The sequence below is a fragment of the Anopheles cruzii genome, chromosome 3, assembly GCF_943734635.1.
Source record: "Anopheles cruzii chromosome 3, idAnoCruzAS_RS32_06, whole genome shotgun sequence".
Classification (NCBI taxonomy): domain Eukaryota; kingdom Metazoa; phylum Arthropoda; class Insecta; order Diptera; family Culicidae; genus Anopheles; species Anopheles cruzii.
In genome coordinates this window covers 42,441,903-42,508,420 of record NC_069145.1, presented here as the reverse complement: position 1 = coordinate 42,508,420, position 66,518 = coordinate 42,441,903, and the positions used below count along the sequence as shown (strand labels likewise).

The 66,518-nt window shown below is 49.0% G+C and overlaps 7 protein-coding genes across 11 annotated transcripts in view; 5 read left to right on the top strand and 2 right to left on the bottom strand.

Annotated features, from left to right (window-relative positions):
* The window catches only part of LOC128271736 (CLIP domain-containing serine protease B4-like), a 4,486-nt gene extending 1,802 nt beyond the window's left edge, over nucleotides 1–2,684 (top strand). Inside the window, exons 3-5 of the mRNA XM_053009362.1 lie at nucleotides 443–542; nucleotides 611–924; nucleotides 1,003–2,684. Coding sequence (XP_052865322.1) covers nucleotides 443–542; nucleotides 611–924; nucleotides 1,003–1,301 — 713 coding nt within the window. The 3' untranslated portion in view covers nucleotides 1,302–2,684. The remainder of the gene's footprint in view (nucleotides 1–442; nucleotides 543–610; nucleotides 925–1,002) is intronic.
* A 6,382-nt stretch (nucleotides 2,685–9,066) lies between these two features.
* LOC128272914 (acidic fibroblast growth factor intracellular-binding protein) lies at nucleotides 9,067–10,557 on the bottom strand. The gene is made up of 4 exons (XM_053010800.1): nucleotides 10,460–10,557; nucleotides 9,864–10,387; nucleotides 9,670–9,803; nucleotides 9,067–9,607 (listed from the first exon to the last, which is right to left on the bottom strand). The coding sequence occupies exons 1-4, from the start codon at nucleotides 10,548–10,550 to the stop codon at nucleotides 9,271–9,273; spliced, it is 1,086 nt and encodes a 361-aa protein (XP_052866760.1). The 5' UTR covers nucleotides 10,551–10,557; the 3' UTR covers nucleotides 9,067–9,270.
* A 786-nt stretch (nucleotides 10,558–11,343) lies between these two features.
* Nucleotides 11,344–22,140, top strand: LOC128270435 (hemicentin-1-like). The gene is made up of 9 exons (XM_053007833.1): nucleotides 11,344–13,511; nucleotides 14,507–14,622; nucleotides 14,681–15,235; nucleotides 15,305–16,275; nucleotides 16,341–16,515; nucleotides 17,012–17,987; nucleotides 18,067–18,197; nucleotides 18,273–19,493; nucleotides 19,579–22,140. Exons 1-9 carry the CDS (start codon nucleotides 11,356–11,358, stop codon nucleotides 21,606–21,608), a joined length of 8,331 nt encoding a protein of 2,776 aa, XP_052863793.1. The 5' UTR covers nucleotides 11,344–11,355; the 3' UTR covers nucleotides 21,609–22,140.
* On the bottom strand, nucleotides 22,101–26,547 carry LOC128274633 (probable protein phosphatase 2C T23F11.1). Of its 2 annotated transcripts, none has more exons than XM_053012888.1 (2): nucleotides 26,345–26,547; nucleotides 22,101–24,681 (listed from the first exon to the last, which is right to left on the bottom strand). In XM_053012888.1, exon 2 carries the CDS (start codon nucleotides 24,629–24,631, stop codon nucleotides 23,207–23,209), a length of 1,425 nt encoding a protein of 474 aa, XP_052868848.1. In that variant the 5' UTR covers nucleotides 24,632–24,681; nucleotides 26,345–26,547; the 3' UTR covers nucleotides 22,101–23,206. The 2 variants fall into 2 exon arrangements, with proteins under 2 accessions (XP_052868848.1, XP_052868849.1); XM_053012889.1 differs by lacking the exon at nucleotides 26,345–26,547 and adding an exon at nucleotides 25,259–25,521.
* Nucleotides 25,309–29,085, top strand: LOC128274632 (probable splicing factor, arginine/serine-rich 7). 3 transcript variants are annotated; one of them, XM_053012886.1, is made up of 4 exons: nucleotides 25,309–25,432; nucleotides 25,510–25,566; nucleotides 26,784–27,011; nucleotides 27,091–29,085. In XM_053012886.1, the coding sequence occupies exon 4, from the start codon at nucleotides 27,135–27,137 to the stop codon at nucleotides 28,797–28,799; it is 1,665 nt and encodes a 554-aa protein (XP_052868846.1). In that variant the 5' UTR covers nucleotides 25,309–25,432; nucleotides 25,510–25,566; nucleotides 26,784–27,011; nucleotides 27,091–27,134; the 3' UTR covers nucleotides 28,800–29,085. The 3 variants fall into 3 exon arrangements, with proteins under 3 accessions (XP_052868846.1, XP_052868845.1, XP_052868844.1); XM_053012885.1 differs by having other exon boundaries at nucleotides 25,310–25,432; nucleotides 26,784–26,997; XM_053012884.1 differs by lacking the exons at nucleotides 25,309–25,432; nucleotides 25,510–25,566 and having other exon boundaries at nucleotides 26,969–27,001.
* A 2,688-nt stretch (nucleotides 29,086–31,773) lies between these two features.
* Nucleotides 31,774–43,994, top strand: LOC128275220 (zinc finger TRAF-type-containing protein 1 homolog). 2 transcript variants are annotated; one of them, XM_053013643.1, is made up of 7 exons: nucleotides 31,774–31,904; nucleotides 32,621–33,762; nucleotides 41,191–41,249; nucleotides 41,385–41,776; nucleotides 41,968–42,128; nucleotides 42,196–42,398; nucleotides 42,467–43,994. In XM_053013643.1, the coding sequence occupies exons 2-7, from the start codon at nucleotides 32,947–32,949 to the stop codon at nucleotides 42,492–42,494; spliced, it is 1,659 nt and encodes a 552-aa protein (XP_052869603.1). In that variant the 5' UTR covers nucleotides 31,774–31,904; nucleotides 32,621–32,946; the 3' UTR covers nucleotides 42,495–43,994. The 2 variants fall into 2 exon arrangements, with proteins under 2 accessions (XP_052869603.1, XP_052869601.1); XM_053013641.1 differs by having other exon boundaries at nucleotides 31,776–31,852.
* Nucleotides 43,995–48,771: 4,777 nt separating this feature from the next.
* LOC128270434 (choline-phosphate cytidylyltransferase A-like) lies at nucleotides 48,772–60,314 on the top strand (the record flags this gene model as incomplete). The annotated part of the gene is made up of 4 exons (XM_053007832.1): nucleotides 48,772–49,410; nucleotides 56,509–56,694; nucleotides 56,769–56,906; nucleotides 57,449–60,314. Coding segments are annotated over 4 exons (1,770 nt in total), but the record flags the coding sequence as incomplete, so codon positions are not given.
* Nucleotides 60,315–66,518: the final 6,204 nt, after the last annotated feature.

The following is a 66,518-nucleotide window of genomic DNA, read 5'->3' as shown; positions in this document are numbered from 1 at the left end:
GCATGGAGTGACAGAAACATAAAAGAGAGAAATAGAGAGCCATGGCGCAAGAGAGTCATGGCGAAATGGCGACATAGCGAAATGGTGAAATGACAGTACGTCAAATTCAAATTGTAACGGCGATAGAATACAATATACCGAACAATCTGTTTGTTTAAAGCTATGCAAGTGAGACTTACATAATAGGGGGAAGAAGATGGGAAATAGAAGAGGGAAAGAAAAGCAAAACGGACAACAAAGTCGAGCGAAATCCCATTGTGAGGCAGTGTTAAGCAGAACACAGAAGTTTTAGGCATTAAGAACATCAAAATCATATATCATATAAATCACTGAATATAGCCGTATAGCAAAACTAACGGCATTAACACTGTGGACATGCCTAATTAAATACAAAATTGCTTCTAACACATTTTTGTTTAAAACACGACGGCACGCGTTCTAGACGGCGAAGCTCGATTCCACTGCGGAGGAGCCCTGATAAGCAATCGATACGTGATAACGGCGGCCCACTGCATCATGGGCATGAAGAAAAGCTGGACCATGTAAGTGTAGCGCTTGGTGTAATCAGTTGAAACGCTCGATTTACTAACACTCGATCGCCCTCCGATAGCACCCAGGTACGGATCGGTGAGTGGAACCTCAGGACAGATCCCGACTGCTCGAACGAGCGCCCCGATGGCTACCTGGAGTGCGCCGATCGTGTACAGGACATAGCCATCCAGAAGGTCACGATCCCATCGAACTACAGCGGTCCCGGTTCCGCGGAAGTGCAGCAAGACATTGCATTGCTCCGGCTGGCCCGAAGGGTAGAGTTCAATTCTGCCGTGGCGCCGATCTGCCTGCCGCTCGATTTGGAGCTACGCAACGAGCTACACGTCGAATCGGGACGCTTCTTCGAGAGTGGCTGGGGCAAGACGATCGACGGTAGGTGACAGTGGGGCCTTGCGATGGAGTCCAGAGTCCTAAAACCAGCTCACGAGCTATAACACCTCCCCATTGCAGCCGGCGGTACCGATTTGAAAATGAACTACTTCTCCGCGGGCGTCCCACGGGGCGTGTGTCGAGAAAAGTATCCCCATGTGAACGTGGGCGAAGGGCACATCTGTGCCACACCGCAGCAGGAAGCGGACACGTGCCGGGGTGACTCCGGAGGCCCGCTGATGTTCCGCCACTCGAAGGGAGCGCTGTACCTCGTCGGTGTCGCCAGCGTTCGCAAAGGCTGCGCCATCACCGGAGAGCCGGCGGTCTACACCAACGTGGGCTACTTTGTTGATTGGATCGTCGATAATCTCGAACCGTAGGGTGCTCATCAAAGTATTAACCGGAGTGTCTTCGAGGGACACTCTTGTAAACGGGTGAAAAATTACAAAACAGCTGTTCGAATAAACGTCAAAATTCGGTCCAATGCGGCCAGTTCCGTGGTCCGGGTCCACTTGAAAGGTCATAAAATGAACGAACCAGATGTTAACAAACTAGCGCGATGAACGATAATTGCGTTCCGATGGATGAGATTTTGCAAATTGAGCTGAACAACAAGTCGGCCGGATTCCCCAACACCGACCCAAATGCGTTCGCCATTGGGGAAACCTTTGCCAAAAATCTCCCAACTTTCACCGACGATGAAGACCCGTACACGGGTACCCTTTCCAATTTTATGCCTCAGAGCCGTCCGCAACCCCTAATTTACGATCCAAACAACATGGGCGAGACCTTTAGCGGAGAATGTTATGACCCTGCTCCGCTTGTGGGGATAAGGTAAACACTCGGATGATCCGTTACCTCCATCCTTCATCCGGGCACCCATCCTGTGGCCATCCGTCAGGATGGGATGGAGGATTAATTTAGAGCCAAGCCACCCGGCGTGGTTTGTTTAACATTTTGCACCGCATGATCGAACCCGTTAAGGTGCGCGATCGTAAAAAGAGGTTTTATTTGCCAACCGGGCAGTTCGGCCACTCCCTACGTTACACATCAGATACTTACCAGTGCGGCTTCCAGCGAATTGATGCACAGCTTACGAGCAAAGCACGAGCACTTTTTTGCTAATAATTTTCCCAAGTTTCTATTTCGGTTTTAGCTTCGGTGCACGCGAGCAGAGCAGCAAATATTGGCGGAGTATGTTGCATAATCAATTAAAGCGTTGTATGTTGGGCTTCAGCCATTAGGCTGCACTGTTAAGTCCACAGTGCACGTCCTGCGGCACAGGGCAGGAAGGCACTGGCAGCGTTGCGAACACTATAGGCACCTTCCGGGCTTCGCTATTTGTATTTTCAGCGCTATCCGGGATTGTATTTTCAGCTTTCGCGTCGTCCTGCCTGGAATCTAACAACCTGCGGGGGACAAAACGCGCTAGTTGGTCTAATTTGTCGTAAGGCGGAAAAAACGGACTGTCTGTCTCGATGAACTTCATGAGAGATTGCAGTTCCGCGCCCGAAAGTACGAAATAAACTCGTCCAGAATTTGGACGGGATAGACCGGCGGATGCGTGCAGTTCGGAACATGCGTTGGTTTGCATTTTCTACTCTTTAGTACCGATGCTCGTATTATATAATCGTCATGAAAGGTTTTTGTGTTAGGAAACTGTTTTAAACTCTTTTTGTCAAGCCCTTGACCAAAACTTCGAGCCTAACCATTCAAATACAAAAACTTCACCAAGTGGTTCAACAAAGTGCAAACGCTTCAACTCTTAACTGGGTGTAAAATTTGTGAATTTTTAGTGTGAATAATACTAACTCATTCTACTATGCTAAGCTTAATTTTACTATTACTATTTAAAAAACTCTTAATTTTAGCACGATCGGTGAAGACGTGGTGCTCTTGTGTCCAACATGATGGTCGATATCTGACCAAATTATTTGCGCAATAAAGCAGATCGATGGGTAATTGTTTCCGTTTCTCTGTTGATTTGCATCTACTTTATCTTTAACAACACATTCAAGCGTCTTATTAAGGCTCCCAAGAGCTCGAGCAATAACTTACAACAAGTTCTCCCTCAGCACAAACAATTACTAATAGAGTTTAGCTCTACGCACGTATCTTCCGATCGCCCACAATAGTAGCCAGACCGATCAACAACCATCGTCAAGGACGAGGACGAACCGGAATGAGTTAAATTAATTAAGCATCGCTTTCGGGCCAACGACGAGTGAATTAAGCATCATTGAGGCTAGCGCCCATCGGCCGGCCGTTGTCGTACAAGAATGGATTACTCAGAATGGAGAAAAAACAGGGCGTTTGGTTGACTGGTCGCGTGCTAAAATTAATGCTGTTCACAAGAAACCAAAGAGCCCGAAGGCAAATGAGCGCCAAAGTGGAGGGTGACGACCGACTCAACGACCGCCCTATCGCTACGCACCACAAATTGAAAATCCACGCCAGGAGCAAACGATAAACGGTTTCAACCGCGCCAGACGCTCACCGCGAGACTCAGACCTTGCTGCTGTCGACAGCACAACGTGTCGTAAAAAAGGTGGACTCGATTCGCCCAGCGGCTGTTGTTATTTAAAAGAAAGGACCGCAGCTGTGTGGTTTGCTTCTGTTTCTTCACTTTTTCTCTCTCTCTCTCTCTCTCCTTCTGCTTGGTCCTTGGTCTTGTTTGTACGCTCGCCCCCGGCAGGATGTTTGGGCTAACTTCCTTCAGACGTTCGGCTTATCGTTTCGCTTTCGCTCCATCCGGCAGTCCCCGGAGGCGACGGCATTTTTGATACTGGAAACTTGCGTTCCACACCGAAGCACCTTTCCCTTCCCGGAAGAACCCGCGCGTGTGTGTGTGTGCGGATGGATGTACGGTTACCGGGACCACTAAGGCAGGATCTGGCCAGGCAAAAGTTAAACGAAGCCCGCGGCAACACGAAGACCTTCGGCTTGGAATGGGCCTCGCGTTCCATCGTATCAAAACACAATTTTTCATCCCCACACAGTTTTCCACGCAATTTTCCAACACGGCACATAGGCGAGCGGTTACCGTGCCGTGGTATTTAAAACTTCTTCTTCAAAAAACAAACAAAACTGTAACCACGCGTCCCAAGGTAGGAGAGTCCCGCCCCGTCGGCCCCGCCCGTCAGCATTTCTGGGGCTTAAGCGAATTAATCTTCATTTAATGTGTAATCCAGTCGGGTCGGTCCGCCAGGGGTTTTGTCACTTCGTGCGCTAATGGAACCGCCACCGCGAGACGCACGAGAGAGAGCGTCGAGTGTCCTTCACGTGGTACCACCGCTAAGGGTAAGTGCTGCGCTGTGATTTTTCAAACTTTACAGCCAGCGGGTCGCATCCGCCTACGACCGGATCGTGAAGGAATACCGTGAAAAGTAACACCTGTGAACACACACACACAAACACTGGAGTAACGCACGCAGGAAATGGAACCAGTACGCACCAGCGGGCAGCACGCAGCACCGCAGACGGAAGTAAAGGCGCGACGCGCTGAGATCACTCACGGTCCGAGTACGAAGACGGAATGACGGCTCCGACGACGGCATCGGGCTGGCGAACCAACCCTCGACGCCAGACGGCGGCGCTTTTGGCGGCCCCCAAAACGGGCGGATGCCGACCACCCACTCCGATCCGCCCACTCCGTCACGTCACGTTGGGCACCCTCTTCGGCGGTCGCTGATCGGATGACGCGTCGCGTTGCAACGGTGCGTCGTGACATTCATTCGACGGCGTCAGACATGGAGCGTGTGTGTGTCTGTGTGTGCGTGTGTGCACTTTCTCCCGCCCAACGTGGCGACGATGGAAACACCACCCACCCCACGCGGACAGGAACCGGACGGGAAAAACGGTCCCAACCAACGGTCGTGAGCAGCTAACGGGTCGCGTGACAGCGCAACATCGCACTGGGCAGCGGTTGGTTGCATCGCGTGCGACAGTCCGAAGGGAAACGGGATGCCAAATGGGAGTAGCCTGCTTTGAGTGAACTTGATTTCCGTGTTCGTTTGTGCGAATGTTTTTGTTTATTGCTTCACTCGAGATTGCCACGGTTCAAGGCGCCGATGGGACGCCACTATGCACCCCCTGCGGCCCTGCGTCTGCGGGTGCCGCCATGGCAGACACGTGATTCGTTTGTCGAAAGCCAGGAGAATGATTGGTTTTTACGTTAGTTTGATTTATACCACCATCATTTTCCCCATATCGAACTCATTAAATAGCTGCACCATTCGCAGCATGTTGTGAAGCTGTGGTCATTCGTTACAAACGCATAGTTTCTTTCAGTATTTATCGCCTTATAAATCTAGTTCTGGTTTCCACAAAACGATAGTCTAAATTATGCATGCTTGCTAATTTATCACACATAAAGGAAGGAGGAATTAATGTTTATAGAGATTTTAGTAGGGAAGGATGTTTATTAAATTAAAATCTGCGTGCCACCTGATGAACATTGTGAAGCATTGAAGTGAGCTTAGCAACGTTTGTTACGGTGCGTTTTCGATGAAGCCTTATCCCCTAAGATACCAGAAACCTCCAGTTGTTCGATAAGAGAACTCATAATGGAGACGCCTGGTCCCAATGGAGACGCCTGGTATTCGACGAACCGACCTATCTAGAGTTTCAGAGCAACTGATTAGACATTTCCTCGCTTCTTCACTATTCTTGCCGCTGATGGTGTAAAAACTGGGTTTGATGTGAAAAACTGGGCATGATGGAATGCTTCAGCGTGCGACTGATGCCGCATACTGATACTGGGAAATTGTCCTCGGCAGGACGTCCTGCTGAGCTGACGATAGCTGAATAATTTTTTGGGGAATTCTACGGTACACAAAACTGTTACAAAATTCGTTTTTCCACCCTTTTTCGGAGGGTAAGAAAAACGGCGTACCATCACATGACGCTGTATGAATTTTCGGTTGAACTCTTTCCAATCGCTTCCCGATCAGCATCGCGACTCTCGGGGCTCGCTTCGGCATCGCGCAACATTATCCAAAACCCGAACGCACCCGGGTTTGGTACGCCGAACGAACCGATTACCCGATTCCTCTTTTTCCCGAAGCGTTAGCGTTCGTGCCGTCAGGTCTTCGGGTCAGGTCTTAACTGTCCTGGCCAGCTTCGGGTGAGCGTGTCTGTCCCGTTTTCCTTGTTTTCCCTATCCGACCCGGTAGACCACGTTGGTGCCAGCGAAGCCAGATGCAAGCGCAAAACAACGGCTTTCGAGCCGTCCACTGGTTCGTGTGGCGACTACCCATCGCTGGGCAGACTTCTGGGAACCGGGTCAGGCGGTCGGGATTTCTGCATACAAACCAGAGTGTGATTGGGTGATTTATGAATTCCGCCTTCGGAGCACTTCAGACCGACTCCCACAACACATGCAGTCTGGCCCGAGCGCGGTGCTCTAACGGAATGCAAATTCCTGGAGAATTCCAGCCAAAAGCCAATCCCGTCCCGGTGCACACTGTGCATCGCCATTGAACAGATTGGTATTGTTTGGCGCAAAAGTTTTCGGGGGGCGAGGCGGACCGAACAATCGCCTGGAACAGCACCCGGAAGGCGACGGTACTCCCGAAGAGGCGCTGGATCGAGAGTACCATCGTGTACACTAGGGAGACGTGAAGGTCGTTTGGAGGTTACGTAACGCTATCGTGTTATCGCTTCACAAGCCGTACTTCCAGCAATTGGGCCTTGAAGTGTATTTATGTACGCGCGCGCTGTGCTGGAGCGTGTGTTTGAGGGTTTGTACCACCTCGAAACAAATCGTTGCGTCTGTGAACGCCGACAAAGACGCATCGTACCGCGCGTGAAACTTTCCCATCACTCTTTCTCAAAAAGCTCGAACTTTAAGCCCTCGCTGAATTCCCTCATCGATGGTACAGCCTTGGGTTTTAGCCATATACCCCGTTGCGGTATCGTTAGGATGGCTGTTAACCCGAGAGTGGTTTTTATCGATAACGATAAATCGTGCATGTGTGCGTATTTAGCAATCCACTTAACTTCACTAAAACTAGGAATTGGGAGACTGAAAACCTAAGAAACTATAGGTTGTCTCCATTACTAAGCAGCCTGCCATGACTAAACTAAGCCCTCGAGCCATTACTCATTAAATCCAAAACTCATTCGTTTTGAAACATGACCATAACATTGCAAGAATTAAGCATTACATTCGAAATTACTGGTGATCCTCTTTCGCTGGTTGATACCCTTTCTCCATAGTACTGCAAAGCTATTACGTTTCAACGGCAACCAGACGGCCGCCATGCCGATTGCCGATGAACTCATCTCCTGGCGCCAACATAAGGTTATTATCAACTCGTAACCCTACCAACCGTGGGCCGCACAAGCGTACCGTCATGTGTGCTCACTAGTCAACCAAGTCAGCCATTGTCGGAAAGCAAGTGTGGCATCAAATTACTGGCTCCTCCCGAACACCAGCCGGAAGCAGCCGCGAGAGTCCCAAGCGACGGTTATCAGTGTGGTTGTCATTGCATCAAAACACTCTCCTCGCCAGCTTAGCTGTGGCCCGCCAGAAACCGTTTTCTTCGCTGCCATTCGCTCTCGGGAGTCGTTTTAATAAATTTACATACGCTTTTATGGACTGTACAATATTCACGGCCAAGAAAACATGGCTGGCTAGGCGGATGACAACGGTTGAATAGCTTAAGGCAGGCAGGCAACGCTGTGATTATTTTGCATAAACGTCTCAATTTGGTAAGGTCGCTGTACTGTTCTAAGAAAAATACATGTTCAACACAATTAGTAAACAGCAGGGAATTTGGGAATCAAGTTTTGCTACAAGTGTCCAAGCATTAGTTCGGAATATTGGCGAGAAATTCGGCGGTGGAAAGCTAATTTAGAAGATAGCACTGTTCGCTACGAAATCGGCCGTCTAACAATTAATTCGAAAAGGGTAGCTTTTGACCTTCAATGTTTTGGATCAAAAACTAGATATAATGGAAAATACGCGTAGGTAATGAACTTTCCTTTTCCTTTACTTTTATTCCGTGTGAAACTGATATTCTAAATCTTACGAAGCCACGGAGTGTTCCAAAAGTCCTCATCCTTGAATCGCTCACTGAAGTTTCAAGTTGCAATTTTAGTCAAAGTACTTCAAACAGTAGGGTGGATGATAAGAAATCCCAATCTTCAAAGTGTGGCGCATGAAAACGGCGCTAAAAGAGAAGCCTTCGTTCTTATTACATTCTACATTGTTTGTAGGGTTTACCAAGCGAAAAGGATGAAAACAATTCTTGCTAAATGAATCATTAGTAACGCTCCGTTGCCTCGCATCAGGTTCCATCGAACGAGTATGCCTTTCCAGGAGCAAAGAACGGCAGTCGACCCGACTTTGGCTCACACTATCGTGTCAAGTTGTGGAGCACAAAAAGACGGCTTACTTGCACGTGGCAGGGCGTCTGATGCACTTCATTTCTCAACTCGACTCGTTTTCTCAAAGACCCTAGAGGGCACAGTGCTGAACTGTTATCGCATTTTAAAAAATCGCAGTGGCACATCATTTTTTCGTGTCCTTTCTGTTAAACACAGCTTTGATTGTACTTCTCATTCTATCTCAATAGTGGTACGCGACGAGACGCAGTGTCCATGTTCTGTGGAAGTGGTTTTCGTTTACCGTTCATATCTCGGCACTTCCATCAAAAATACAACCGTGATACTCGAGTGCTTGAAGCTTCGAGAAGTCCGGAGTGCTTGAAAAACACACGAACGCAAAGCAAACAATGCGGCAAAGGCAAATACAAAGAGTGCATTCTTTTTGGGCTTTTTTTGCAGAATCGTTTTCGTTAATGCTGTCCTTGTAATTTTCGAATGAAATGGCTGTGCTATGGCTTCCGTTTCTCTGTCTTCTACGCTTTGATGCTGTTAGTGCACATCCGCTACGAATATAAACATAGGCAAAATACAGGTTCAAAATGTTGTTTCTACCATCAATGATAGCTAATCCGTTCGATATTACAAAATTTTCGACACGCGTAGACTCCACCGATGGTTCACTAGTTTAATTGTTGATTAAAAGATAGAAGATTTATTATCTTCTTCGGATTATCTTCGAAATTAGCGAAGAAATTAGTTACAACTGGGGAACTAAAGGGACACAGTTTTAATTGGGGTTTTTCGTTGCTTTATTTTTAAGTTTTAATCTGAAACATACAGTTCTCCTACACAGCTAAAGAAAAAAAAAGAAATGACTCCAACTATGTAAAACATTAATAACACTAGACAAGTTTCATTGCAAAAAACTGCATCCTGGTAATCATTACATTTTAAGCTTCTCTAATGCAAATCTGTAAAATTAAGTTTGGCGACAATCTAAGTTTTCATTGCACAAATTCACGGATGGTACATTCGGAGCAAGCAAACGTTTATCACTTGCATGTAGCGGTCCCACAAGCACCGGATGTCCTGATTGTCTCGTGGAACCTCCAGATCCAGCACACACTGCGTCACGCACTGCATGAACAGCTGCACCTGATCCCGCGTCCAGCAATTTTGCTTCCACGGTTCTATCAGGCGCTCCGTTAGCTCGACAAAAAGCAGTCTCATCTCCCGGGTGCGATGTAGATTGCACGCCAGCATTATGATCGCCCGATAGTATGTGCGGAAATTATTATCCACCTCCTGATACGCCCTTTCCAGCAGTGTTGGCTTTAAACGTATCGATACCAGACTGAAAGGAAAGATAATCCTTCCGACAACAGATACTCGGGCATCTCGCATCACAATACTTACTGTTTGATTTCCTTCTCCTTATCCAAAAGGTAGCGTATCTCACGCAAGTCAAGTAGAAACTCTTTGTCCATCTCGGTGTCCAAATAGTCGGCACCGGAGTGTTGATAAGTGTATGTCCAGTAAGTCATCAGGGCCTGCAATTTCGGGTAAAGCTCAGGACGATTACCCCTAACGCAATCCCACTGCCCGCTTACCTGCGAACACTCGTAAAAGTCTTTAAAGTTAAGATATTGCAGCTTCCGTTTGGCCGTTTCAAAGCGCAGGCATGCAATGAACACCACGGCGGCGTACTTTTGTGCCAGCTCCTCCGGCAGTATGAACTGCTGCCGAATGTTGATCGCAATGTTGCCCTGCGTTTCTTCGACGGCCTTGAAGATGCGCTTCACGTTGTCGAACTGGCGCCGACACGACTTCAGCCGCACGCCCGTCTTCTCGGCCACCTCGTCCAGATCCTTCCGATTGCGGGAGTTGAATTTTTTGCCAAACAGTTCCCGCGCCACCGTGTCATCCAGCGAGTAGTACCGATCGATCAGTAGCGACCGGTCCTGTGGGCTTATCTGAAACGTCGGTTGCTCGGCCAGCTTCGGTGGGGCGTGAAGAAACTTTTCCAGCAACGCGTACGTCCGATAATGATCCTGCACATCGGATGAAATTAGCTCCTGCGGAACGTCCGCAAACATGCCGCCCTTCTGCTTCAGTAGTGTGACCGCATCTCCAGCTGCAAAAGAAGGCACCGATTGCAACGATTACACTTCGCGCTATGGGCATTGCGGGCGCGGCCTTTTCGTACAGGAATACCCCTCTACCCAGAGCTGATAAACCTCCGGATCGATGATCGTGTAATTACTGATGAAAACGTCCACGTGCACGTCGGCAAACATATTTCTGTACAATTCTCACTGCTGCACTAAGCGTCTGCTTTGTTTACTGTTTTACAACCGAACCGATGATTTTGACAGTTCCTTGTGTTCGGTCCATTCGAGAGAGCGCGAGAATGCTGTTTGCGCAACCGGAGAGCGACAGAAAGAGAAGATGTAAACAAGCCTTTTCTTCGAGCCAAAGATGAATGAAAATATAGCTAACGGTGCTTGAATCGCCCGCTAATGGGTGCAGAGATTATCAAAAAGTTCAGTGATTACTACTTTTGCTGACTTTAGATAGCAGCACCGTAGTACAAACAGCTTTGAAGAATGAGGAACAAAACAGCTGTTCAAGCAAAACAGAGCGGCAAACTGTCACTCGCTCTCGACCATTTAATTTCTCTCTCGGTTGCCGTTTTCCCTGAAACGATACTAGCGACATCTGCAGCCCTCGAACCTAGTTCGATCCTCGAATTATCGATTTATTCGTTCGTTGGACTTGGTGCTGGTCGCACGTGAAACGTGGCCGCTTGCGCTCTCTGTGGTTCGCTTTCGTAGTTGGTACATTTTGTTTAATGTCGTAAACGAAACCAGTTAACAATCGTTTTGCCAATTCGAGAGAAGTGCTACTGAAAGCTGTCCGTATTTAGGAAATACATCCGCGCTACACCAGACGATCGATCGTGTTCATCTGGGGAAGTGATTCAACGACCAATCTCAATCGTTTACTGGGGGACGGGTACGATATGTGCAATAAAGAGTGGTATTCATAGGGAACGTGTTCGATCAGTGTCATCCATATCCGGGCCGGAAAGGGTACGTCGTTATGAAATCGAACATGCGAATCGTCGACGGCGGCCTTATTCTGGTGATCTTCGCCGTTTGCTGTGCAATTGCCGCAAGCAAAACGCGCACCGAGCTTGATAACGATGAACTGTGGGATCGTTTACTGAAGCGGCAGCTACACAACGAAATCACAACAAACGACCACTATACCGATGACGCCGACGGCAGCAGGGCGACCCCAGCCAGTCATCCGGTCGGCCGTGCGCGTATCAATCACAACACCGAGCCCATTGATGCTGATAGCGCACCGCTGCTCACGGATGAGCGGGATGAGTTACTTACGGTCGATGGTAACGCACCGGCAAAGGTCAACCGCTACGATGCTGATAGCGCCTGGGATGTAACGGAAGGCGGCGATGACGGCACGGTTCCGGACCTCGCCGAAACCGATGACGTAGCAGCGGCGCATGACGATGGCAGTGGCCAGGAAGCTCTTCTGCAGGCAGACGATCCGTCGTCGATCGATAACGAGCTGGTCGGTATTTTGCAGAAACGCCCCGAATCGAGAGAAATTCTGGAGTCACTCGGGCTGGCAGCAAAGCCGAGCCGCCCGTTTCCGGACCCGAGCGACTTGCAGGCCCTAAAGGAACACGTGAAAGCGCTTCTCACACTGCCGGTGAACAAACGGAAGTTTCACCGCATCCTTCCGACTCTGGCGGAAGATGTGGACAGCATCGGTGAACCGCTGGGTCAACCGGCACCACTGCTTGCCCCACACCGTGAGGTGACACGCCCGACCACTATCCTGCTGCCCGACCTACAGCGAACCCTTGCCACGCAGCGAGACACCCTACTACCACCGCAGGAAGGACAGCGTAGCTTGGTAATCGTGTTCGACGCTACCGGCTCGATGGTTGACGATCTACAGCAGCTTCGTGACGCGGCCCGTCTCATCATTGCCGAGGTCACGCAACGGGACAACAATCCAATTTTTAACTACATTTTCGTACCGTTCCGTGACCCGCACGTTGGCCCGCGGTTAGTGACACGCAGTCAGGATGAGCTGCTGAGCGCTCTCGACAGTCTACAAATCGTAGGTGGAGGCGATTGTCCAGAGGCGGCGCTGGAGGCGCTGGCCAGTGCCATCGACGCTGCCATGCCCAACTCGTTCGTGTACGTATTCACCGACGCCACCGCAAAGGACTTTCGGCTCGATCAGCGCGTGCTGCAGTTGGTGCAACGGAAGCAAACGCCCATCACGTTCCTGCTGACGGGGTTCTGCGATGGCAAGGAGACGCCCGGCTACCAGGTGATGAGCAACATAGCCGCCTCGAGCAACGGTCAGGTGTTCGACCTGCGAAAGGATCAGATCGAGGAGGTGCTGCTGGCGATCCGTAACACGATGGATACGCATCACGTGCCACTGAAAGCGATCGATTCAGCTGCTCCGAAGGCGCACGATATTGATTTGAGCGTGGACAGCACGCTGAAAGAGTTCAGTGTTAGTGTGGCCGGTGTGAAGCCGACCATCGAAATCCTCGATCCGCAGAGCGAACCGTATAACCGATCGCGCGAAGTGCTACACCTGGAAAACATTCGCGTCGTCAACGTGCCCGATCCGGCACCGGGCCGGTGGAACATCAAAGCGTCGTCCGATTCCTCCCACTCCATCCGCCTGTCCGGCCTGAGCGAGGTGCAGTTTAACTTTGGCTTCAGCCTCGTGGAACCGCACAACAATCGGTCCCTATCGCACCAGCCGGTGCTGGATGAGAAGAACTTTCTCGCAGTCGAACCGTCCGATCCGACGTTGATCAGTGTACTCGACTCCGTTACCATTACGTCGCACAACGTGGGGACATCGCCAAGTGGGGCAGTGTTTGAGTTTAAGCTTCCTCTCCAGCCGGTGCCCGGTAACAGCGGTGGGCTCTATCGCACCAAAGCCTTCGACAGTCCACGCCAACCGTTCAAACTGACGATCAACGGTCGTAACGCAAACGGTGAACCGCTGCAGCGTCTGTTTTCGACGGCGATCCAAGCCACGGGTCCCACCGCACCGGAAGTCTCCGTCGGCCACACACCTTTTGTGGAGCTGCTCGAAGGCGATCACTATGTACTCGAGTGCCGCATCCATTCCGCCATTCCAGTCGTGGCCGCCTGGCGACGGAACAAGATCGGTGTAGTGCAGCAACACTTTAAGTAAGTTCTTTTACTATTAGGTGTAGAACTTAATTCTTTCAGTTAAACAATAGATGGCATTACTCACTAAATGTCACATTTTTTTTATGGAATATGTGTTTGTCATTACGCTTCTAACGCAGTATCGATCGGAATGCATGTCAAATGCAAAAAGAACTTGCAGAAATGTTAGGAGTTGACCACACGACAGTTTCCCATCGTCTGAGTGCCGTTCAATTTGTGCGTTCAGCGCGAGTGCCGAAAATTTCTTATGGGTTCCACAAGAGTTGAAGAAAAGAAACATTGAACGGAGGAAAACCATTTACGAATGTCTGCTTCTGCGGCTGAAAAGAAAGGGGTTCTTGTAGCGAATCGTCACTGGTGATGAAAAGGAGAGTTATTACAAGAATCCCAAATGCAACAAGTCCTGGATACAGCCTGGCAACCAAACCGAGATATTCACTTTGCAACCGTTATGCTGTGCATATGGTGGATATGAAAGGTATGGTGTACTTTGAGCTTTTAAAACCTAATGAAACTATTGAAGGACAATCCCATCAACAACAATTAATGCATTTAAACCAAAGCTTTGGCCATAAAACGACGAGAATGGGATAATAAGAGATATGATAAGCCGATTTTTCAAAATGGCAACACTCGACCCCACATCGCAAAACCGGTCAAAACCTATCCCGAAAATGTCGGATGGGAACTGTTAACCCCACCGCTTTATTCACCAGATGTTGCTCTTTCGGACTATTATTTGTTCCGTTGCATGAGTAAGGATTTGGCAGCACAGCGATTCACTTCTTATAAAAGTATTGAAAAATGGGTTTCTGATTGGATCGCCTCTAAAGACGATTAATTCTATCGACACGAAACCCGTTAATTACCTGAAAGATGGGTAGTCATACGTTTTATTGTTGTAGTTAGGTCACAAATGTAGGTCGAATAAAAACAGATAACTACACCTAATAACTCAAACCGAACAACGCTGACCACCCTCTGTTTTCCAGTGAATCCAATGTGCTGTCGCTGGGTTTGCAGAATGTCAACGCCAGTCACGCTGGGAACTACACCTGTCTGGCCACCAACATCCTAGGGCAGGACGAGAAAGTGGTCAAACTAAAAGGTTAGCTGGGACCAGCAGGGTTGCTTAGGGTCAGACACTGACCATCTCTCCGTTACAGTGAACCGTCGATTTAGCACCAGTCTCCGATTGCTTCCGAGGCACACCGTAGCCGTCGAGCACGAACCGTTCATCGCCTTGAGGTGCATCCTGGAGCATGGCCCTGATGTGGCCACTGAAATCTACTGGACACGCGATGGGCTCCCGTTGGTGGCCGGGGATGGCAAGGCTTACCTGGAGTTTGTGGACCTAAACAAATCCCACTCCGGTAACTACACGTGCTACGCCGACATCGAAGGCGTACGTGTGACCAGCGAAAACAGCACGGTCATCGTGGAGTACTCACCGAGGACGAACGATTCCAGCCGAGGACTCGTGCGCGAATACGGTGAGTGGGTCGAGCTGGAGTGTGAAATGGACGCCATGCCCGAACCGGAATACCAGTGGGACTACCAACCACTGGACCAATCGTTCGACCAGCGGCCACTGCCAGAGGGTGGACGGAAGTCGATCGCCTTTGAGATGACACCACGTGCGGAAGGGCTGTACGTGTGCGAGGGACGGAACGCTTATGGATTCGCCAGACAAACGTACGTTCTGCAGGGTGCGGCAAATGGTAAGGATACTCTAGGAGCTTGGGGCGTCATCAGGTGGTTCACACGACACGTCTCGTTTTCATTACCAGCGCCACCGAACATAATCAAACACCCAGACACGACACTCTACGTGGCGCTCGGGACCTCCATCACGCTGAACTGTTCCTGCGAGCTGTGCCAACCGTTGAGTGAGTACATCTGGACCAGCCAGCGTGGTACGTTCGAGAGCAGCCCGGAAGAGTCAATCGACAACATTCGCGTTACACTCGACAACGATCAGTCGCGAAATGCGGTGCGCTACCTGCTGACGATTGACGATTTCCGACCCGACAACGAGGCCAGCTATACCTGCATCTTCTCCAACGAGCACGGAGCAGACGCAATGATTCTGCAACTTCGCACGATGGTCGCCCCGGAAGTGGAGTCAATGCTAGTGGATGGCGAACCATCGATCGGGAGAACCGTTCTCAAGAATTTAGGCACGGGCCCCGGTACAATCGGTTGCGAAACCGTGGGACTCCCGGAACCGACCGTTCGGTGGCAGATAAACGGCACTCCACTCGGCTCAACAGACGAGCCTCTACCGCTGACGTTGGAAAACGAAAACAAAACCATCCAGTTCCACGTTCCGTACTACGAGGCTATCGAGGGGCGCTACGAGTGTTTCGCATCGAATCCCCTCGGGACCGTGTCCTCATCGTTGGACTTGCGAGTGGGCGCGGCTCCACAAGCTTCCCCCGAGCATCGTTTTCTGCGGGCCAAGGTCGATGAACCGGTTACGCTGGACTGCACCATTTCCGGTACTCCCGACCCGCAGCTGCACTGGGAACCGGCTTCCGCTTTCGCCGATCCTACACACCGCACCCAGCGGCTACGGGCCGCGTACGAAACGGCGGGCTTCTATCGCTGTCTGGGCGCTAACGAGCACGGTTCGGCGGAGCAAAACTTTACGCTCGAAACTTACGGGCCGCCGGAGATTAAAGACTTGCCGGATGTGTCAATCCAGCTGGGCATGGGACAGGACACGCTGATGGAGTGTTTCGGCTGGGGTATACCGGAAGTAAGCCGTTTGCGATGCACGATGAACCAGAGAAACGAACCTTATCCGGGGATTTATTTTTACAGCCATCGATTAGCTGGACGTTTAACAACGAGCCGATCGGAAACCGTTCCAGCGTTGGCATTACGGAGGGAGGACTTCAAATTTACAACAGCTCGTACGGCCACAACGGAGTGTACGGCTGCACGGCTCAGAACGAACATGGTGTGCGCCAAAAAATCTACTATCTAACCGTTAGAGGTAAGCGTGACGGCTTGACGACGACGATTCTATTTCCATCCGGCTCACTTGGTCGGCCGGTCACTAAAGTACGACGATCTGGAAGCGGCAACAGCAAACTTCTCCAGCGGAGCACCAACAAACCGACCGATTTCTCCACTCGATGTCAGAGGGCGTGCGGGCCATCCTTCGGGCGGTTGCCAGTCTTGCTTTTTAGTGCCGCAACAGCAGCAGCAGCAGCAACAGACGCCAGTGTTCGCCGCCTGAGCCGCCGTTTGCTCCTCGAAACGCTCCCTCGCGACACGCTCCGCTTTAATACGCTCACGCTGCCAGAGGTCCTGTTGGTAAAACGTTGGTAGCTTCATTCTTATTTTGTCTTGATCGGTCCGCCTTGCTTGCGCAGCCTTTGTTGACGGAGAACCACTCAATCCGAAGTCTACTGCGCGTGCTACTTAAATGTTGTCCGAAACAATGTCAATGTTCACTTTGATCCAAACACTTTCCTTTACACATCCAGATCCGCCTCGCATAACATCATCGCTGGATTCGCACGTTACACTGCTGCCAAACGAAACGGCACACTTCGAATGTACCGGCACCGGAAGTCCGCCTCCGAAGGCAACGTGGTTGTTTAATGGCACCGTCCTGGGGCACGATCGGGACCTTTACTTGTCGTACGCCAACACATCGACCGGAACGTACACCTGTTTACTAGAGAGCACCGAAGGCACGGACCGACAGAACACATTCATCAGCCCCTTGCGCCCGCCGCAACGGTTGACATCAGGAAACTACAGCTCCAACAGCCTCACTCCGCTCAAGAGGCGCGCCGACGAGCCACTGGTTCTGCTGTGTCCGTTCGAGAACTACAAGAGTCTGCTGTGGCAGCTGAACGAGAAGGGCCTCGAGGAGCACTTCGACTTAACCGACGTGCAGCTGAAGGAAAATCTTCTTATCATCGAACATCTGCGGACCCGGCACGAGGGCACGTATACGTGCGTGGTGCAGAACCGTGCCGGTAGCGATCGACACTCGTTCGTGGTGGGTGTCCTTACGCCCCCCACCATTCACCGGGAGCACCCGGATGCGTTGGCCGAGGAGCCAGAGTTCAGTGCTGATCCGTGGGTACCCGATCAGCCGATCGACAGCGCGGTCGAGGTGAACCTGCTGTCGGGCGAAACCCTGCAACTCCTGTGCCAGGCAAGTGGGTCACCCGAACCGACCGTTCACTGGAACCGGCGCGATCAGATGGTGTCGCCCACGGCCAATCTCACCATCCCGCACGTGGACCTCCATCACGGGGATCTGTACGTTTGCATCGCGGAAAATGAGCTAGGCAAGTCGACGCAAACCTACCGGCTCGACGTCATGACGTCCCCACAGTTCTACGACGAGCCGGTCCGTTCGGTCGAGGTGTTCGCGGGCGATGATCTCGAGCTAGACTGCACGATGCAAGCCAATCCGCCGGCATCGTACCAGTGGCTGAAGGAGGAGTAAGTATTCCCCAGACACCCTACTGTACCGCATAATGTTGGTAAAGTCTAAACCTTTCTTTATAAACCGTACCCTCAGCGCACCGTTGGATGAGTTTGAAGTAACGCTGGAGTTTGTCAACATACAGCCGCAGGATTCGGGTGTCTACCAGTGCGAGGCCGAAAACGTGTTCGGTCAGAACCAGAAGTCCTTCCAGGTGCTGGTGTACCGTAAGTAGCACCGACGTACCGATTGTTCCCCCATTCAATCATCTGAATTGGTTCTCTCGATCCGTTTTCCCGTAGAACCCGCGGAAATAACATCCTTTTCGGCCAATCAAACACTGCTGGCAGGGGACAGCATCGAGCTGGACTGTGCAGCCGTCGGCAACCCCATACCGGTGCTCAGTCTCGTGCACCGTGGCGAAGTCCTTGCGTCGACCGCCGAACTCGACGGACCGGCGATGGTCATCGATCGGAACTATCGCGTCAAAAGCAACGTGCACCGAAGCGCCCAGAGTTACGGCTTTCACGCCCAACGACTGTCGCAGTTCGAGGTACGATTTTCGATGCGCCAATCAAACGCCTCGCTCGTTGATCGTGGCAAATATCTCTGCATGGCGCAGAATGCCATCGGCTTCGAGGAGCGTCTGGCGAAAGTGGACGTCCTTGTGGCGCCGTATGTACAGGCCGAGAAGCTGAAGCTCGACGGCTCCACGATCCGTCTGCTGGAAGGGTTACCCCTGTTTCTCTTCTGTCCCATCGACGGCACGCCTAAGCCAACAATCGGATGGTACCGGAACAGCAAGCGGCTCAAACAAACCACCAGCACCCTGTTTCTGCCGAGTGTTAGCCAGCGCGATGTAGGCAGCTACCTTTGCTACGGCGAGAACCCGATCGGCAAAGCGGAGCTTCAGTACACGCTGGAGGTGCTGGTTCCGCCGGCCATCATCAGCAGCGTACTGTACGGCGAAGCATTCCTGTCCGCCGACGAGCCGGACCAGGAGGAGTTGCCCGTGCAGGCGGGTGACAACGTGACGCTAGACTGCTCCAGTCTCGGGCATCCCGTGCCGGAAGTTCACTGGACGAAGGTCGACTACCTGGACGAGCACCGGAACGAACTGCTGGCCGGCAAGGAGCCGACCCTCGAGCTGTACAATATTCGCCACACCGCAACGTACTCGTGTTACGTGAACAATACGGTCGGATCGGCCCAGAAACTGTACCACGTTGTTGTCCAGACGGCTCCGTCGTGGAAGTCTGGCCCGACCTACCACCAGCAGCCGCGCGTTTCGCTACACCACAGTTTGGATCTGGCGTGCGAGACCAACGGGTCACCGGAAGCAACGGTTTCCTGGGCGAAGGATGGACAACCATTGCAGAAGCACGCCGAAGGGTACGTCTTCGGGACCCACGGACACACGCTGCGGCTACTGGCGGCCAAACTCTCCGACGCCGGCACGTACCAGTGTGTGGCGAGCAATGCGCTCGGCCAAATCAGCCGGGACTTCAACGTAGCGATCGATGGTAAGCATCATCCTTCGACGCGTACTGCAACGTACTTTTGAGCGAAGTAGTTAGTCCCTTTCTAACTCGATCCACTCGTTCACAGTGCCCGTCAGCTGGTCACCTTGGGGTGTGTGGTCGGTTTGTAGTGCCCCGTGCGGCAGTGGGACCCAATTCCGGTCCCGCATCTGTCTACTGCAGAACGGATCGCCCGCTCAGGGCGAACAGTTTAACTGTGTCGGCGAGAACGTGCAGATGAAGTCCTGCGAACTGCTGCCATGCCCGGTCAACGGAGGATGGAGCGACTGGACGCCGTGGAGCAGCTGTGCCCCAGACTGCGTCGCGGAATACGGTGGCGTGCGGCCGATACGACAGCGTAGCCGCCGGTGTGACTCGCCGGTGCCGGCACTCGGTGGTAAACCGTGTGTCGGAGAAGCCTACGAAGAGGAACCGTGTCCGGTGCGGTACTGCTCGGTGGACGGTGGCTGGACGTCATGGTCCGACTGGACGGCCTGCAGCGAAGCGTGCGGTTTCGGGCGCAGCCTACGGGCGCGAAGCTGCACCAATCCCGTCCCGCGCCACGGTGGCCAACCGTGTGAGGGAGCGGAGAGTGAAGTTAAAATATGTAAACAACGCGAGTGTCACGTCGACGGTGGCTGGTCCGAGTGGTCCCCGTGGTCGCGGTGCAGCAAAACGTGTGGTACGGGCGTCAAGACCCGGAAGCGGCTCTGCAACAACCCGGAACCGAAGGCCGGCGGTAGGGTGTGTGCGGGCGAGAACACGGAGATCGCTCAGTGCAGCACCAAGCGGTGCCGGAACGATGCTCTCCTGCGCACGATCGACCCGAGCCAGACCGGGTCCCGCAAAAACTATACCCCGTTGGTGATGTACGAATCGAAACATCAGCCATCGAACGATCGGTCTACGCGCTTCACGCCGCCGCGCACGGAATCGGCCAGCACGGACTACGAAGACGCACCGGACTCCGACGAAGGAAACCCAGCGCCGGGTTTCCAGGTGGTACGCAAATACCAGTACGCTGAGGCACCACCGGTAGAGTATGTGGACGTCCCACAAGCCGCGGCGGATGCGACGTCGTACGGAATCAAAGTGACGATGACGAACACGATCCGGCTGTCGAACGATACGACGGCGTACAACTTGTACTTCGGTGACCGAATCCGTTGCCCCGAGGGGTTCGTCTATGACGCAAACAGCAACGCCTGCAGTGACGTCGATGAGTGTGAAGCCGGAAACTGTGCCGGGCCAGCGCAGGTTTGCGTCAACACGGTCAGCAGTTTCGAGTGCCACTGTGAACCCGGCCACCGCCCAGCCCGGTACGACCGGGACGGCGACGATGGTGGGAGCGAGGCCACCACCGTTGCGGATCGCTGTATCGACATCAACGAGTGTCGCGAGCAAATAGACGAATGTTCCCATTACTGCACCAACACCCCGGGCAGCTACCGATGCTACTGCCCCGAGCGCTACCACCTGGCACAGGATGGCCGATCGTGTACGATCAAGCGAAAACGGAACGAGCCCAATGGCTCCCGTAGCTCGTCCGGCGTCGCGGTGCTCGCAAGCCGCTGTCCGGAAGGGTTCCGTTGGACCGACAATCACTGTCAGGACTTGGACGAGTGTGAACTGCAAGCCGACGAGTGTGGCGAAGGTTTGTCGTGCCTGAACACGCGCGGTTCCTACCTTTGCGTTCACACGGCCTGCCCGCCGGAGTATGAGCAGGACTACGACAGTGACACGTGCTTTCTAAACTGCACCGTGAACCCGTACGGCTGTTCCGAACGGATGGCCCACGCGGGACAGACGCTGTCGCATCTGATAGTTACGCTGGAACGGTTTCTTCCTCGACAATCGCTAGCGATCCTGTCGGTTCCAGAAGCACAGCGTACGGCCGACTACGATACCGCGTTCACGTTCCGCGATCGGCAGTTTGCGCACATTTTCTCGCTCGAAACGATGCGCAAAACGTCCGGGGCCGTGCGGCTGTACGCCAACCGGAAGTTGCAACGCGGACGGTTCTACAAACTTAACCTGGCCGCGACAACGATCGGTCGCTACACGGGACGGGTGGAATACGTGCACGATTTCATTGTGTACTTGCATTGGTTCGACTAGGAACGGGGGTTTGTTGATGAAACTGCCGAGAAGCCCTCAAGTAGCCATCATGTAGCCGTAGTTCGTAGCTTTGAAATTCATAGACAAATTTAAGCTACAAACAGACACGATCATCATCACGTTTCTCAGTTCCCTTGCCTTTCAAACCTTCCAATCTTCAAACAAAGCCCAAAAAGACCAAAGACAGCAGCCAATACGCATCACTCGCTTAGAAGTAGAGGAAAATGAAAGCTCATCGTCGTCGTCGTTTTTCGTAAATGTCCACAGTTTGAACTTTGGGATGGTACTGCAAACCTAACCATGTATGCAAATCAAAACCTATATGCGATAATAAGCTAAAATTAGAAATTAAGCCCACCATAAGCTCTACTGACTCACACTGAAGTACTCGAGATCGATTGAAAGGTTTGTGTGAGCTATGAAATTTATTAATTTCGGACCGTTTGCGGCAAGAACGCAGGACGAAAACGAAAACTCAACCACCAATCCACAGTTTCTCTACCAATATTTAATTCGAAATAGAAAATATATATTCATATATTAATGTATAATTTTTCTGCATATAGATCGGATAGTTTACAGCGTAGGTTTTTAGTTCACTTTTTGTTCTATTCAGCATCAGTCGTCCCCGGTAGATTTCACTAGATCCCCTGCCGAGTGGCGCAAACTTGCCGCCAACAGTCGCCAGGTTAGTAGTATGTTCGTGTAGCACATTTTCATCTCCTCCGATCGTGTTTGGTTTTGCTGCAGGTTTCGTTTTTCTATTTTAATGGGTATTGTTTCTTGTTTTTTAGTATATTTATTCCTCTGCTTAGTGATGCTTCACAGATTCGTTTTATAAAAAGGTTAGCCTATTTACAGGAACAAGACGCGACCGGTGAGTAGGGCGATGAGCATGATCCAGCTGATAGCGTTTACTTTTATTCATCATTCAACTGCTCCATTGTTACTCTAAAATTTGTCTCCGCCACAAATGTCCTTTCCCCCGGTGAAAGTGAGGAAACACTGGAAAGAGTTCCACTAAGAAGCGTATCAAAGTCATGCGAACGGCACGATTTTTTCATTTCCGTTCTCCAATTTTAGCACGTCCGCCATTTCGTTTTCTTTTATTCCAACCGTTTCTCTGCAACCCGATAAGTGCTGTGGCCCTTTCAACCCGCTCTACGATTCACTAACGGGTCCACACCGAGTTCGATTTGATTGTACCTCTTACGATCAACATTCGACGTTCGAGGAGAGTGTTGCTGTACAGTATTTGGTATTGCTAGCGCTTTAGAAAAGGTGTTTTTATCAAAGAAGAAGCACGACTTTTTGTGTAGAAAGGGGTTTTATCTAGAAATACGGTCACCAATATTCTATCTACGCAAGAAAAGAGAATAATAACGCATAAAGTATCCAAATTCAAAAATAAAAAGCCGCTACAGGAGTATGGTTCCCGTCAATTTGGCAGCGTGATCGCGTTTTTGCGAGAGAGTCCGGAATCATAAAGAAATTTTCCAGGATATCAGAAGTAGTAGCAGTGCTACCGCCGCTTGATAACTGCCGTCATGCCAAAAACAAAAGGTTCACTAAACAAGAATCAAGTCCGACACCTCCATTTACTTGAGATCTAACTCCTCGCTGGTATCATCGGTACTATCGTTGTTAAGCTCCGGCAGTGGTTCGGAATTTGCGCTGCGATCATCGAGTTTCGGCGATGATTTCGCACCGGTAGGGGTGCCAATATCCTTCAATCCAGTATTGTTCGTGCTATTCAGCTTCGGATCTGGCTCAGATTTCCCCATATCGTCTTCGCCTGTTGGCGTGGATTTCGCTTCCGTGGAAGGTTTGTTTTCCTCCAGTACCGCTTCTCCGTTTTTGGAATCAGTTGACGGTGTGCTGTGCTCGGCCACGCTCGATGGACCGAATGCTGAAGGAGGGGATGTAGGTGGCGGGTGAATTCTTCCTTCATCCGATCGTTCGCTATCACTGCCAGACCCGGAATCATCCTCCAGTACTCGCCCGTTACCAAACTGTCGCTCGCCGACTGTCTCGGTTGGGTCGGAACTTGTCCCCGGTACCGTGTCGCCGTGCGATGGCTTCCGGTAGCGCTTCTTTAGCTTGGCTTCACGCTTCGCAACTGCATCCTTGCACCGATCAATCAGCTGTTCGTATGGTTGACCGTGAAGAAAGCACACGATAATCACCGTCATGTTGTCACCGCCGATTCCACCCATCTGACAGTCCGGTGCCAGACAGCGAACCATCAGATTCTCGCAAATCTTCTGTGGATAGATGCCCTGAGCGATCTCCTCCTGCACAAATTCGAGCACCGACTGGCTGGACAGCACATCCCATATTCCGTCACACGCGATCACCAGAAAATCCCAGTCCTCGCTCACCTCACGCTCCTCCACGTCCGGGAACGCTGTCACCATTTGCTCCTCGGGCAGCTTTTCCTGGTTGCGCTTGAGCGTGAAGTCGCCCAGTGCCCGAGAGAGTGCCAGGTAGCCATTAACGCGGTTGTACTCGACATACCCGCCGGCTTTACAAATTCGATCCATTTCCGTCGTGTTCATCGGCTTGTGGTCGAACGAAAGTACGTCCAACCGGCCCGCAACGCATGCGATGGCTCGCGAATCACCCGCGTTGGCACAGTACAGCTGATTTTCCTTAATCAACACCGCGACGGCCGTCGAGCCCGACAGCTGCTCGCGCAGTGCCTCGTTGTTCAGCATCGCTTCGTCCAAGTCGAGAAACGCACGCTGAAGGGCTCGCTTCAGATCGGTGCCGTACTCGGGTCGTCGTGTAACGTACTTGTGGAGGTGCATTCCGGCATATTCGGCTACCTTCGCACCTCCATGTCCGTCGTACACAGCGAAGAAGGCCGTGCCCGGATCGTCCGGAAGCGACAATATGTGCGTATGCGAATCTTCCATGTGCATGCGCCAGCCCTGCATGCAGCTTGATCCAACCTTATAATAGTCATTCTGACAGAACGCCGATTCTTTCGACGTCTCCGGTTCCGACAGTGACTGCCCCATCGTGAGTCTCACAGAGCTTTTTGGCTACGTACGCTTTACGAGGTCTGTTTCTGTAACGAACAAAAAACATAAAAGAGAATCATCAGTGTGGAAATGACTAAAACAAAGTTGCTTACGAATTAGGAGATAAGGGTTAAACGGAAAAAACTATCATTATTTTTTTCTCATTCTCAGTCTTTTATTATTGAAAATATTATGAGCAAAAAAAAAACCTCTTATCATAGATTTTACTGATAAAAGATCCGCATTATGAGCGACTGATTAAGCTCAACAGTGACGATTGTCTCCGTTACGATGCTGAAGCGGAGCGCAATAGTTGCAAATCATGCAAGCAACTTCGAGCAGCTAATTAGCCTCTATTCGACACATATTAAGCGAAAAAAAACAAGCTTCAATGCGACGTGCAGCTTCATCGTTGCGAAATCGTTGAGGATCATAAACTAAGATGCGGCAGTGATTCACCACAAGCAAATACAAAGTACCGTGTTGCCGTCATGTAAGGGTCGGGCTGTTTGATAAGCATCCACGGAAAACTCTTTGCTTTGTGGTGCCTTCTTTGATGGGGTGCCGGAAGTGAGAATTGAATTTCGAAGTCGAAGCGAACTAAATCGAACTAAAAATACTCACCACCACCACCACCACTCAGCAGTTTCGATCTAGCACCCAAACGATTCGATGCAGTAGTAACCGTATATCTTGCGTGTTTGGTGTGCTCTCTATTCAACGACCAACAAATTTGCATTCGACGCACGATTAAGGTGTTTCAGGATAACAGCTGTTTGCAGCCCCTTTGCAATTTAGGTAAATGTGTTGCATCGCAAATATCCCGATGGTTGACCGGATGAATGAAAGAAATTGTTTTCGTGTCGACTTTTTAGTTTTTAGAATGAAACGCACACGCCACGTGATCACCCTGTTATGCTGCGCCGCGCTTTGTACGTTCAGGTGATATGTGTTACGCTTGATAATGGTGCCTGTGTGATGGAAGTGATTGTGGAGAGGATGCGCCCTGTGGGTTCAGAATGAAGAAGAAAAAAGATCGACAGTGTTAGAAACGGACCAGTCATGTAGAGAGTTTAGGACCAGGGCCGAGCAAGTAAACCGTTCACATTCGCATGCCATGGTCAGGGTGGTTTGAAAATCCGTGTTCGTGATGCTATCGCTTAACTTAAATCTATTGGTGACACTCTTAAACTTCCCACAATCTCTTCACCAAAAAGCAATGTTCCCATTCGTCCCGTCAGCCAGCGGGTGTTTAATAATTTAACTGCTATCGTCCATTTTTGATGTACGGTTCGCAGACCGCCATATAATCAATTCTTACCGGTGAAGGTGTCTTTGCTGATTGCACCAAACGGCCCAGCAAAGCAGATTGTGACCACCACAAAGGCAATTCGCAATCCCAAATAAGGTAGATAAGGTATTGCAGTGAAACGTGCAGGCGACAAAAGCGCACTTATCTCGTTCGCCGATGGTAGGTGACGATTCCTTCGCGGCTAAGAAACTTGCCCTCCGCAGAAACGGAAAGTGTGAAGTTTTGCACACAAAAAATGAATGGTAAATTCCTTTTGCAAACTTTTGTACAAACTATCGCCCCGGCGTTGCGCTGCCAAAGCCACAGACCGTAAGCCAGTGGCCGTTTTGGGTTATTTACGTGCTTTGCATCCTTCTTCGCAGTAGCAAAAACAACAACATGGAACCGTCCCAACCTACCTTCGGCACCTTTCGGGTTCAGTTTTCGCTACACGCCAGCTAGCCTTCGCAGAACCCGTTCGCCGGGAGCCACCGTTTCGGAATGTATGTACAATACACCGATTAAAGAATGTTTTATCGACGAATCTTTGATAACGGCTACGAAAAACACACAAAAGCGCAACTATGCCGCAGCAGAAGCAGCGAATGCAAAATTATGGGGCTCTCCTTGCACAACTGAGCCGCGGCTGCACCGTTCTGACAGCGCGCGTTTGACAGTTGTGAACGGCACAAGGTGAACCGGTTCGTTTGCTACCGAAAAAAAACAGTTCATAAACGGCTTAAAAGAAATTTTATTCAAAAACTAAACGACTGCGATCCAGACTAAATGTGCACGTGTGTTACAATTATTGTCATTAATCATTTTATTCTACACTGTACACTGTTTCACTGATTCAAGTTCAAAAGAAAGTACTCGCCTAACCGGTACAACACAGGGTGAATCGGTACCACAGTAGATTTTACTCTTTCATGATTCACGGTCCGCTTGTGTGTGTTGGTGAGATCGTGGGAAGCCGCACGGTTTCGACTGACATTTTCTCGTTCTGCGTGTTCGGAGGCGCTTGGTTGCAAAAGGGTTAGAAAACTTGTATTTTCTTCATTACCGTCAATCCGTAAGTAAGACTATGTACGAAAAACACTCTCCGGGCGTTCTGCCGCACCTGGGAGATGACTATTCTCATCTTGGACTCTGTTCTTTAACGCAGTGCGTCGGGTTGGGGTAAGCGCGTCCTTCACGCGTCCAGCGACAATGGCCGGCGGCTCGGGCACGAAGGTGGTGCAAATCACCAACATTGCTCCGCAGGCCACCAAAGACCAGATGCAGAATCTGTTCGGCCATGTCGGTAAAATTGACGAAATTCGGCTCTACCCGACGATACGGGACGTGTCGTGTCCGGTCGTGTCCCGAATATGCTATGTGAAGTATTTCGAGAGTAGCTGTGTTGCGGTTGCCCAGCACCTCACCAACACGGTGTTTATCGACCGCGCACTGATCGTGATTCCGGTGCAGGGCGGAATGATTCCGGACGAGTACAAGGCGCTCGAGATGGCGGCGAATGGAACGCTGGTCCCGGGGCTGCACAGCATCAGCACCTCGTCGAAGCTTCCGCCGGAAGTGGTGAACCGTATCGACGGGATGGTACCGAATCAGGTGGTAAAAACAATCGACCCGAAGCTAGAGGAGAACGGACTGCCCGAGTACCCGCCGCTTCCGGTAAACTTCGACGCGAAGAAGATCGAAGAAACGCGTCGCACGGTCCTGGTGCTCGACATTCGTTCCGACTGGCGTCTGGAGGAGTTGATCGAACATTTCAAGCCGGCTGGCGAGATCAAGTACGCACGGTACGCGGAAAATGAGCGCACCAAGTTCGCCCTGCTGGAGTTTTGCGACCAGCGGAACATCATCAACGCTTTCAAGATGCACGGCACCGAGTTCCGGGGTTACCGTGTCTGCGTGCACCATTCGACACAGCCGATCGTGAAGCCGGAAGCGAAGAGCAACGAAGCGGCCCAGAAGGAGATCGAGGAGGCGATGTCGATCGTGAAGGAGGCGCAGAGCATGATTTCGGCGGCAATTGATCCCGTGATCGGTATGCTGTCGAAGGACAAACCGAGCAGTCGACGCCGTTCACGCTCCCGTTCGCGGTCCAAGGAGCGCCGCTCGCGTTCTCGTTCGCGCAAACGTTCCAAGTCGCGCACCAAACGTTCGCGCTCCCGCAAACGTTCCCGGAGCCGCTCGAAAAGATCTCGCTCCGCCCGCCGTTCGCCGTCGATCGTGAAACGTTCACGTTCGAAATCGAAACGCTCACCATCGCGTACTAAGCGGTCGCGTTCCCGGTCGAAAAAACGGTCCCGTTCCCGCGACCGTCGGAAGCGTTCGCGCTCGAGACGCCGCAGCCACACGAGATCACGCGAACGATCGAGGCGTTCACGGTCGCGCTCAAAGAAAAGATCGCGTTCACGTGAGCGGCGCGAGAGGAGCGAGCGGAGCCGCGACCGTAAGAAGTCGTCGCATCGCACCAAGGAGGAGCGCAGGGCCCGCCGGTCATCGCGTTCGCGCTCACGAAGCCACAAGCGTTCGACCTCCAGGGCGAACCGTGTGAAGGATGCAACCGGAAAGACTTCTTCGAAGCGCCGCAGCCGCACCCCGTCCGATAAGCGGCTGAAGAAAGTGCTGGAGGAATCGGTGAGCCGTGACTATGATGCCGAAGAACGGTTGGCTTCCGGGATGGAGGATGACGCAGGTAGCGTTAAGCAACAGTCGGTGTCTTCGCCTCCGCCCGCCACCGGTGGCAGCACTGGCGGTTCATCGTCCTCATCCGGATCAGTGGCCCCAGCGCCGATGACGCGCGAGAAAACCGCCAGCCCGACAACCGAGAAATCGGACAATATGGACATTTCCAATTCACCGTAAATCCACAATTTGCTCAGATCGTAACGTGCCGTGTCCTTGCGAATGTGCCACGTGAACATTTGAAACTCGAATTGTGTCACTTATTCTAGCCACTCTAGCTTCCGGGATTCAGAAACATCCGTTTTTTCAGTGTGCATATTTTACCCTTGTGTCTCTACGGTGTTTTCTTCTCCACGCTACCTTCCCGTTTCCTGTCTGTGTCATACGTATGTGCGACAATTTATTTTGTAAAGATGCTGCTTCCCGAACAGCGCGGGAAGCTGCATTTGCCGAGTATGATTCAACTACTTACTGAATAAAATCTTTCTTTAGTCTTAAAAACCTACACACTGTCGATTTACTGCATGATTAGATGATATGATAACATGACAATGCAACGCATCAAACAACGCATTTACTGGTCTACGATGTCATTTAAAGCAAAACAAGTATTTGTTCATTGCTAATGCAGCTAATAGTTTTATGTCGATGAGAGTGAATAAATCACGCACATTGCAAAGAAACTTATCAACTTTTCAAGCGATGGGCCGTCTAATGTTGCTTTGGAATTTTCCTTTAACGAAGCATCTTCTGCTTTATATCTGTTCGCACCTTTGTTGTGAGCTGTTTAATGCTCTGATTGTATTTTTATGTGTTATGCTACGTGCCCTAAATCTGATACTGTGGCGACGCATATTTTTATGTGTGAACTTTACTGTAAGTACATGACATATTGACACAAGCGATGTTATAATTGTTTGATAAAGCCAACCAACGTGGCTGTTAAGTAACTTCAACAAAAAGCTACAAACTAGTTGGTTACCAATGTTTATTTACGTTTTTCAGCTTTACCATACAAAAACTGCTCCCAACACTTCGCTAACGGCACAGAAAAGAACTTTTATCTATTGGTTGCCCATGTCCCGATTCCTCGTTCAGAGTTTTGTTTAACTGAAATCTAAAAGCTATATGATTCTTGTTAGTATTATCAACCCGAAGCCACAAAGTGTATGTGGCAATCGCTTCGTACTCCCACTTGCGAGATTCCTGGTGTTCTTTGTGCGCTAAGCCCTGATTGCATTTCGGGTGTGGAAGAACGTGACGTCGAAAGGTTTCACGGCTCACACGTTGCATTATTATTACTGTGCCAAGCCCGAACCTGAATGTGTGTCGTTAATGTATTCCATTTCATGCTACCGAGCGGGCCAATTTGTAAAACTGGTTTCCCGCTACCACTCGGCGCCCTTCTGAGCCCTACCGCTATAGACTGTTGGGCAAAGGGAAAACAAAATGTCGATCTTTTCGATCGCCACCACAGCGGAATGAACTTGGCCATCAGCTGTTGGAGGCGTACAGGCGTAATGATTCAATCTGCCTTAAGCATTCTTTTCTTCATCGATACATTAACTTAGGGATTTTTGACAGAGGCATCATTACAGAAACATTAATCGTAAACGACATTTATTTATTCAAGCCTGGGCCTAACAATTTAACAGCATAGTTCGTTTTTTCTACTGTATTGTTCACCATTTGTTATCGATAGCGTAGCGAGCATTTTGGCGTTTGCCAAACAGCCGACACCCAAAATAACTCGTCGTGCCCTCGACACGCACAAAAGCTGATGACGTCGACATTCGAGCATTCGAGCGAAAGAGCGAGCGAGAAAGCGTAAACGAACACAAACGAACGAGAAGGCATGAAAACAAAGCCAGCAACTGCTAGGCGTGTGTGTGTGTGAGAGAAACCCGAGGTTACAGTTTATGTTTTATGAAAAAGGGGCTTACGAAGAAAAAAAACAAACAAACCATCGCATATTTATCGCTCGAGTGGATCCTGTTTCACGAATGGCCCGACTCCCACGCCCACCAACTTTGACCGAAAAAGCAAACGCACGGAATTCGAAGCTATCGGGCGAAGGCCATCGCCTAATAGTGAATCTGTCCTCGTTCGGAGGCTCATTCATGCGAAGCAGTCGGATCGAAAAAGAAACAAAAACAATAGACAACAAAATGCTACGCCATTCGAAGGACAGTTTCGACGGACCGCAAATATTGCGTCGTTCGGTAGGTTTGATCAGTGTTCGAAAATCTACATTTCATCTTGTTTAATTCTGACGCGTGGAGATTTTTCAGGGACGACTATTGACCAGCTGTAAAACTCCGGGATAGACGATTCAAAACACGTCGTCCCTCGCGAAACTCACACACTCAACGCGCAGAGAATCAGGACACGACCGCATACATGTGTGTGTGTGTGTGTGATACGTAGGCTAATTGCGTTCCAGTTGATCGCCTGCCTCGGTGCAACTCCCCTGTTGACGAACCGACTGGCCCCTGGGTTGTCTCTGCCATTTTGGAAAATCGAATCCTTCAGGAACGAACCAATCATGAAATATGTAATGCGACGATAAAGTTACGATAACGGCCCACGGCCCACGGCCCCACAGCTTTTGTTGGCCTTTGTTTGGCACGCTTGGAATTGCGGAGCAGTACAAAGTTCAAAGCTGAACAGCTGATGCGTCAGCAGAGTCAACACACGACGGGAAGTGATTGATTCTAGGCATCCGTAAAATCCGTAAATTCTGCTCGGCGGCCACGATTGCGTAACATTCCTGTGGGTTCCTGCCGTATCGCGAAGAAACTTGGTCTGTTTGGGAACGGGTAAAAAAAATCAGACGTAAGAGGGAAAAAAACTGTCGCACGAGCGATGTTATGAAAGTGAACAAAGAAGGAACGAAGAAGCAAGGCACAGCGAGTCCACGGGTGGGGCGGCGGCGGGGGTGGCGAGAACTGGCCAGATTAGTTCTGTCACGCACACGTGCGCACCCCTCGCGGTGGTGTGTGTGCCGCCGATCCTTTGTTTTCAGTCGCTCTCGTTCGCTCCGATCTCCTTCTCCCGCTTCAACCTGCTACACCGACGGTTGTTGTAGTTGTAGCGCAAGGAAACCCTATTCGTTGGAAACCCGTCGCGTGCGCTGGGTGTCATTCGGAAAAGTGATCTCTGCCCGTGCAGTTGTGCGTAGCGTGCTCTCGTCACAATAGCCATCATCTCCAGCCGTAGTAGTAGTAGTAGTGGTAAAACCCCTCTGCGCCCCCCTTTCCTGGGTCCCAGTTCCTCATTCAGGCCGTAAGAGGCTTCCATTGCACAAGCTCGGTGCACTCGCTCCTCGCGTGTGTGTGTGTATGTGTGCGTGGGTTTGTGCCCGCAACCCTCGCGATCGTGGGGTGTTTTCTGCCTTTCTTTGTGTTCTACCCTCGTCGACGCGTGCCCGACCCTGCGCTTCGGCATTCCGCTGCGTGCGTCGTGCCCGGGGCTCACAGAATGCTCACACTGCGTGAGATGAACGAGGAATCACTTGGGCGACGACGACATAATTATCATCTTCTGCACACGTTGCACACACAGTGTGCATCGCCTGTGCACTTACTCTGGCGCATCGTTGAAATGGCCACGGCTCGAAGGGAATAGACGGGTTTTCCTTCCTTGCGGGTTCGGGTGGCTGACAAATTTTCCGCTGTTTAGTAGGCCTTTGCGGAAGTTGGCGGCGCGCGTGCGTGTGAATGTTTTGTTTCTCTTCCAAGGCCGACACGACGTCGGCCAAGTCTTCCTTCTTGGCAAATTCTGGCCAAAGGGCGCCCCCGGAATCGGGCCGAAACAAAGAAGTGTTACCCCCCACCACACTGTGGGCGCAGGCTTTCAGGAAGAAAATCTAAGGGACTGTGCATGTGTAGGTGCGTGTCATTTGACACGGCCAAAGGATTAGAGAGAGTTGAGAGGTGGAAATTCCATCGTTGGCATTAAAGTTTGCATTTTTATGTTTGCTTCTTCCCCACCCATTTTAGAACCTTCAGATTGTGTGTTGCTTAATTTGCTTTGGACATCTGGCTGGCTCGATGTGCCACTAGTGTTTGCGGTTGTCTAGAGTTACGGAACGAAAATCATAGAAAAGGGTGCCCAAGAGAACATACTCTTATAGTTGCCACTAAACGGGGGCACGGTTACGTAGTGTTCGTTGATCCAGTAGGCATAGACTTTTGATGTGCAGAAGAAGCAGTAAGAGTGCCACGAAGAAGCGGTAGTGCTGCTGTCTTGTGAATTCGCTGAGGTTAGGTTCTGCGATTTTTAGTGACACATTTTGGACACATTTCCGTGCGCGCCGACCAAAAGCATGGCCGACAGTCTGGTGGAGAGCCCGGCGGCCAGTTCGGGCCATTTGATGAATCTGAACGTCATGAACTCGCTGGCCGGAAGCGGCGGCGGTGGCGAACCGAGTGGCAGCGCCTCGTCCTCGTCCTCGTCGTCGTCCTCCTCTGCCAGCTCGGTGGCCACCTCCTCGTCAAGCCCTGCTTCCGGAGTCGACGGAGTGGCGGCGAGCGTTTCCCCAACAGTGCTGATTTCGGTCAGTGCGGCCGCCAGTTCCGGTAGCCCGGCGACGGCACCGTCCGATGTGTTCCTGAATCAGTTCATGGTGCAGCATCGGGCCAACATCGCGAACATGCACAACAACAATAATCAGCAGCAGCAGCAGCCGTCTTCCTCGTCGACGGCTGCGCTCGTGGCCGTGTCGTCTTCGGGACAGACTCCACAAACTTCTGCTTCCGCCGTCGTGCCCATCGTCGCCCCACCGTCCACACCGTCGTCGTCGTCGTCCACCACCACGGGGGCCTCGTCCTCGTCTGTCGCCGCCTCCTCGTCCTCGTCCACAGCCGTTCAGCAGCAGCCGCTGGAGTTGCTGCACCGGGAGCTACCGAAGATGGCTCCGGGTGGCAACCGCGGTGCGAGCTCGGCACCGCTCGGCACGGGCCAGCACGGTGACGGCGACGACCGGGCGGGCGGTGACGGGGACGATGGGTGCGGCGAACCGGAAGCCAAGCGGAAGAAAGTGGACAAACCGACCACGAAGGTCGAAAAGCTGGAACTTCGGCTCGGCGGCATCCTGTGCTGCGCCGTCTGCCTGGACCTGCCCCGGACGGCCATGTATCAGGTAAATATGACCACCACCCGTTATGCTTTGCGATACGAACCGTCGAAACCCAACCAAAACTATCCTTATCAACGGGAAACGCCATTCCCATTCCTGCTGCTTTCCCGGGGCCCACGTGTTGGACGTGCCAAATCCCTTATCCGCCGATGGTGGTGTGTTCCTCTTTTAAAGCACTATCCAGCACACGTGCCGTCCAGCCCAGTTCCGGTGTTTGCTGCAACAACTTCCCTCCCCTGGCATCATATCTCGTTGCAGTTCGTGCTTTAGGAGTGTTTCTTGATTTCTTCAATCACTCACTTTTTCCTGTTCCTTCCGTTCGGGTTATTACTACTACGGGTTGTTTGGGGAAATCTGCTGACCCATCCTGCTGTTCTGCGCCATTCCTTCAATCTTTCTCACATCTTTCATCATCTTCATATCGCTTCACTTACCCGGAATCGCTTCCCTGTCTTCGAACCTACCGCAAACCGAGTTTGTGTGTGTGTCTGTAATCAACGATGAGTAAGCCAAATTCTGCAATTTCTGGTCCCTGGTCCCTGTCTGCACGGTCGATTCTGCGCGGTCCTCCATCTTCGCTCTGTCCACCTTACTCTGTCTCTTCCCTCTTTTCAACCTTTCTTTTCGAATGACTTCTTCGTCACTAGCGCTTCGTTTAGTGTTGTCAACCTTTCTCTGCGTTCCTATATTTTTTGCTTCCCATTTCTCTGTACTCCTTGTTTCTATCCCAAAAGTTTCTTTCCCTTCGCTGCATTTACAATATTTTTACAGGTTAGTTTCAGGGACGTGGGTTAGTTTGCGCGAGAAGCTGCGGAAATGGCATGCTTTTACACACCCCATTTGGGGTAGCAGCAACTTGCCATTGCCGCGTTCTATTGCGCCGTACTTGCCACACTGGCCACAGTGACACTCCAAACTCTGTGGACCAGCCAGCAACTTCAGACGCATATGTGTCACATGGTCGCTGCACGTGCCGCCGTGTTTAAATTTAGTGTTAGTGCCTTCCGGGCGGCCACGAGCACCACCGCATTCCGGGCATCCGGCGGAGGGGAATCACTTTGGGTTTTAATCCGACGTCAACTTCTTCCACTGTTAGGGCACCAAGTTCGTGCAAAACGTCTTGGAAGAATTGATTCTATTGCTCGGTTTCCCATTAAGTAAAGTCCCAATATGCCGGCCACTTGACGTTCTCAGATCTGAGGGAACTGCAGGCAACTATCGTAACTAGCGGGCTTCTTGAACGGATGATTGCCAGCTTTCGGTCTCCGTCTCAACATGTGCTGCTGCTGCTTCAGCGGAAACTGACCACCTATACTCATGCGCGTGTGTGTTCGCGAGTTGGTGAACTTTCTAATTGTAACCGCAGCGCGAACATCACGCGATGTGTTACTGCCGCTGCCACCAGCGACTATTGAGAGCCCAAAACGGATGATGTGGCGCGTTTGATGGACGATCGACTCGACTTGTCCGAGTAGAGGAGTTGGGTTGGGTTTTCCTCTGGAGGAGTCTGCGCGTGTGACCTACTTACACACATGTGTGCAGTTTGCGAGATCTCGGGGTCTGTTTTGTTTTTTGCCAATATTTGAACGATAGAAGAAAGTTTACTGTTTTTTTTTTCTGGGTCAGCAAATTGCAAACGGCATGCCTGGGTGCTTCGTTCGACGTGGTCCACGCGCGGACCTGAAATTTGCATCAACCACGAGGCAGAATTCCTCGTCCAGCCCAGTGACAAAATCAATAGCTCCCGGTGCGTTTTGGGGCGTTGATTCCCGGGAGCAAATACGCTACAGGAAATCAGCAGTCGGCCCCCGACAGTGCGGGTTTTATGTTTCTGCCACGGGAATTCGGCGAAACTATTTTTAACCAGCAACACACCAGACGCGGCCACAAATCCCCACAAAGTCCGCATAATGTGTAACCTCGCGACGTCTGCAGCGAACAGTGCTCGCAATCCGCCAGCCGCCTGCCCGTCATGCGCACTGCAAAACTGCGTCCAATATTTTATAGGCGTTACACTGCTTCCGTGTCCTGATTCTCCCTCTCTCTCTTTCTGTCTGCGTTGGTCAGCAGATTCCCGTCTCCAAAGCCAAGAGGTTGATGGAGGCGCTACTACGACCAGACAGAGACCAAAAAAAAAATGGCAACAGCAGGTCCGGAACACGTGTCGCATTTTCGATTCCATCCCAGGAATTTTCCCATCCCGAATTTAAAAGTTCCAATTCAAGAATCGATTATGGACACATGTGTCCTTGATTGAAATCCTCGGATAAGGGTGTTTGGGGGGCCACTTTGAAGTTTCGAACTCGAACGTCCCGTTTTTCGCCAGTGTAATGACCTCGCCGGATTGCACAAACGCTACAACGCCATCGTCGGCAGCATAAATGGCACGCAATATGCTGCACTCTCTCTCTCTATGCTCTCCCGAGATGAGCTTCGATAGCCAGCTGATTGCAGGCGGCAGCAGCAGGAGGACGGCCCGAGTGATTCACAGAACCTCTCGGGGGCACTTCCAGAAACGCTCGCATGTGTTGTGCGTCGGGGGTAGTGTTGGTGATCGCCACCCATCGGAGTCGCTTTTATCACTCAACTAGCGGGCATCCAAAAAATGATAAGATGATGGTGTTGAAAGTAGTATATGCTACTGAATTTCGTGAAACAATAAAGAGCGCAACAAGTTTACTACTCAAACAAGAGACCGGAGAGAGATTGAGAGAAAATGACGGATTTTGTTGTTCGCGGTGTGTGTTTATAGCACACATTTTCAGCGCACAGCTGCGCGACGGAACGATTCGCGGCGTGTGTGTGCGTTGTGTTCAAGTGCTTGCGTGTGCGTACGGATATGTGTTCCACTATGCCCAACAGCTGATTGCCCTTCGCCACAGTAGCTAGCGAATGGTCTCACACAATCTCCCTTTTGTTCCTTGGCTCTCTCTCTCTTTTTCACTGCTTTTGATTCATCTGCGAGCTCTGCGACTGTATAAAAACCATTCGCCATCGGATGCTGACCCACCTCCGTGTGTGTGTGTGTGTCGGATGACGCGTTCAAAATAGTGCAAAAAGTACTACGCAATAGCTGACGGGCGCGCGCGTGTAAGCGCAACAAGAGGAAACAATTCCTCGACAAATCGATTGCGATGGTGTTGAGTGCGAACGCCAAGAGCCCGTGAGTGGCAAACCCTTTTGTAGATAATTTGTCCATAAAATGGTGTCTCGCACGAGGCGTTGTGTTCTTTGGAGGGGGGCGAAGAAAAAAGGCCCGGAGGCCAGACTGTAAGACGCCACGGCGGTCGACTTGCCGCGTGGTCCACTTGTGGTCTAAATATGGCGTCTTGGAGAGGAGAAGGAACAACACGAGAAATCTCGCCCGACGGCGGCGTTCCTTCCCAGATGGGTCCATTTTCTATGCCTAGCCAGCCTGGCAACGCCATTTTGGTTCGGGCCTGGAAGCAACAACATTGTTGATGGCAACGAAACATGTTTACACTATATCTGGATAGAGCCAGGCGGCCGCGTTCAGGAATTCTGTAGGTGATGCTGCAGCGTGTGTGGAGTCGCCCGGTCTTGGACTGATCAAGAGGAGCAGAAAGGGCACATGTGCGCTGCGCCGCTATTTTTAGGGTGTAGTCGATTCCGACCTGAGTCGTGCCTCTCTCGTGCCAACTAATCCACGCTGGCAACGAGAATCCTTCTCGGGGCCCCAAGAGTTTTCCTGGTCCGTTGTGCTCGGTTGGTCGCGCATCCCGCATTCCATAATTGGCCGCACAATGAGTTTCGATTGACTGCGCCGCGGTCTCGCGTCTCAATCCGTGTTCTTCAGAACCCGCGCGCAGGAGGGTCATTGGCATGCCGAGTAAAAATATCGGTCAGCTAACTGAAGCCGAGGTGTTGGGTTGGGATTTATGCTACGCCATGCTCCAATTTTGTCACCAATTTCGTTGCACGATCTTACGCACACACTGTGGCGCAATCCGTATACTGTCTATTGTGTGCTTCAATCTTATTTATATCCCTCAATTATCGCACCACTTCAGAGTGTGTTACTTGGCTCGCTCGCTGGTCATCGGTAGAAGGGGCCTTCACGTGGGGCGTTTTGTAATGGCACAGCACAACGGCGCGCGCTGTATGTAGCATTGAACTTGGTGCGGGCCCGCGCACACCCCATGGCCACGTGGCGAGATCCATTCCCTAGATTTCACCTTCGCGTTGCTTCATGGCGTGCCCCCTCCGGACGTTTCGATGAAGGCCATCTACGTAGCTTGAAGCGTAGGCAAAAAACTTTACCCCACGTCCACGCGGGGGTGACGTAACACGCTGCGACTGCGACACGCCGAATGGAAAGAGCTCCAGTTTATTGGTGGATCCCCGGAACACGCGGAGAAGTCGGGGAAGGGTTGATCTCATGGGACTTGCAGCTTGGCCACTAGAGCACCGCTTGTCTTGGAGGTGGACGAGAATGGGGTCTGGTGGGTGCTCAAGATGTGATATCGCGAGCAGGGAGCCGCGATATTCCACTTGAGGTCTCAAGAGCTCGGCGATGGGCGATCGCCCCTTCTGCTTGAGATGTGCTCAGACGCGTGAACTTGTTAATAGGGAACTTGAAACAATATTTCGTGCAGCTTTCTGGAATGTTCCAATGGATATGCTCTCGAGGCTAATGGGGGGGTAACAGAAGCGAGCGGTTGGCTTAGGTAATAGAGGCGCATAGACCGCAGCATTATTGTGTAAAGTGTCCTTGGCGCGCAGCTTGGAACTTTCGTGTTCGGCCCAAGAGATGGCGCGACGTTCGAGAGAGGGTTAGGCATAAATCTTGTCACCCACATCCGTGTTTTGTGAACGGTGCACAATCATCTTTTGTGCACCGAAAGAGTGTGTGTGCGTGTGTGTGTGTGAGAGAGATAAAGAGGGTGGTTACGGGGGAGTGCTGTGAAATGCGATCTGCAATCTCCAGCATCAGAGGATCTTTGTTGTCAGTGCAGAAAAAAGTAGTACATATTAGTGTTACTGTGTGTTTTGAAGTGTGTATTAGTTTTACGCGGTACTGTGTCAGGCTTTTAGTGTAGCAGGAATGCATTGACAGCGGCTGCATTCTGCAACGGCAGATTGGTGTAAAATTTGAAGATTATCTCGGGCGAATTGCCAAAAACTGTGCCGCGTGCAATTGGTAGATAATGCGACAAGACCGCGCCCCAGGGTGGTAGGCTTTTAGTGAGAGATAGTACGTTGTAAACAACAGCAGCAGCATAGGTCTCAGTTCTCAGTTCTCTCCTGACAACTCCTACCGTTCCGACCGAAAAGAACAGTGTTTCAATGATGCGTCCAACAATTGCATGATAGCTTCATTCACACAGTATTACCTCCCGATATGAGGACGATTAAAATTGAATCATTTATGTGTTGTGTATGTGTGTTGTGTTTCATAGAATGATATCGAATGATAGGATGATCGATAGGAGCGCATTAGCAATGATAGGAATGATCGATACAAAACGCCACAAACTGTGTCAAAAAACCATTAGAGTTAGCACACGCAGCTGTCAACCCGCTGTCAGTGTTTCGCATCGCCATTGCTCTCATTGTAAGTGTGGCCCGCACAAAGGTTCCACACCCATATCCGTGTTCGATGTTTCCGTTTCTTGATTTAAATCACTGCGATCAGCACTACGATTGCGCAGAAAAACAGTAAAAGTAAAAGACACAAAATAGCGACAAAACGAGATGAAGTGGTGTGACCAAAAGAAGCATAAAGCAAAACAAAAAAGAACCAATGAAAATAAAACACAAACTCTGTAACACTTCGATGAACACGAAGTGATGAAAACATAGTAGCCTGGTGGATCAAAGCAAACAAGATAAAAATAAAAGCAAAATATGAAAACAGGCATAAAACATTGCCGTTATAGAGAAACAGACCTGTGATTTGTTTTATTTTCCACACCCCATAAAAAACCCTTATCAATTCGCCCTTCATCACCCCCTACGCGCGTCCTCTTGCGACTTCCGGCGGCGTCGGCATTCCACTTTCGGCAGCATCCAGACAGACGTCCGAACACGTGCGGCGCTGGACGGCAAGTGTGCCTGCGTGTGTGGCTGTGTGTGCATCAGAGAAATAAAATACACTTTATTGAGAAAACACACACACAATCACACGAACGCGCACTGTGTCGTCCGCAGTCGTCCACACCACTGTTCAGCCCAGCCCATCGTGGCGCAATAGGTAAACAGTGTTTTCTGCGCTCACAATGGCTAGTTTTGGTGCCTTCGGTGGGGCACGGGGGGTGCTGGAGGAGGGCTCGGGGAGGAGGGCTATGGGGGGATGCTGTGTGGGGACATTACGAGTTGGTTTGGGAACAAACAACAAAACAACGAATTAAAAGCAATTTTAATCCAGCTGTCTTTTTCCTTTTTTTCTTTCTTTTTCTTTTTCCCCCTACAGGTGTGTGTGTTTGCGAGGTTGTGTGTGTACGTTTGTGGACCTGGATGTGTGTGTGTGTGTGTGTTTTGGATGTGTTCATTGTGAACGTGGGGAAATGTGGAACTTGGCTGAGGGTCATCGAGGGTTTGGTCGGTGGTGGTGGCTTAGCGCAGAGGCCTTGTCCGCCACCTACAGAAGGGAAACTGGCCATATTTTGGCATTCATCGTTCTGGCCCCCCCCCATTCACTGGTTGCACATTTTTACAACCCCAAAATTTGATCATAGATCGATGCGGCGCAACTTCTGTGTGTTTACTGACTTACGTGATTTTGGTTCCTTCACAACACGTTCAGACATCCGTGTCCGTGGTTTTCATTTTGTTGTTTGTTTGATTTGATTTGTACCATGTGGCATCGCCGTAGAAACATAGAAGAGAAACCGCAAAAAATGGAAAACAATAGCAATTGATTCCGAGGCAATCCAATAATCACACCGTTCTACGTACGATTTTTGCAGGGTTTCTTTTCTACTTTTTCTCTTTCTCTCTCTCTTTCTCTCACTCTCTCTCTTTCTCTCTTTCTCTTTCTCTCTTCTTATTGCAGCGATGTTACGTTGTGTAGTAGTGTGTGTACACGCATTGGCTCGCCTACTTTTTCGTTCTGTTTTTCCAATCGACCAAAACCCAAAACAAATCTGGAGCGCTTTTCCGCAAGCGTGCTCCTCGCCGTTGGTTTGTTGTCCGGTTTTGGTTTTGTTATTTGATTCGACGGAGAAAAACGAGTACTTTCGGCCATATTTGTTGTTTTTTTGCATACTGTTGTGCGTCTTTCCGGGCGTGTTATGTTGCGTTTGTTCCGCCTAGCGAATCGCAAAGAACAAACGGTACAAAGGGTATAAACTAATCCACATTTTTGCTCTTTTTGTTTCTTTTTCTCTCTACTTCTTCGTTTTTGTCTCTTCTTGTTGTTGTTGTTTTCGCGTGTTCCTCGTGGAACTTTCTTCACACCACCACCTCCAGTGCTCCATGGGTCATCTCATGTGTGCCGGATGCTTCACCCATCTGTTGGCCGATGGCAGGTAAGTGCGTGTTGTCGTAGAGTCGAGAGAGACGCGGGAGAGCGATTAGGGAGTGGGAGTATACCGACGCAACGGGCACTGGAAAACTATTCCCGCCCCAAACTCCCTACTCTTTTTGTTTTTTTCTGTCCACAGACTTCGCGATCAGAACGCAACGTGCCCGAACTGTCGCACGGAGATCAGCAAAAACAACTCGTCGCGCAATCTGGCCGTTGAAAAGGCCGTGTCGGAGCTGCCGGCCGAATGTCAGTACTGTAGCAATGAGTTTCCGAATCGTACGATCGACTACCACGAGTCGAATGAGTGCGAAGATCGGCCCACCGATTGCCGCTTCGCCCGGATCGGCTGCCAGTGGCGTGGCCCCATCCACGAGGTGTCGTCGCACGAGGCCAACTGTGCCCATCCGAAGAAGTCCGGCGCTGAGGTGATGGTGGCGCTGCAGGCGCACGATGCAAAGGCGGCCGAAGATAAGCAGCTGTTTCTCACGCTGATCGATCTCCTGAGCTATGAGAAGATCATTTTCAACGGTACATGTGCCTTCCACTCGCTCCAACTCCCCCACTCACATCCTTATATTCTCTCCTAGTTTTTTTTCCCCATTCTGAGATCGAACTCTTTTTATGGTTGTTCTAAGCTAAGCCCCATCAGTTAGTATGGGAATCAATGTTCTTAACACATACATTTATGTTTCATTGCCTGGCGGTAACTTTCGATGCAGATTTGCAGCTGAAACCGTACCGAACGGACGAGTATGTACACCGCTTGTACTACGAGACAAGCCGCTTCTCTGCCTTCAACCACCAGTGGGTAGTGAAGGCGATCATCAACAAGAGCCAGCGTGATCCGCATGAGTCGTGCGAGCGTGACATAACCTATCAGGTACGTTTCCGGGCACGATCCCTACCGGGGGCGAGACTGTGCGATGACTGCTTTTTGTTTCTCGCAGCTCATTCTGAAATCCAAAACTTCGACACCATTGCCGATGCACTTCTTCGTGCTGCGTGGGCCGTTCTCGGACATCAAGGCTAGTACGCAGATCTACAAGCACGATTTTGCTGACACCGAAGCGGAGAGTCCTTTCCGGCTGCTCCCGTTGCCGGATACCGCCGAATGCAACAGGCTGTTGGCGGCGAAAGCAATTAATTTCAGGTATACCAGTGGGAACCAACACTCAATTTGTGAAATTGTTCTTTTAATGCCCCGTTTTTGTCTTCCAGATTAATCATGTTCTTGGCATCGAAATAAGGAACACAATGAAGGCGTTACTGCTCGACAGAAGTTTGCTTTTTTGCATTATTGGTAACTTCACGTAAAGATTATTAAGTTTGGTTTAGGATTGTCGGTGTGCAAACCCAAATTTTTTCGTGCAAATTTGATCATCCGCTGATAAACGTTGGCAAACACACAACGGGCAAAATGAAGTATAGAAATAATCCAAAGCTGAAATCAACCAGCATTGGTATGGACCCATTTTTTAATACATTTCTTACATGGGTAAAAAAAGTTCATGATTTCACCATTTAAAAGGACCAAAACATTAGCTCTTTTACTTTATGCTTACATACGCGTGTTATCACTAATCGCCCGAACGCATCGCCCTAGTTTTATATGATTTTGACATACGTAATCGCATAACATCGGTACTAGAGACACACATTTTTGCTAGCAAAAACTGTTAATTGTGGTTTGTCGATAGGCAAGACACGCAAACCTGGAATCCTGAAGAAACTGTGCTATAACAAAGATGTGACAAGAACATCCTTGTAGCGGTCCGATACGATCGGATGCCAGCAATTAATAATACACGATGCCATCTTCACGAATACGCATTCGACGACAAGAAAATATTTAGCATAGTGACGTAGCTTAGAGATGCGAAAGTAAAGAGGCGCACCGATAAGGAACAGATATTACGACGAATCCACGGCAATAGATGTTCTAGATCTTTAGGCTTTATTTTTTCCGACGTATTTTTTTTACCATCATGCCAGCAAAAAATTGATATCTCTTCGTTATATTTTTTGTACTAATGAAGGGTTCATGGTCCGAGTTTCATAGCGTTGGTACATTAGGACATGATACAAAAGCGAACGAGGGATTTGTGATACACGAACTTTGCAGCAAACGAAACACGAATATGGATCAAGTGTGTGAGAAAATACCTAGACCGTAAGATGTTTTGCATAACCCGAAAAATTAGGTAACGTAATGCTTTTGTGATAACAAAAGTCGATGCTTCGGATTGTTTTGAGGAACGAAAAGCAGCTGCTGGCTACTTATTCCCCGCTCTCGCATTAATTACATTTAATACGAAGTTGAGACGAGGTGTTGATAGCAGTTGAGCATAACGAGAAAAAAAACGGTGATGATTATCTACATAAGTGAGTTTAAAAATAAGCTACATGATTTTCTTTTTACTCTGCTTAAATTTTTTTCCAAAAAGCCACATATGAGAATCGTTTACATAAAAGACAATTTAACGATTATGGTCGATTCGATTGGTCAGCATAGCTATTTTATAAGACAACGATGTGTTTCTTTGACAGTGTTTATCCTTACAATACTACCCCCTAGGTGATAAGATGTGCCCAAATGCTTATCGTTAGTCGTACGATTTCTTCATTTGCTTTTTTCCTATCTACGCTCGTATTTTTTTGTGTAACTTATCCAAAACTATATTCTCTTACGAATGTCTTACATCTGATACTATAGCCGCTAAGATCGAATATATTTTGTTTCTTTGAATGTTAAGATGTCGGTTTTGGTCATTTATTCTAGTTTGGAAAGAAATGCAGATACTAATCTATTGGTGGAAGGAACGAAACGAAGAAAGAAACGAAAGATCGAAAGAAACGAAAGCAGAAGTAATCAGCATTTGAGACGGCCGAAATTCTAGCATCTACACGTGGTCATTTTCAATCCTGCATGTAATTTTAACGTATACGCGCAATTTAGTATTTTCAAACTTCAACTGCAGTGTGTAAAGTTTGTTCCCAATACGCCATCAGCCGCAGGAAAAATGGACTACTAAAGGACAACGACCTGATGTCGCCGCGTTATTCCGGACGTTGCGTGCTCGGTCAGCAGGACATGGATGCCTGGACTTTCACTTGTGTAATACATTTTTCCACAATAAAAAAATTACGTATGTTGAGTATGTTAAATTACGATAGTAAAGTAAGTGCGGCAACGTAACCCGGTCACCAAGCATGTCAGACCGACTGATTTATTTGTTGGATCTGATTCGTTACAATTCGACTAACGATTTTCAAAAACTGCTTCGCTCAAGCGCGGGTCAATTGGCTCAAAATTTGAGGAATTCAATTTATATTTTAACCTATGAAAACGGTTAATTTTATAACCGGTTGACAATGAATGTGCTCGAAACGATTCGAGCAAACCGGTTCGAGCTACGCGGATGCTGCGTGGCTTGCGCTGTCAACAAATGACAGCTCGTTGCTCTGAAACCGTCAAATTCAGTCGCATAACAATCACGCGTCGCAGTCGAACTCGAGAAAAGGAAATTGAAGCACCGCCGCAGCGCTTGTGTACCCAGCGCGGTATTACCAGAGAGCAGGGAAAACCGAAGAAAAAAAGCACAATCTCGTAACCCGCTTCCGCGCAGAGCGTGGATACCCGGTGATTGCGCGTGTGTTCTGTGCTCTTGTCGTGTTTGTGCATCGCTCGGACGTGTTCTAATCATTTCTTCCCCGAGTGAACAGCTACGGGCTACACGACGCAGCGCGGCCATCAGCGTGAAACTCTTCAGCCGAGGTAATAATCTAAGCACACCACAGTCACAGCTTCCCGAGGCGGCTAAGAAAATGTTGTTTGTTTCTCGGAAATGACGATGACAGTTACTAAAAGCTAAAAACATCCCTCGGCGAAATCACGGCAACCGTGGCATTGCGCAGAACGTTGTTTGTTTTTGTGGGTGCAATAGTCCAACAGGCCGACACGGGGTGGTGCAGGTTAAAGTTCAGATCCGGTCAGTCGCGGTGATAAGCCGCAAAATCATTGTGAAGATGGGCCACCAACGACTGCTATGTAGTCGCAGTAGAGCTGCAACATACGGCAGCAAATCGAAAGCAACCGAAAAGCAACGGAAGCGGTGGCGTAGAACGGCTTGCAAAGCGGCTCGGCCAAGAAAGCGGGTCACTACCCACTTACTCGTTTTAGGAAGTTTTTGTCCGTTCCCGTGCGTCGCAAAGACAAACCAGTTTTCAGTTAACGCCTCTTTTGGTTCCATGAAAGGGCACGCTGCCTTGAGAGGGTAGCTTTGAGGTGGTGCGTGATTCACGCATATCGATCCGCACATGTCGCCGAATCATACGATACGGTGCGATATAATTTTCACGCCTCTGAATAAGACCACCGGCTGAGGAATGAAAACACGGGAACGTCACGTCGGCAGTCTGGCTTCGGTGATTGGTTCAGGCGAAGAACGCGCGGTGGCGGAAGGGCGCGTGACGCGCTCGCATGACGCAATCGTACGATTTCTTTCCCGCCGTCCGCCTCACCTGCAAAACAAACCACCCTTGCCGACCGACTCGCGGTCATGCATGCATCTTGCGCCCTACTTTATGCGCACAACAGTTTCTAGCACTTTCAAGACGACCAAGAACGTTGTGTTTCACATCACATCTCCACGTTGGCAGTTGGAGGCGTGTGCGATAGCAGATCTAATGAGGACAATGATGATGATATTGAAACCAATGTGCAGGGCGTGCTAGATAAACGTGCCCAATTATCACCAGCATCAACGCTAACATATTGTCTCCTAGACTCGTCCCCGCCGCCGTCACAGCGTTTGGTTCCGTTTCAAATTGCATTGCATTGTGGTCAGTTGCTACGTTTCAGCCTACATAGACTCCGTGCGGATTTGTAAAGCGTTTTGTCTTCACAATAGATTCCATTGCTAACCACTGTACACTCCGGAAGCTGTGGAACACCCAGAAATTTCAGGGTGTGGCGAGACACGAATTCTTTTGCTGTCCCCTCACCAGGCTGTAACGGAATGTAGGTTCGTCATAATGGTGACGTTCATGCTACGACGAGCGATCAACATTTGGGGATGCAACAGATGACCGAAACGCATTTGAAACAATACGAAAACTGCGTCCAGCCGCGTAGTCTCCGGCACCGGTTGCTGACCGGTCTCAGAAACGGGTTTTGCTGCAAGTGCCAGGCCGACTCGTTGAAGAGAAAAGCTTCAGAACTGGCTTAACCGGCACGTGGTTTTGTGATCAAAGTAGACAGTGCGTGCTTGTGTGTTTGTGAGCACACGCAAACTGGTGATTCACATCAATGAAACGTATCCACAGATAGAGCCAGAGGGATGACCACTTGTGCCAAAATCAATAATGTTTTTTGTGCTGTGCCCTCATTAAGCGCTGCTGCTGGGAGGATTGCTGGGATGGTCTTTCCGCGTCACACTCCATACGCGATCATGCTTATCGCGTTACGCGCTCAGTAGCTTATCAACTCGTTCGTTCTGAGTCATGACCATACTGAGGGTGTGGTAATATCTACGAGAAAGCAGTCACAATTTCAAGCCTCTTCGGTGAACACGTTAATGTTGTTTAAGCTACCCGATTTGGGATTTCTTTCTTATCAGTAACCTCTCTTACTACGATATGCCCCGTACTAGTTAGGATTTGTTGTTTTGTTGACAACTATGTGTAGCCTTTTGTTGAAATCTGTGGCAGTTCAGGCTACGAGCGTAACACCTTCAATAAGCTGGTAAAACTGTTGGAAAAAATATATCGATTTGTGGGAAAATAAAACTGAAAACATGAAGAGGGTGAAGCATTTCCGTCGATATCTCGAATGGGCGATGGCCAACCCTTCGCCATACCTCCTTGTGTCGTATTGTTAACCCTATTTTTTATCCTTCTTTCGAGTGGCGCAATCGTAAAGTGATACAAGTGCCAATTTCCCACAACCTGAAAACTCTTTTCATAATTCATTAATGTGTGTATTTGCGCGGGTGTGTGTGCCTCTTTTCTATATTGGGAAAGGACGACACGAACAACGTTCGATTGAAAAAGTCAAGTTTCCCTTTCTTTTTGTTCAGGAAGGAAGAAAGAGAAGCCACCGGCACCGGATTGAATAATGTAGTGAAAATGTTTCAAACATACTGTTCATGGAAACAGCCAGGCGGCTATTGGGGCGCAGTTTTTTCACATTTATAATATTTTTATAAAATGTCTGAATATACGTTAGAGCTTATTCAATGTCAATGCGTTGTGGTTTCTTTTCTTTCTTGCAGAGATGTGTAAGACAGTGTAACATCTTTGGCTATTCTAAATAGAATAGAAGTTTTCGTCGGAAGTTGGTAAACTTTTGTCAGGTTGATAATGTATAGGGCGAGTATATGACACACACCACCCCAGCCACGGCCATGTGAGAAGATAATCGTGTGTAGAAAGTGTAGTGGCTAAGTGTGTGCATGTAGTCGTTGTTTGATTATTGTGCGAGCAGCGATAATTATTTCGTTCGTAGCTGTCTGCGCCTCGTAATCGCGCGATACGATTGAAAATAAGCGAAAGTTCGAAGCAGAAACAAGTGCTAAAACGATTTAATATAAGGTATAAATTTCGCGTTAACACAATAGCTGGATTTGTCTTTTTATTAATAATTTTATTAATTTCCTGTTAAATTATTTTGAAGTTAAATCATACGGGTAAAATCCTCCATGGATGGATGCAATGGTTATTATGCCAAAAGCTGATTTGATCATGTGAACTAGAGTTGCCCACCGGTCATGTGTCAGTGCGCTAAATGTTCTAAACTCATCTCTCGTGGTTCACGTGGCTGTCCAATCCTAGGCCCCACACACTAGAAATGTAATCTGGACAGCAGCATCATACTGACGCACGAGAACACCCGCTGTCTCCATTCGCTGTGAAGAGAACTCCTTGCTCAAGTGCACTTAGGGTTGATTGTCACGATTTAAGGAAGCAGTACGACGTTTACGGCTCTCAGATGGGTATTGCGCAGTAAGTTATCCGAATTGTTAGTAGCAAAGGAGATCAAGTTGAAGGTTGCTCCCGCAATTGAATGGGCCGTGGGAGACAAGGTGCACAATGGTTGAAATGCCCCTCGGTTCGGTTGAGTGGGCAATAGTTTGCCGACATTTTCGGGATGCATATTTATCGATGCCGGAAATATGTGTGAATTAAGCGTGTCAATTAAGGTGTGGCCAAATGGCACGGATGCTAAAAAGGGCACGACGGTGCTATAACTGCCCGCGACTGTTAGCTCTCCTCGTTATTATCTGTTCCCGAAATCACACACACACCCGGCACATGTGGCTCCGCGTGTGGTGCAGCACTGCACTGCATCATAAATCATCCAATCATCAAACCCGCGCACTACAAATCCCACCATATCGCCGCGTGAAATAATCAGCTTAAATGAGTTTGTCCTTTCATGTCTTTCTCTCTCTCTTTCTTTCGCTGTCTTGCTCCCTCTGTACAGATCCGGTCCGGTTATCGTCGAGGTCTGTGTGTGCACGTAACGTGGTCAGTATTACGCCGCTGTAGAAGCCCGCTCCGATCCGAAAACCCCACGTAATCACAAAGGACAAGCAAAAGGCGCCAAGCTGGCATCGTCAACGGCACCGCAACAGCAGCAGCAGCAGCAGCAGCAACAACAACAGACACCGGCGAGAATGTCGCGCAAACGGCCACGTGACAGTTTGACCGGCACGGTTCCCAGTAGTAGTAGTAGTAGCAGTGGTGGTGGTGCCGCGAGTAGCGGCGGAAACGCTCGGTTGACAATCGACGAAACGGTATCGATCACGATCGATCCGAACGGCGAGCTCGAGGATCGGTTGGCTACGCGGCAACCATCGCCAGCGCCGCGTACCACCGATGGTACCCCGGACAGCACTAATGGCAGCAGCCGTCGGTTCAGCAGCATCCGAATCGCGGAAGATGCCGGGCTGGAGCCCGGCCACGGCGATCATTTTTGGCCGCCCAACAACGACGGTGCAATGAACGGGCATGTCAACTTTGAATCCGAAATGCCACCGTCTCCACGAACGAATCGCTCTTCGCCATCATCGGCACCGGCAGCCTCATTGGCCGCCCCATCGGCCGCGGACGGGGTCGTCTCCAGTCAGCAAGGCAGCGGTGTCGAGCACAGCCCGCCGGTGGTAAGTGTGTCAACGAAAATCAAACCGTGAAGAGAAAGTTCTCACGTATGTCGAGGCGATAGCGTTCGGTTCGGTGACTCCAGAGTCTTGCAGCGTTGACTCGAAACATTCCACCAGTCTTTCCCGTGTCGCCTGGAGCTGCAATTTCAAAGTTGAAAGTACCATTTTTAAAGATGTTTCACTATGTCATGCTGCTTACCTAGCTCCATTCATGTGTGAACTTCGTGAGTTATCAACCCATTTTGCACTTCAGTTGATAACCGTCATGAATAATTGTTCGAGTTGTAGGCCTCTGGGTACGGGACCGTTGTGTAGTCACTAAGGGACGGCGTTCAAGTTGATAACCTGTTGATTTACGTTTCTTTATGTACACCGTAGCTCTAAACTTATCAATGAAGAGTTACCGAAAATCGAACTCCAGCACGATTGCATCACAACGTTCTCGGGTGCCGAAGGAATTCGGCGCCGCTTATCATGGACGCGGGCATCACCAATGCACGAGGCGTACGATGTTATAGTTCGCGTCCATCGGCGTATCTTATCACCTTCCGCGTTGTCCGGGAGATTCCCTCGGAGCAGCATTTTTCTCCTGCGTCATCACTGTTACACTGTCGACTACTGCCCTATCGTATGATACATTACCGTGGAGGCTATCCCATTTTTTCGTTGCCCTGATAGCGTTGACGCTGAGCTCGAAGAGTTTACTTCTTCTCTACCGGCATTAGTCTTGGATTGTTATAGATCGCATGACATGGATTTGCTCATCAAGCGGGTGGTGTGAATCATACGCCAATAATCGCCAAGTGCATCCTGTCTCCCTAAAAGTAGACCGATTATGAGTAATGTGTTAGTCTCTTTGATTTGTTTGCTCGTTAACCACATGCTTTTACCCAATCGGTGCTGTGCACAAGGAACGCGGTATCGGTCATCGGTCATATTGTGTGTCGCGCCACAGAATTGTGTCAAGGATTCGTTGCCTCTCAAACATACCCTGTCATCTTGTCGAAATTATCTAACCAATGTTTTCAAGGCCAGAATGTGGAAGGAACAAAAATAATAAAACGGCACATCTGCGAGCGACAGCACCACCACCACCAGGAAATCAACTCGATTAGCCGCCGCGAGTACAAAACCGGCCGGCGAAATCGAAATATTCGTTTGTCACATGTTTCACGTGGTTCTGAAAGTACAAACAAATAGGCCAGATTGAGGGCCAGATTTTTATATTTGGCCAGATTGAGGTTTATACTTTAGAGTTCGCGGGGTAGCCTCGCGGGGTTCTCTATGGTCTCGCCGCCGTGTTTCAGCCGCGGTCGTGATCGTCTGTGTCGGCGGACGTTTTCGATGGTGTCGTGTGGTGCGTTGGTGTGCGTTCCATTCCGCTGGTCGCGGACCCGAAATTCCGCGACGGCAGACGCAGACGTCATCGATTTTCGGACGTTCTTGTAGGGGTTTCCTGTGTTAGCACGCGTGTGTTCAGCGTGTGCGCGGATCGCGTGATTTTACGCAAAGCATACGATAGGCCGATAAAGAACGAGGGGCATGACAGACAGGGGGGAGCGCTGAGAAGGGTGTTTAGCGCGATTTTCGGTTTTTGCGCGATTCACATTTTTTTGTCGTTGCAAATTTGCGACGTTATTAGATAATAACCATTACAAAAATCTGTACCTTGTTTATTGTTACAGAAATGCCGCTTTTAAAAGTTGTATTTCGATTGATATGTTGTTTCGAATTGATTCTAGCGAATTTGCAATATGCAGATGTTAGATCAATCCTACAAAACTTAAGCAATAAAATTATTCTTGGTTTTTTTCGTGACTACGAAATAGTTCACGGAGAATCCATCTCAAAGTTCGTTTTACTCGAACAATACAAGGACACCGTGCCGTGCGTATGATTGAGACGAAAGCGATTCAATTGTGTGTCTGTGCCTATAGTGCTTCACTTTAAGCTTCGCGCTTCTTTTCATGCTTCCCGGAAGACATAGCGGATGGTTTCTGTTTAGGGCCCGAAGGCCCGGTCCGCGGAGAGGCAACAATTTCCTGCAATATCATACGATCACCCGACGTGCGCCAGCATGACGTGGAAGTTTGCTAGTGGCCATGGCAGAGAAGACACCATGGCGGTGAGGTGTGGTGTCTTCTATCAGATTGGTGTGTTTCTCTGCACACGCTGCGTTCCGTTATTTTCGCGAGCGCCGCGAACCGGGAAAACAGCAGATGCCACATTATTGCATCAATTTCGTTTGTAGTATATAAGCGCCGGGCACAGAGATGCGATACCTACCATACCTCTTCCGAAACATAGTTTGGTCTATGTTGGTGAATAGATGAGGCTCCATAGACACCAAAGAACCGAAATGGGTTTAGTTACAGCAGATGCTCAAGAAGCCAGCAAGATTTTTGTCCAGGATGATTGTAAGCTTGCCGAAAAATCACCAACTTGAATGATGTTGTTGACTTTCCGGGTTTTCATCTTCGCTGATCCTCTGTTTTTGTTGTCTTGATTTTTTTTTCTTTTAAGGAACGGGCTATGCTGTATTTAGTTCGTTTGGCTGATTATGGGAGAACAGATTTTTTTTAAATTGAAGGGCAAAGCAATTTTAGTTTATCGTGTAAAGGAGATGTTGATAAGAGAAGCTTTGCGCGATAAAAGTATCGCAGTATCCGGGAAGAACCGAAGAGTCGTCTTTGCTTCCGCGCTGTAAAACTTGTTTTGCTGGCTTGGCCCAAATGGTTTCAACTTTCAATCGCCCCTCACATTTTTCGACACCATATTTGCCATCGACGATCAGTGTATCGTATCTGAAACGAAGGAACACATGCGATAATGGCCAATAATTCCACAGTGCAGCTTGGAGTTGGAGCAATGTGCATGAAGTTGGGAATACTGTGCACGCTAATTGCCAGAAGGCGAACCCGAAACATGTGTCCCAAGATAAGAGGGCAAGAAAATAGGAAAGCAAAAATGATAATTGTGGTCATTTTGGAACAATTTTCGACTCACTGTGGTTGCTGGGCTGGTCAAAACTGGGCCACGTTATGTTGGAAATGCCCAAGATGCGTGCTAATAGATTCTGAAAGAAAACCATTCCAAGTCATGAGTTGGGCTAACTTGGTACACAACTTACCATGTTGCTATGCTGTGTCGATCAGAATCGTGATTCTTCAATTCCGCTCTATTTGTCGACTATTGAAGCGGACACAGACAGCCACACGGTCGTTTGCACGCGAACAGCTGATCCCATCGGTGAGGTGACTCAGCGTGTGTGGCGTGATCGACGATCGCAGTCGAACGGTGTTAGCCGTCATCGATTGGTGTGATTTTCCTTCTGTGCCACTGAGTCAGAAGCTGCGAAAAGATTATTTGAGCATGCTTACCTAATGTTGGATTTTCTGTATCATTTAACAATTATTTTACAATACGATATCGAATTCTGCTGCCGACGTACCGGCCGATCACGCCACTAGTTGACAGTTTCGTGTTACTTCGCATCGACACACACACGTCGGCGGTATAGTAAGGAACTCCGGCTTTCGTCACGCGTCGTTAATGTAACATTCATTTCGCATCGATCGATAGTAAAAGCAATGGCGCGTTCAACCCGCTGCCGGCGATCCTTCTTCGCCTGTCCCGGCGAATGGACGGGTCGAGCGTGTTGCGTGGAACTACGTGTAGTGGCGCCGTCGTGTGTCGGTGGTAGTGACGGGATGGTGCATCCCGTTAAGTACAGGCGAACTGGTGGTCGCGAACGTGCCGATGCCGGCATTTTTTCCTACTTCGCCACTAGCGAATGCGCTGACCGCTACTGTCCGCTCCGAGAGTCCAACTATCGGGTCAGCGTTGCGATTCCGTCCACGGCAGTTTTTCAGCAGCAGCGAGTGCGAACGGTGGTGTTGTTCGCGGTGTCCGGCCTAGTCCTAGTAGCTCTAGCCGTCGTGATATGCGTGGTGTTCCGATCTGCGACTAAACACACGGCGCGGTCACTTTTGACGTGTTTCATTGGTGGAGGTCGTGGAACGGTACACTGGTTAGACCACCCGATTTGGGCGAGTGTGTTGTTATTCTGCATTCCTGTGGTTTCTCAGCGATATAGAAACCTTGGCGATAGGGGCGCGTCGCGGAACACGAAACAAGAAATAAGTTACGGAAACGTCCGCGCAAAACGTGTCAGTGTTACGTGGAAGGCTAGAGAAGTAAGCTCAAAGTAACACGCGTGGAGTTGCAATCTAGTTGCAGGGAAAAGAAAACAAACCCCTTTTGCGCGCTACTTGTGTTTTGTGCAAATCACAGTAGACGTGGAGCTTAGCAACCTCTCAGGACCGCTCATACATTGTCGGGTGGATGACAGTTTGCAACGGGTGGTCTGCATCGAATAACGCTTAAAGCAAACCGTGGATCGAATTGGTGAAAAAATTAGTGATTTATTTTTAAAAGAATAGTCGAGTGAGTAAGGAGCAAGAAAATAATACACGAATCCCGTTCAAAATGGCACCCAACTATAAATCCATCGAAAACGGGAGCCCGGCAACGATTTCCATCCAACGATTCGATGTAAGTGTCAAACGTGAGTAGGAGAGGTCTACAAAAATCGATCGTGTCCTCCTGATATGGTATCGATTTGTCTATGTTGTAGGGAAAAATGTGTGACATTAGCAATACTCATCGTAATTATGTGACCTCGTCTGGCAACAGAAGAGTTTGCCGTCTGATTACCCAAAAATAGCTTGTTTCATGTGCATGATGATGTTTCGCATGTTTCCGTGTTGGAAAATCTAGGTTGCGCCGGGTGCATTTTTCATCGTTGGCTTGGCATTTGATGTTATTAGGTGGCGCCCCTGCTGCTGTGTGTGTCTGGCTAATGAAATCGTCATTTCACCGCCAGTAAATGGTTTTGCTTTCACTTGAATCCGGGTGGTGTGCCCTTATCGTGCTGTGCTTCTTAACTTATGACAGTCTCAGTAGGCCGCTGGTGATTCGATTAGTGACCAGCCGTGCGGTGAACATTGGTTTTGTTTTTAAAGCGCACGTATATTGCAAATCCCACTATAAAGAAACCATCGCTTGATGGTTTGCAACTTCATACAAAAATATGAATATGTTTCTAGTTCATAATAAATGGGTTAGAGCGAGTCGAATAATGCAAACGATTGAAGGCTCATTTTTGAATCGACTCGTGAATGATGTCAACAAACTTCACTGAGTGAGTTTCACTTTACATAAAGGCGCCGTTTACATTCAATTCTGGTGACTCACTTTTAAAATACATGGAATTAACACCATTAAACCGGACAAACGTTACGCTATAGTTATCCTTCTTTTGAAGGCTTGCGAAATGGCATCAATGTGAAAGAAAAACTTGACAAAAATGTGATAAATAGTATTCATGGCTTCAAGATCCCATTCTTTTTAAGCCTCCGGACTTAACTTAACGTTTCCGGAGAGCGGAACACAGTGTTCGTTCCACTACTGTATCCTTCCTTCTTCTGGCCGATTATCAACTGTGAGGCCTACGTCAACATTCATATTTCATTCAAACCGTAAAGTCCCTGTTGCACGCTACGTACTTAAGCCTACGAAGCCAGATAAGCCATATCTGCATCGTTTATCTAAAAGAAGCTACCGTAAATTTACGCCGCTCCATTACTACGCAGGAGGTTACGGAACGGGCTTTGCCCATGCGCCTCTTGTTTCAATGTGCACTCTAGTCTTAATTACCACCATTGTTTCAAAAGGATATTACTAATTGCACTTCCCGCCTGCTAGTTACATGGCGCCTTTAATTTGCGCGCCGGATTTTGTATCGATACTAGAAGACTATTCTATCCTCTTGCTATTGCTGCCCCTTTTCAATCAGGAAGGGAAGTTTACCTGAAGGTGATTGCCGTTTGAACGAGTGCTTGAAACATTTAATGAAAATGTTCAACAAATACTAAATTTAAGCACAAAAAGTGCAAAGTGAAAGCATGCCTCTTGTAGTGGATGCCACCAAAAGTTAATGTTGGTATTAACGCTCATCTGTTGTGTCCCTATTCCTCTGTACGACAAAAACGTTGCTCTATGTTCGGGGTTTGCTGACGTCGGTTACAAATGCCACGCAACCAACCCGCAAGCGACACAATCTGGGTGACGGGACTGTCTGAGCCCGAATGAGTTGGAACTTTTGGTGGTACACCACCAGCGTACAACCACGCCACCATTAAAAACTATATCCGCCGAATTCATAACGCATGAGCGGTCAACATGTGCCACTCGTCGGGCTTGGAAAGTGAAGGACAGAGAGCGACAGCACCAGAGAAGCAAAAACTCAAACCAAAACACTTGCCGCTCGGGGTTGAGACCCGCGGACCCGGTTTGCGTCGAGGCCAACTGAACTGATTAGAGGACGTGGGTTTGAAATTTGTACTTTCCTCTATCTCCACGGGGCTTGTTACGTGCCGGAACTTACACTCTATATCAAGGTCCACTCTCTTTGAGGCTTGGTTCATTCCATTGCATGTTTTCGTCTCCGAAAAAGACGAAATAAGAGCCCATCCTCATCCGATTTGCCACCTCGATCGCAGCCGCGGTGCAAGAACATAGTATTTAATTTTAGCACCCTCGACTTAAGCGCAATCGATGGAGTGCTTAAAAATAGCGTCTTGAAACAACAAACATCGATCGCCGGATCCGTTCTCTAAAACCCTCGGTCGGTGCATCGTACGATGCGCATCACAGACAAAATCCGGCAGCCGCTTGTGTGTGGACGGCTGTTGATGGTTGCCGGGATGGGTTACGAATCTGGTGGCACCACCTTGTTATGAGCATTTACAACAGCAACAAATTTATAATTTCGAGAGTGTCTTAAAATTTCTAGATTACTGTAAAAAATCGAAAATGATTAAAAAGAATGATAGACAACAGTATTCAATATTTTAAACATTGAATTGGTTTCCTTTTTCTTATGTTATTCCATGATCTTTTAATGTTTGACAAATACAAATTATTTGACAAAAATCAAGTTTCTGTTGTATAGTTAATCCGTTGTATTTGTTAATCCGTTTAAAATATGTTGCTATTGACCAAATAATTTACTCTCTCCTAATCTTTCTCTTGTAGACAATTTGCAAGCAAGCACCATACTCGTCGGAGCTGGACGCGATCCAAGAGCGCGATCGATGCGACTACGCACAGAAAATTACCTATCAGATGGCCCGCTCCGGGACGGCGCCACGCATGATACGCGTTTATGCGGACGGTATATACGATCTATTCCACCAGGGACACGCCAGACAGCTAATGCAAGTGAGTAAAACGCACCGACCGCGCCGCAAGGAGTAAGAATCATAAGTGTCGATCTTGTTTCGTCTCGCTCGTAGGCTAAGAACGTGTTTCCCAACGTCTACCTGATCGTTGGCGTCTGCAACGACCATCTGACCCACAGCCGAAAGGGACGAACAGTCATGAATGATGAGGAGCGCTACGAAGCCGTGCGGCACTGTCGCTACGTCGATGAGGTACGTTACACCAGCCCGGAGTACACCCCGGAGAGCAGGCGCAATTGAAAATCGGGCCAGCATGTGGCGAACTCTCTTGCCTGTGGCGCAAATTGACGCGATTAGCCTTTCGTTTGCAAAGGCCAAGTGCGCTTGCGGCCTTTTTTCGGTGGCACAATGTGGCCGGAAGTGATCACGATTGAAAAGAATTGAACAAAATTGCTCAATTGAACGGAATGGTGAAGAAAAGGCCTTCTGGCCGTGGTGCTGCTGCAGGCGCGTTGCAGCCGTCGTCAATTGGTTGCCTGCGGGGTGTGCAATAGTTCTGCGTCAACTTTTAAATTGCTAGCAAACGAAATAGTCTGTCACAGTGTCAAACCCAGTGTGTTGGCACATTTGTAGCGTGATTGACATTTTCCATAAACTCCTGGAAGCTCGTGGGCATAATTTAATGGAATGGATGGATGACAGAATGATGCTTGCGATTAGTCGCGACACTGTGGCAAAGTAAAAGCAACATTTCGAAATTATTTAATTTATATCTTGCTTTCTCCCTGTTTCAGATTGTGCGCGATGCACCTTGGGAGCTGGATGATGAGTTTATCGAGAAGCATAAAATTGATTTCGTGGCCCACGATGAAATACCTTACAGCACGGACGACTGTAACGACGTGTACGCCAACATTAAGGCACGTGGCATGTTTGTGGCGACTGAGCGCACGGAAGGTGTTTCGACGTCCGACATTGTGGCGCGCATTGTAAAGGATTACGATATTTACGTCCGAAGAAATCTGGCCCGCGGCTATACGGCCAAGGAGCTAAACGTGTCCTTTTTGTCCGAGAAGAAGTTCCGCTTCCAGAACAAGATGGTCGAGCTGAAGGACAAGGTGCGCAAGGGAACGGACGACATCATCAGCAAGTGGGAGGAACGGTCTACTGATCTGATCAAAACGTTTCTACTGATGTTCGGCAAGGAGCGAATCTCAATGTTTCTGTCCGACTCGAAGCAGAGGCTACGTTCAGCCCTCAGCCCGCCCGGTAGCCCCGAGCGCAGTCTGCACGGCGAGGACGACGACGATGACGACGGGGAGGAGGGAGAAGATCCAGAGAGTCCGGACTCTGTGTTGGATTCGCCACCGAGCAAGCGCTCGAATGTGCTGCTCCGTGGTTCCATCGCCCCGATCGACGACGATGACAACGAGGAAGACGAGGATGACGATGAAGCGTACCTCGATTCGCGGTCGCGGCCTACCTCCAGCTACAATATTGCGGTGATGGCCAGTGGTGGAGCCGGTGGTGTTGGAGCCGTTGGTGACGGCAACAATAGTTTGGTCGGTGGTGGTTCCCGGGGCTTCAACAATCGCCACTAGAGTAGCAAGCAAGCAGAAGGACGTTACAGCACGCCGCATATTTTGCCGAGGTGTAGAATAAACGAACTAAGCATGCACCCCAGAAACATATAGAAGCGATCAAGCGGAAGCAGAGACAAACCTACCTACCAACGGGAAAAGTGGTCTGTGGGACTCACGTCCCGCATGTGCTGGATTGGGGGCATGTGGATGTGGAATGTCCTGCCTACGATCGCCCGCCGCCAAAAACTTACGACGTTGTTTTAGGAAATGATTAGTACGATGGCAGCCTGTAAATGGCGGCGTTATCCCATTAAGCAGAATCGTCCTTCCATCACCCGCCGACAGTGCAAGGACTGTGCAAAACACTTTAGTAAAATTGTTAAACCGACCGGGCGGCGACCGGTTAGTGGTGTTCCAAGCGAAAATGGCAGAAAGCGAAACGGATTTTCCTGTGTCGGCTTTTGCACGGAACGTTTCTGAGATTGCAGATGTGTGTCACGCGTACAAGCATTGTTTGCCAAGGGACAAGGGCAGAAACGCTGGACTGCTAGCTGACTGTAAAACTAACAAAGAAACAGAAATCTTAGGCTTACACAACAATGGAGGCATGGGAGAGATAAACTGAGAAGGGGCGATGGGCTATACACTAAATTATTAATCGAGCGGACAAACGCTGTTCTATTTATTCTATATTTTTGCGGTCTAATGGGCTTTGGAGAGCGGAGGGCGCGGTTGCGAAACCCCATAAGTGTGGAGTTGTTGGGAATGAAATGAAAACCCGGAACACGAACCTTTCTCGTCGTAAAGCTTTGTTTTGTTTTAGTAAATTTTGTGTCTTCAAAATTGTTCTGTTTGTGTTAAAGAAGTGTGCGATATGGCAATGAAATGAGAAAGCGCGAACGTACACCGTAGTGGAGCACCTTTTTGCTACGTTTTGCGCGGTTTTACTGATAAATGTGATAAACCAGATATCTCATGGATGTTTCTTGGTCTTTCGACGCGTTGCTTGTAGTGCTCATGGAGTTCGCTTGGTCTGTGGATTGCCGTAACGCAAAACACGTTTGTTAGTAAGACTTGAAAACAAAACTAGCTCCGTTATGAGTTCTTCATATTTACTTGGATCGGAGTTAGAAATATATGTCTAACTCATTGAAAACATGCATTGCTACATTGCTTCGTTCAGAAGGATTGGGTTTTGACTGCGTAACGCACCGACAATTCTCGCTAAGAAAAGTAAAACGTGAGATGAGCGAAAGAAAACATAACTAATCATCAAGCATTCACACGGTTTTGAATCCTGCTATGAACACTCTATCGACCCAAAGTATAGTATTTTGAATCCTCACATTCCGCCACACAAGCGAAGAGGAATACAAAGAACCGCTATTCAATAACCTAATGCACTTTCAAAACACTCCGTCGCAGTGGCATCGTAAGATCAAAGTTAACTCTAGAAGAACGGTACGCTTGCAAATGTGGCGCTCACTGTCGCTGTGCAGAGATGGGTTGCGTGTCTGCGCTCCGTTTTAACAACAGAACTGAAATTGTTGGTTAGTTCGTAAACCGCTGGAACGATTAGGAATAGGGAGAGCAAACCTGTAGCGTAAGATTCAGGAAGAAAGTAAGCCGTGTGCTAAGCTCTCATGTTGTTTCCTATTGTCTGCAGCTTTCAGCCAAACGCTGCGCAAGTAATGTTGGCACTAAATTATGGAAGTAGAAAACGACCCCGAAGAGAGTGCGGTAGGTACCCCACCCTACGACGCTTCGGTGGGACCGAAACACAAAACAGAACAAAATAAAACTGAAGCAAATCATGTTACACCAACACTTATTATTCGCCTAGTGCATAGTTTTCTGGGAAATATTGGAAAAAATGAAAAGAAATAAAACAAACAATAAACATACTTGTAGCCAAGAACAATTGAAATAGACTCTCTTTAAACATCCGCAGCATAGAGCATTTCGAGGCACAGATGAACGGTAGCAGGATCGTATGGAGTTTAAAAATTCAATCAAGGAATAAATTACATCTCAACAGCAGTACCACTTTGCGTTGCATTTCGTCGTTTTGGCTTTGTTCGGGTTCGGCGGTATGATTAATCTTCTGTTTATATTAACGATTCATTCAATCAATCTGATTTTTTATGTCATTTTATCGCTTTTAGTTGTTCTAGTTTGATAACCAATATATTATATTATAAATTATTTTGAGAAGTGTAAGTATACTATGTTAAAGTCATTTATTACCTATCGATGCACATTCCACTTTAATTGTGCAGATGAAGATTGTATCCATGTGTGTTGTTGCCGCGAAAAAGATTGTATTATTATTACTGTACAACCCTCAGGATACTAATTGCTATCTTACATATAGGTTGTTTAATTGAAGCTTTTCCTCGATGCAGTCCAAGTTTCCCCGTCGTGCGGTGGGAGCGATACCAAATATCGTGTCCTTTTCTCACATTGAAATTGAGAGCACTATTCGACCGGCCCGATTGCAAAGAGATCGAAAAAGAGAACAGTAAAAAAGAGAATACATAATTAGCGTAAGGCAGAGGTTATCTCGTGCCGTATGATTCTATTTAGCTGTTCTCTATTTTCATTATTGTTGCTATTGCTTTCTCTTTTCTTTCTACTATCTCTTTCTTTTTAATTTTCTTCAATGCTCTCTAGCTTATTTTATTTAATTATATTTTTTTAACTTTATTCTAAGCAATTCTAGTCGGCGGCGCACTGCTGAAGAACGAAGGAATCGAGCAGATAGTGACAAGAAATTAGCGCCACACCATCGGCAAAGTGCAGCAATATGTTGATGTAAAAACGTTAACAAAACGTTTTTGAATTGCAAATACATCGTTTTTCCTGCTTAGCAAAAAACGGACACATTTTATCGCGCTTCCCAAGTTTTTAAACAGTTCAAACACAGTTATTTAAAAAAATATGCATTATAAAATGCTCATGCAAATGCTCAGACACGATTGACAATAAATGATCGCTTCGTGAAGGAAGGAATTGCCAGAAATCGAAGAGAGAGAGCAGAAACCGAACGGGATGCAAATTGTAAATGGGATGGTTTTTCACGTGCTTTGGCAAAACATCCGTTCTCCGGACAAATCGAACGTGCTGAGCGAAAGTAAAGGCATCATAAATCATCAGCGTGCTCTGTCTAGTCTAAACAGGAACTCTCTTAAATGTCACATGGGACGTTCCGATCCAATATTGTATCCTGCATTGCTTCGTGTGCAGTCGTTTGCAGTGTCTGGAAGTCGAAATTCGTATTGCAGACTAGACAAGAAAAACCCTTTTTGACAAGAAATTGACGAAGCAATCGCTGCACCCACGTGGGGAAACTACAAAGCTCGCACTTGATACGCCATTCCGGGATTTGCGCGGGAAACACGAAGTACAACCGAACGGCCGAGCGAAACCGAGGCACGTTCGCCGATAACGAACGACGGAACGGCGGATGCCACGAACCGATGTTAGTTCACTTTCGGCGCGCAAAACGTCCGGTTCGGTGCCTTCCGGTTAGGAGAGTGTCCCACCAGTGTGTCCGGAGCCAAAGGATTTGTTGGTCGGTAGCGCTCGCCCAAAGCAACACTCGTGATCGTTTCTCGATTGTTGCATCGATCAATATTGGTTGTTGATTCGCGAAATCTCGAAACATTGGCTCGGATCGGTGCGCTGGATCGAGTGCTAAACGTGTTGAACACACCACGGCCAGCGGCCAGCCATCTGGTCGCTTCCGATCGTTGTTTGATTTGTACAATCGCTAAAACAAACCCAATTGTGTTTTGACCCGGCTGCCGTGGGCCAGGCTGATGAGTCGCTACAAGATGCGATGCAAGTGCGGTGAACGTGCGAAACTCGAAAGAACAACGTTACAAAATGGCCACATGTTAGCGACACACCGTTGAAGTGGAGCCGATGAGTGGTCGCCGTTTGTTTTGAACCTGTAGTCACGGTGCCCATTGACCGTTGTACCGGAACCCGAGTTCTTCGCTGGGGTTTTCCGCTTCTTAAAACAATTTCATTACTTCCAGCACCGTACCGTCTAGGAGGCCGTGGTTTCGAGCGTATTGGTGCGACGCGAAGATTGATTGGTGCCAAAGTGTCACCGTGCTGCAACAAAATGGCGGATCGTGTCGAGTGATAAGCGGTGACAGGGAGGTGAATTTTCCGACTCATTAGTCTCGGGTGTCGGGGCTGCGTGCTGGTGGTAGGCAAGGTATCCGGTTTTCCGTTGTATCAGTTGTTCAGGTGTTGGAAAAGTGGAAAAGTTCATCAAATGGCAAACGAAGCAAATTAAACTATTGTGTGTACAGTGTGTTGTAGTTGAACGGTGTGATGGAGTTTAACGGTAGAGAGCCGTAAAAACTGGGCACCAAGAGCAATTGTGGGACGATCTTTCGGAAGTCTGGTAAGTGACCCTCTGGATCATTAGTGAAAAGCAAATGAATAAATGCTTACCGATTGACGGCAGCAGACTTCTTCACCAGAGGACTCGTGTCTTCCGGTCCATGCGTGCCAGCTGGGTTGTTATTTTTTAATATCTTAAATGACTTCTTCTTTACCGGAATGGCCACCCCTTCTATTAGGTTGCGTGTGCCCGGAACATGCACGAGCGTAATCCGTAATGACCGGCGCAAAGCCATCAGCCAGAAAGACCGGTTTTATGGCCACGAGAGCGGTTCGCGGCAGTAAAACATGGAAGATTTTCGGTATTCCTTACAGCTCCCGTTTGTTTGTTTGCCTGTTTGTAGTTGGTTTTATCTTGGCGTAGTTGTTTTGTGCGTTTTTCAACTCTGTTCCACTCCTAACCCAGGATCTCCAGTTTTCTATGCTATGCGAATCGATCACACCGGCGGGTGTCGGATGTTGTACGGTTTTGATGTGGCGAGCGAATGTGTTTCCGATCGTCTCCGCCGCCGGTTGGTTTCGAGTGGCCGTCATAAAATTTTTATGTTTCCCGAAAAAGGGGTTCCGGGGGCTGCGTTAGAAGTGTCCTGGGGTGGATGATTATTGCATCAGTGTGGTTGCCCTTGTCGGGGACGAAGGAAATTGAGTTTCGGTCGGAAACCGCAAGCACCGTTTGATAATGCAATGATGAACCGATTTGTTAGCTACCTAAGGGGGCCGTCTTGTTGAGGCACAGGACAAATATTAACATCAACCCAAAGAAACACGTGCTATGCTTCAGTGCTTCTAGTCGTGCAAGTCATCGGAATAAACTACTGTCATAAAAAAAAAATGACAAACACTGGAAACAGATGTCTAATGGGGGGGTGCTACATTATTTGCCAACTGCTCAAAACACGGTGCAGCACCGTTAGATCTACACTTTTTTCATCCATTTCATTCATTGATGAACTCATCACTCAAAGTGTACCCAACGGTTGAGTCCAGCAAATAACTGCCAACTAAGTAACCATCTAAGGAACTAAGTAACCAACTGCCAGGGGTTTTAGTTGATCCTTGGTCATGTCCAAAAGCTTTAGTTGAAAAATAATATCATTAAAAAATATAAAAAACAGCAACTTGTTTGTGCCGTTTAACGAACTTCACAATAAGTTCGCTGCTTTGCTAGAGTTGTGAGCCTAATTCTTCTCATTGCCATTGAATCAATGGATAGTAAGATGTTGTGTCGTAAACATGTCTTTTGTGGGATGCGGGAAATAATTACCGCTGCAGTGTGAAATCCGTGGAAAGAACACTAACGAACACGGGAGCTACAGAGAGAATTGCACTGCCACACTGTAATGAGTCAGTCAGTGATTTACTTGAGAAGGAAGGAACAACCTTTCGAACAGCATTCACCACGAAACAACAAATAAGAAACAGTATACGAATAAACAAAAAATGATGGAAAAGGAGTAAACTGAATAATGAAACAATGAAATTGAAACCGATTTTAGTTATACCAGGCCGCGTATCTCATTGTGAACAGTACTTTGTTAAATCTGTATTGCCCAACATTGCCGGCCCAATAACTCGCTTTTCCGTGTTCCCGTTCGAAATTCCCTTCTGGAGTTGTAGGTTTTAATTAACTCGGGGTTGGGTTTTACTTTGTTTTTTTCGTTTTGCCCCGCACGTCCAGTGGATCAGATTTGCATCGCGTTACTTACGGTAATGTGTTTTGCAAAACTCGGACAGCGAGTGCGGCCCACCATCACCGTGCAGCTGACCCCTCCACTGACGTGTGTTTGCTTCGTGTAACGATTTTATTACTGCAGATGCTGCTGTTCAGCAAACAATTTTATAATTCATTTCACTTTCTCCCGACCCGATTGGGTCCTCTGACTGGGGTTCAGCATTAAATAGAAGCAAAATCTTCCGCAAACTTTTACTACCGACCCTCGGAATACATGAGACCGCCAAGGGTAGGGACGGTATTGTGAGCATGGTGATTCATGTTTCAAATATCCGTTTAAGCAGGAAGGGCTCATTTTATGGATTTGACCATTTGGTTTTCATTACATTCACAGCTCTGCCTTCGGGGTCTTTTTACTGTTATGCGTTCTCAATACTTTGGAGTTTAAATGATTTTGTATCGAACTGGGAGTCGAGACTAACGCAAAGATGTAAAATTCTCAATCCGCAGTAACTTTGATTCGATCCTGGGAGTTAAATTGGCATTGAGCTTAAATGCAAACAGTCCACCATTATCGGTAACTGTGTACTCTACGATAAGACATGTGAAGAATGTACCTGATGATGTCTTTGGTTCGAAACCTTGTTGTGGATCAGTCGCGTAAGGCTGGCGCATTCGTTAGTGTGTTTGGTACAATTCAAAGCTGGCGGCATAAGATCTATACTTGGTGTATGAATTATACTGCCAAAGAAAACGAAGTAAGAAAATAGTTAACTCAGATCAAAGTATTGTCCTAATACTATTCTCTTGTATGCTAGCTCTTGTGGTTGTGGTTCAAAAACTACATTTGCTCCCCAAGCTTCCAGTGAACGATTTGAGCCGTTTGTCAATGTTTCGACTAGCAGTTAACTATTTATAGCACACACCGTATCATTCAACCAATCGGACAAAGTTTCGAAAGCAACATACGATCCGTTAAACACTTTCCGTCAAGACTTGAAGTCAGTACAAACCATTGCCAGGAAACGCATCAAGATTGGGACCGAGAAAATGCATTTCGTACCACGTTTAGTCCATTGCGCATCAGCATTCTTCGGGTGGATTGGACGAATGCTAGTGCACATTCCAAAATGCATTTGTGGCTGAGAGTTGCTTTCCTATTTTTACCATAACGAACAAACCGACGGGAAGGTTCCTTCTACGCTGCAACCTTCGACTCGTCGTATGTTACGAGTAGCTTATTACATTTTCCATTTCTTTCTTGAGCATGGTTATTGAGAGAGTGTGTTGGTTAATCATACGCACGATAAAAATGTAAAAAAATCAAAGTTAATTAATTTCAACAAAGGCCGCTATTTTAAGGCTCGATTCAGGATTATCTCCAATACAATAGCTTTTCAGGTAAAAATAATGCTGCCTGTCGGATGTATATTATGCTTCGAACGGGGCCATTCGCTGATGTACACAGCGCGCCATTGTCCAGGTTCGCGCATTAGCATATTCTCGCCACACGCGTGGTAGCGAACATTTCAATAGAGTTGAAGCGAAATGTAATTACAAACAACCGCCGTGGCCGACAACCGGCCCAGAAGCTACCGCCGAAGGGCTGGCCTCGCCGTACATTTTCCTATAAATAACACAATTATTGTGAGAAAACGACAAAACAGAAAAAATGGAAAAGTACAGAGGAAACGGGAATACTTCCCTGCGATAACTGCGAACCACTAAGCGAGAAGCAGGAAGTGCAGGCCTTCGATCGGTTTCGAGCACAATCCTGATCCGGTCCTGTTCGAGGGAGGCAATGCGGGCAGAAGCGCGGGAGGAACCGCTGGGATCGCTGGTTCGCGGGTCGGTCGCCGGGTTGGAGTTCCGCTGGGCAAATATTTTCTATTAATAAACGTCAAATGCATTTGGCCACCGTCGCGGGGGGGTGCCGCTAGCAGTGGAGCCGTTGCCATAGGGTGTGCTGTGGGGCGCGATACCTCTCCCACCCTGGGCGCACCAACCCCCGTCGACCACGGCCGTGAGAAGATCAATCAACCTTCGGCATTAGTTCATCCGCGGTCCCGAGTCTGGGCCGGCTCGTGGCGGCAACAGGTTGCGCTTCGCCGACGTTTTGGTCAGTGCCTGTGGCCGTGTGGCTAGTGTGCGTCCTGCTCGTGTGTGCGATTGTCTATTTTACTCTCGTTT

What these genes read in the sequence shown, in the direction of transcription:
- LOC128272914 (XM_053010800.1), bottom strand. Translation starts at nt 10,550, where the DNA reads ATGTTTGCCGACGTGCACGTGGACGTTTTCATCAGTAATTACACGATC. An exon ending in ACTTTTACGAGTGTTCGCAG is followed by an intron (nt 9,804 to 9,863) that starts GTAAGCGGGCAG and finishes CCGAAATTGCAG; the next exon opens with GCCCTGATGACTTACTGGAC. An exon ending in AAGGAGAAGGAAATCAAACA is followed by an intron (nt 9,608 to 9,669) that starts GTAAGTATTGTG and finishes CTTTCCTTTCAG; the next exon opens with TCTGGTATCGATACGTTTAA.
- LOC128270435 (XM_053007833.1), top strand. Translation starts at nt 11,356, where the DNA reads ATGAAATCGAACATGCGAATCGTCGACGGCGGCCTTATTCTGGTGATC. An exon ending in TCTGCAGGGTGCGGCAAATG is followed by an intron (nt 15,236 to 15,304) that starts GTAAGGATACTC and finishes TTTCATTACCAG; the next exon opens with CGCCACCGAACATAATCAAA. An exon ending in CTTCAACGTAGCGATCGATG is followed by an intron (nt 19,494 to 19,578) that starts GTAAGCATCATC and finishes ACTCGTTCACAG; the next exon opens with TGCCCGTCAGCTGGTCACCT.
- LOC128274633 (XM_053012888.1), bottom strand. Translation starts at nt 24,631, where the DNA reads ATGGGGCAGTCACTGTCGGAACCGGAGACGTCGAAAGAATCGGCGTTC.
- LOC128275220 (XM_053013643.1), top strand. Translation starts at nt 32,947, where the DNA reads ATGGCCGACAGTCTGGTGGAGAGCCCGGCGGCCAGTTCGGGCCATTTG. An exon ending in CCCGGACGGCCATGTATCAG is followed by an intron (nt 33,763 to 41,190) that starts GTAAATATGACC and finishes CACCACCTCCAG; the next exon opens with TGCTCCATGGGTCATCTCAT. An exon ending in AGCGTGACATAACCTATCAG is followed by an intron (nt 42,129 to 42,195) that starts GTACGTTTCCGG and finishes TGTTTCTCGCAG; the next exon opens with CTCATTCTGAAATCCAAAAC.